Source organism: Saccostrea echinata, unplaced genomic scaffold (assembly GCF_033153115.1).
Source record: "Saccostrea echinata isolate AGI-Se365-2 ecotype Australia unplaced genomic scaffold, CSIRO_AGI_Sech_v1 ptg000029l, whole genome shotgun sequence".
NCBI lineage: Eukaryota > Metazoa > Mollusca > Bivalvia > Ostreida > Ostreidae > Saccostrea > Saccostrea echinata.
The window spans coordinates 25,536,290-25,608,378 of NW_026889778.1; the positions used below are offsets into that span (position 1 = coordinate 25,536,290).

Below are 72,089 nucleotides of genomic sequence, written 5' to 3' on the forward strand. Positions count from 1 at the left end.
TGACAAGGAGCACACGGCGGGTGTGACCGGTCGGCAGGGGATGCTCACTCCTCAATGGCACCTGATCCCACCTCTGATGTTTTGGAGGTCCGTATTTGCTCTGCTCCTATTTTGTATTGTTTAATGGACTTTTGAGCTTGAATACTGTTCGTTATCTCCATATATTTCATCTTAACCACCGAACATGTATCTCTGTTGGTGGACAGTCTGTCCCCGAGAATACTTGTCGTTCGGTACCTATTCATGCATGAATACACAGAATAACGAAATGATACTGGCAGACGCGTCGCCCAGTATAAAAAGGCGTCACTCTTTTGAGTCTTTAAGGGACACAGACTCAGGGAGTTCATTCGGTGCCCCTCGGATAATCAAACATATGTCATATGTACAGCCTTCAGATTCCCAGTTTTGGTATAAAACCAATAGTTCATACAAAAAAATGAAAAAATGTAAAGTTTCAATTAGAGATATATTGAAGAATCCTTTTCCGATCTCATGTCTTCTATTTCAAATGTTCTGCGAAAAACTGTAAAACCTGTGACATTTTGATAACTAACACTTCTTTCACCAGTAATCTTACTGGACAGAGCTTCTATACCAAAACTTGGGAAAATCTGAACTGCAAATTTTCAAATGTTGTCTACGGAATAGAATGTAATCTTTGTAGACTTGTTTATGTTGGTGAAACCAAGGGATCACTTTATAACAGAGTATCAGGTCATAGATTTCATATAAATAAAGGGGGTCAGCAGCTTTTATACAAGCATTTTGATTTACCTGATCATTCTATTTTATCAATGAAAGTTAGAATTCTAGAAAAGATTTACCACCACACAAACAGTCTATCACTGAGTACACCTTTCTATAGACAACGAGAAGAATTTTGGATTAGAAAACTAGGGACAGCCTTTCCCTATGAATGTAATGACAAAGTCGATAGTGTTGGGAATATTTCCAATTCACAGTGTAACAATATAAATGTGATGGGACCTTTTAACCATACACAGAGACGTAAGCGTAGTCATGGGCATCGGTCTTACAGTAAACCTTTAATACATGATGTCTCTTTTGATTCATTACTATCTTGCGTAAATCAACAGTTAGGTCTACATCATATTCGCACCAAAATTTACTCTTTCCCTTTGAAACTTTTATATAGTCTTCTTGAAAAGGTCAAGGAAAGTCCATTGTTTGATTCCTCGACACCAGAATATAGGCTCGGATCTGTGATTATGGATATTGCAAATCATAGGCTTTTTAAACTCCCACTTTTTACTGAAGAAAATGCAGCTAAAACAATCCGTTTTTTCCCTTAAACTTCAATATGCCAACAAAGGAATTGACGCGTTTAATATAAAAAATATTCTTAATCACAAAAGGGTCCAGTCTTGAATCCCACCATATTTCAAGTTAAAGAGTACACCTTGTATTTCTTACAAGTATACATCGACTATTACTTCCAAACTTTTTAATTACTTAAAAGAAAAACTTTACAGGGCCTGAATAGCGAATGTGAAACATAATCCTACATCGTGTTCATGTTCTTCTTCACCCTATAACTATAGTCCTGCTGGACACGTTATTACTGGTGACGTAAATATAGTTAATAATGAGGACCTTAGATCATTAATTTTTAAAGGTCCTAAATACAGGGTACCACGATCCTTCAACTGGCGTCGGAATTTCATAAATATTATGGATTCTGTTGAGGATTACGCCAGGCGATGGACCAGACATGAAAAAGAAAACCTTGACACTTTGTCAGAATGGATTAAATGTATCAGATGTATGTTAAAATCGCGCATTAAAAGACTGAGGGGCAATTCTGAGAACCATCTATCCCTCTGCATTCAATAATCCAGAAGTGAAAAAAAAAATTAGATAGATTACATGATCAGTACGTACTTGTCACTGCTGACAAAGCAGGTAACAACATTGTCTTTGTTTTAAGGCTCATTATATTAAATGTTTTTTAGAGGAACTTGGATTTAATTCTACAAGTGTTAATCCAACTTATACTCATAGTTCCCTTTCTAAGGAAGAAATTCTTCAAAAATCATGTCAGTTTTGAATATTTTGATATTACTAACAACCAAAATGAATTTTGAATTACAATATCTATACTGGATTCCCCAAACTTCATAAAAATCCTTAAAAACAAAGATACATAGCGGGTTCCAGTAAATGTTCAACCAAGCCTCTTTCTTTACTCCTCACTAAGATATTAACAGTAGTGAAGGAGAAACTTCAAGAGTACTGTGCAACAGTATAATCGAGAAGTGGTGTAAATCAGATGTAGATACTTAAAAATTCCAAGGAACTTCTGGAAAATTTGGAATCACAAGAATTTACCAAAATCAACAGCTTAAAAACTTACTACTTTTCAACTTTATACACAACCATTCCCCACGATAAATTAAAGTCCAGGCTTTTTGATATCATTGACAGCTGCTTTTTCGATAAAAATGGATCTCGTAAATGTACTTACCTTGTAATTGGTCATTCGCAAAATTATTTTGTTAAAAAACATTCTGATTGTACACACAAGTACTCATAGTTGACATTAAAAGGATGCTTGACTTTCTGATCGACAACTCTATGTGATTTTTGGAGACCAGGTCTACCAACAATCTATTGGAATTTCCATGGGTACCAATTGCGCCCCGTTATTAGCAGATCTTTTTTTATATTCATATGAAGCAGAATTTGTCCACAATCTTATACGTGAAAAGAAGAAAACACTTGCTGTGGCCTTCAACTCGACATTTAGATATATCGACGACGCATTGTCAATTAACAATGGTTATTTCCATTCTTATGTCGATACCATATATCCCGGTGAGTTTGAGATAAAAGATACCACAGAGTCTGACACATCTGTTTCATATTTGGATATTGTACTTGAAAAAGACGTTAATGGTTATCTAACAACCAAGCTTTATGATAAACGTGATGACTTTAACTTTTCAATCGTCAACTTCCCTTACTTATGCAGCAATATACTTTCATCACCTGCATACGGGGTATATATCTCTCAGTTGATTCGATACGCAAAAGCATGCTCTACGTTTGTACAATTTCTAAAACAGGTAAATTATTGACAAACAAGTTGATGAAACAAGAATATCAGCTGTTTTGTTTAAAGTCATCATTTCGTAAGTTCTATGGTCGATACAGTGACCATGTCAGCAAATACAATTTACCATTGAGTCAAATGCTGACTGACGTTTTTTATACTAATTGTTAGGCCTTTATTTACACACTGAATTGTCGACGGATTTTTCCGTTATTTCCCAGTCATGACAAAGAGCACACGGCTTGTGTGACCGGTCGGCAGGGGATGCTCACTCCTCCATGGCACCTGATCCCACCTCTGATGTTTTGGAGGTCCGTGTTTGCCCTGCTCCTATTTTGTATTGTTTAATTGACTTTTGAGCTTGAATACTCAATACTCAATATCTCCATATATTTCATGAATAAAATAATTTACCGAGACTTCCTAATTAATTTAAAAGATTATCTGCAGGCACTTGTGTCACTTAATATATCCGTATATACAGATGAATTTTAGATGTTTTATATTACATTATTATTTGGAGATGGAAATACAAACATTGCAAGTTGTTGCACAAGAATGTCACAAAGAATAAAATAGCATGAAAGTTTTTAATCAGCGTCAAATAAAAGGATCAGATGTTCATAGCTTTTTTGTATTTAATTATTATCCAAGCTTACGGATTTCCATAGAAGTATGAGAAATTATTTGTTTTAGGTAGAAATAGTTGAGAACCTTTGAACAATCCTAAATGGGTTATTCGTGACCGATATCTTGTATTTCCCATTTGGGATGAATATACTCTAACATCATTTACAGAAAGAAAAAAATATGAGTTTATTTTTCTAAATAATATAAATGAAGAATTTAAGTGCAGTCCAAATTTATACGAATGGTCAGTGAATTAGATTTAAAATGCGCAGGTATGCAAAATTGACATAATACATCCATGCTTGTAAAAATTATTCTGAAATCTATTAAACTCAATACTCAAACGTAAAAAATAACGTATTCGTCAGAGGTTCCATGGTAAAATCTTTCAGAGAATTACTAATTACTCTTTTGTTATTATACTTAATCGTAAAAAGAATGAAAGAAGAAATCATTTGATTCATCAAATACTACGGTTACATTTTTAATCATTAAAGGGTTATATATATATATATATATATATATATATATATATATATATATATATATATATATATATATATATATATATATATATATATATATATATATATATATTGCAGAAGCTGTCTATTGTTACTATTAAAATTGAATTTAAACCATGCCAGTCACATCGTATATCAAAAGTGAAATATATGATTTGAATTTACATATTCAACTATCAAAGTCTACAAATATTGATATCCGAGGGATGCAAAGTTCATATTTTACATGTGGACACAAGGGGAACATTGTCACCACTTTAAACTGATACATGCGATAGACGAGTAAATAACCAATATGTATAAGAGACAATGGCAGTTTTTTTTAATGAATTATATTGAAAATATTTTGAAAATGATTATTCTAATTAAGAATTAGATCACGGTATTTCAAATTAATATGTTAGTAATTGTCATGTTATTTAAAGTCATATTTGAACAAAGCCACCGAAAATGGGGCATAGTCACATCATGGGGTTAAAATATATTAAGAATTTATCTTCATAAAGAATAACAGGACCAAGCATGTCAATTAAATTGTAAAAGAACAATTCTGTTTCCAATCATAGTCCAAAGGGCTAGACTGACACAACAACAAGGGTTAATATCTATTAAGAATAAGTACAAATAGAAAGAAATGAGGATACTTTTTTTTCTTCTAGAACAGCAGATATATCGTTTGTCAATGTCAAATTTCTTTATCTTTCTATTTAACTGTGTATGTGTAACCAAAAAATCAAATATAATTGCCTTCGAGAGACCAGAATCGGTCATTTTAAAAACTTAACTCTATATAGGTTTTCCATAAAAAAAAAAATCTGAAAATTCTTCTCCTTAGTGCACAAAGCCGTCTGCCTGTAATATATACTTTGTGGCCTTTTGCCAGTTTTGGTGTGTTTTGTTAATAAAACTCGAATAAAATTTAACTGACAAAAATCTCCATGAAATAGTTGTTGATATTTTATAACCGCAATCAAATTTTGTTATTCAATTTTAAAACAAAATATATACAATATTATTATCACATTGTGTTTCTATATTTCCACATTTTACTTTTATATTGTTATATTCCCAAGATGTTCCAGCACTCAAAGCATTTTCTTATTAAATAATGTACAAAACATGCGTGTATTAATTAAAGCTAATCATGGAATGATATGCTCATTATTTTTTATCAATGTTTTGACTCATCGATATTATCTGTATTTCATTTCCGCTATGAAGGCCAAGAATCCAATTTCAAAAGTTCAAAAGCAATTTCGTTAAAATAAACAGATATGAATAGTATATTTTTAAATATACGTATAACATGAGCAACAAAGAAAGATATCTGCACAATAAATATGATATATTCTGTCTTAATGTGTTGTATTGCAGCATCTTTCACTTATGGTAAGATTTTGTTTTAACTTTTTTAACATTTTTAAACTTTATTTTAATAAAACTGATGTTTTCTTTCTGCAACTAGCATATTAATGATTTATCTCTATAAGGCGACCTTGAAGTGTTTGTAAAATCTCCTCTGGTAAATGAAACGGACAGCGCCAAAATCCTTTGTCGGGTGGATGGTATCTATGACTTAGTGGAAATGAAAGTGGACTCCTCAATTGTCTTTACAGCCAATAGTTTTCAACAGGAATGTCTGACTTACTGAAACAACATTAATATTTCCTGCTGTGACTTTTATCTTAGCTCGTTTTGCTTGGATATAATGCATCCCCAACATGGCAGCGTAATTCGTTGCGAAGCTGTAAAAGGAACCAGGTCAAGCTCAAGTTCAACGACCATCAATGTTAAAGGTAGTATTTTTCTTCTATTTTAAACACATTTTAGAGTATCTCTACACATGCACATTTATAATGCATTGTATTAGTTGCAGTTAAATTTCTAACACTGTTTCCTTCGGGGGAGATTGTTGATACCAAAGAGGGAAATTTTGTGAAGTTCAATTGTTGTACATCACCTTCAAGACCATTGCCCTTTATTTCTTGGTTCATTGGTGAACAGCGCATTAATCCGAATATCACAGGATCGATTACGGAATTCAAAAACAGTACATTTACTTTGTGTAATTTGTTTGTTTTGAGAAGTCAACGAATATTGCAAGGAACGTTCATTAAGTGCACATCATCACAAAATTTGACGGGTCACAAACCGCTGACAAAACGAAGATCAATGAACATTCTGTGTAAGTATCCTTTGCAACATTAATATTTTATTCTGGGGAATGTTTATTCTACAATCCATATTTAACCATGATCAGCATTGATAATGTCGTCATTTTTTTTTCTCCGATGTAAAATGGCAGAGACACAGGAATCACTTTATTGACCCTTTTTTTTATATTTTGGTAAATCTGTTTCTCCAGCAATCATACTTACGCCCTACAGACGACATCTGATTATCCTAAACACTTGTGTTTTTTTTTTATATAGATTCACCATATGTAGAGACCAATTTCAAATACAGAGAAGTTTCGCTTGGGCAGTCAAAAGTCTTTCTCAAATGCCGGGTAACTGATGCTAATCCATCTTTGGGTGTCGTATTTCAATGGATGCTTGATAATAAAGTCCTCGCATATACATCAATTTTAACTATAGAGAAGGTTGAGAAAAAGCATAATGCTGAATACACTTGTCGGGCAAAAAACAGGGTAGGATGGTCGGAACCAGCAAGTACGACACTAAAAGTAATTTGTAAGTATTTATTGATCATTCATGATGAAACTAATGCAAGATAAACAAGAAGTTCAATTATATATATACCAGATTACATCTTAATTTATTTTAATATTTTTATCAGATTTACCTTTAGTAAGAGTTTTAAAAGAAGAATATAGTGTGCGACAAGGTGACACAAATGTTACAATAAAATGCTTACCCGACCACGGGGAACAGTTATGGTATACCTACAAGTACACTTGGACAAAAGACTCCCTCGAACTTAGTAATTCTTCAATCTACGTTATCCCAGTAGTTGAAAAATCTAGCGCCGGGATCTATGAATATGTCGCGGAGAACCATATCGGAAGATCTGCTCCTGCACTAACTAAACTTAACATCAAAGGTAAAATATGCTTTTTCTAAATATCTCCTTTGCGTAATTTATCTAACTTTCTATCAAAATTGGCCAACAGAATGTCTACCACTTCTGTTTAAAATTTACTGAATATAAATGGTAACAGTAAACTTACAGATAAACTATATGAAACACGGAATGTGTCACAATTTTCATAGAAATCATGATAAAAAATTAATAAAACGGTAGATTATATACGTATTTAAACACAGAAAATAAAGTCGCCGGAGAACACTTAGTATTAAATTTACTTTTGTACATAGAAGCAAATTTGCTCATGTGTAGATATACCCATGAGTAAATTTTTCTCCTTTAATAAACAGTATTTAAAAATTGTCTGTAGGTTTTTAGGTCATCATTACTTATTTTCATTGCTATGTGCTGAAAATAAAATGATGAAATGTGTTGTTATCTTAAATTTGAGTACAAGTAGCAATGTGACATTCGAGAAAAATAATTGTGAAAGTTAAGCCACTGTATTCAATTTTTCATGATATAAATTATTATCAGGTTCTTTTTAATCTTACAGATTCATATGTAGACATTAAGGGGTATTACGAATGGAGAGATCGTGGAGGGAAGAGGATCTATGTCAAATGCAATGTTGTTAATGCTGGTAAATTTAGAGCAATTACTTCTTTGAAAATAGTTCAGCGATTTCCTCGTGCAGACAAAACAATTGTCACCATTAACAACAGGGGGGAGTTGTGGACGACCAGAAACTATAGTCATGTTGCTGGAAGTACTTCTAACCCAGCGGTTGCATTTTTGGAATTATCAATTTCAGAGCACAATATTATATGCCCCGACGATCTTGCAGATTATTTCTGTACATGTGTTGGCGTTGACAAGTCATCTGCCCCAATCAGCTATGAAAGTAAACTGCTTCAAATTCAGTATAATGGTATTTATATTTTTATATACATGTAGTTTTATTTTTCATTTTGAGTATGTGTGTTTTTAAATTTAAAAAAATCATTTCTCTGATGCGGTCACGATGTCATTCATTAATAATTTTTAAAATAATAAAAATGTAAATCATTTTATGACCAGGAAAAAAGTCGTATACTTGTGATCGTGTATTTTCACGAATGGGGACATATTATTTTATGCCTATTTCGTTTTCTGGGCATGGGACCAAAATAATACCTTGAACATCAAAAAGATACTCTAACACACTGTACTAGTATTTTATTTCCTTGTATAGAAACGTACGTTATAAGAAATACTAATACAGGTAAACTTCGTTATCTCGACATCGACGGGACCATCGGAAAATGTCGAGATATCCGAGGTGTCGAGATACCAGAGTTGAGACTTGACGTCCAAGATTTCATTGCATACAAAACAGACAAGCTTATTACAATGTATACAGGTATATGTACATGACTTCAATATACACTGTAGCTCAACATATTTCAGAATTCCCTCTATTTTTATTAAAAATCTAAGAAGTTATCTTAAAAATCTTGTTTATAAAACGTGTTTTTTTATCGAAATCTTTCTAAATTCACAAAGTCACAGCATTCGCATGTAACTTGCCTTTTAGTCAGAACAGGATACGAAATGCGCTCTATAAACTTCGAACCGCATAAAGTCGACATCCGATATACGGGAAAAATTAAATGCAAATTTTTTCTATTTAATTCCGGAAGAATGTACATTAAAATTAATTTTTTAAAGAGATTTGTGTATTTAAACTAACGTAGTGATGTTACAGATGCATGAATTACGCCTGATTCTGTCAATTGTGTCCTTAATTGGATTGTTTCCTGTTGCATACATTTTAACTTCAAGAGATCATTAAAACATCTTTTAATTCCTTACTTTGAATTATTCAGTGTGTTTGTTATTCATTGTAATTTAGTTACATTTTTCAAATTTAAAAGTTATGTTAGGTTTCGATATAAATAACCGTCTGTACATTTACGCAGAATCGTGTAGATTTAGCGATGATATTACCCAAGCTGAACATTAAGCAATTAACTTCTCGAAGACGCCGAGGGGGCTTGGGATTCACATTCAAACACAGTCTATAGAATTAATTAAGCAGCGTGCAGTCAAAACAAGGGTGTGAAAGGTGTGAAATTTTAAATTGACAACGTCGAGATACCCGGAGTCGTCCGTGCGTGACGAGCGACCCTATCTAACAGTAGAGCAGAAAATTCATTATTGCCGATGTCGACATATACCAGGTAAATTTTGCTCTTGGGACTGAGAATATACGTCGAGATAACCCGGGTTGTCGACATTACCGAGGTCGACATATCAGAGTTTTTGCAAATCATTTATATAGTAATTTCTGCCGGGACCGCGGAAGGACGTCGACATATCCCAGGTTGTCGACATATCCGATGTCGAGATACCGAAGTTTACCGGCATCTGGTTTACAGTTTTCTGACTTAGATAATGTTCTGAAAATTAATAATCAATTCACTGGATACTCCTTCCCTCATTTTTCAATTCTGAAATATCAATACTTCTTGAACATATTTTCCCCAGCTTCGTTTTCATTTTCATATTTGTGGTCTACTCATTTGATGGAAGGTTTTATATTATAATAGCTAGGAGAAAGTAACACTTTGAGTGACCTTGAAAAATGAGGGAAGGAGTATCCAGTGAATTGATTATTAATTTTCAGAACATTATCTAAGTCAGAAAACTGTAAACCAGATTCCTTATCATATCCCCACAACTGTGGACTTCCCTTACCCTAGATAATGGCATTATCGGGATAAACTTTATTTTTAATCTGCATTTGAGGGCAAACAACCGAAACAGTTGAGGAATCCCCCTAGGGGTAGGGTGGGGCAACAATAGATGACCAAACAATAGGTGGTCAAAATTTGACATAGGAATATATAGGGAAAACTCTTTTAAAAATATTCCCAACAAATGCATGACTAGTCATATTAAAATGGAAACATCCTTAGGTAGTGTAGATTTATGACTGTCCAAATTATAACCCCGGAGGTAGGGTGGGGCAACAATTGAGGCAAAATTTTATAGGAATATATTTAGGAAAATTTCTGCCATTACCGATTTGAGGTGAGCGTTATGGCCCATGGGTAATGTGCATAGTGTTTAAAAACAGAATGAAAGAAAAATGCTTACAAACAGAAATCAACATTTCCTATAATCTCTGTGACTCAAAAATTGAGTGATGCTAGAAATGAGAAAAAGGAAGCAATCTTAACATTCTATCTAAATAGTAATAAAGTTCATTTCTTTATGGATATATTATGAAATTACAGAATTGCCTGCTTATATGAGTGACATCCATTTGAGCATCGACGGTCAGAGAAGATCCAGCAATATTTCATTAATCGTTGGCACAAGTGTTGAACTGACCTGTGAAGGTGATGTAACGTATGAGAACTTGAGAATGCAGGTATTCTTTTTTCATTTTTCACATTTTGAACTTCAAAAAAAAAACAAAACAAAACAAAAATGCGTTAAGGAGTGTGAAATTTGCATGAGACAAAAAATGGACCTGCTCAAATTAATACAAATTAGACGAAATCAAATGACAAAATGAGAATTCTTCGTCTTGGGACTTTGAGACAAAAATCGAAATTCCCAAATCTTAACAACAATGCAATAGTCAATCATTTTAGGTGTTTCAAAATATGTCGTCGAAGTGTTATTGCACATCAATATAACATTGTTAGTCATATACACAGAGGAATCTAGGAACGTCTTCGAGTTTCAATGACAACAATTATGAAAAATAAGATAATATATCCGAGTGTCGTTCTAAGAGTAACCATGCCACGGCCGTTTCCATGGCTTTAAACAGTTAAAAGTATTTGAAAGATCTAAAAAGAATAAATCAGCTTTATTAAACTTCCTATGTATAAATTATTCTTTTATAATGTTTTTGAAATACTTTTGGTTAATTTTTAAGCTGCAATATCATATTCAATTAGATGCTAATGTACAAGTCTGAAGAAGTCTTCAACTTTACAGGATCTTAGAGTTGTGATTCGATCCATAAAAGACCCTTTATTTGGAATAACGAAATACAATTTACTTCTTTTCAGATGTATATACATGTACATTCTGTATGCCTGTTCTTCTAAAAAGAAAATAATTTCAAGCCAACAGGGTGTCAATATAATGCTCATTACTCTAATTTTACAGAATATACGCTGGTGTTTGAAAGTTGGAAGACATGGTAATTTCACTCCTTGGGTCTCACACGTCAGTACAATGAACATAACATCAAAGACCTGTTATAAAATGCAGAGAAGCATGATCTTTTACACTATTGAAATAATTGACGGAAATACAGAATTTATTTGCGAGTCTGGGTACAGGACCATGTGTGGCACCGGAAGTGCAATGTCACGTATATCTATTAATTCAGGTGAGTTCATTTCCGTGTTATATAACATAATAATATATAATCTAATATATTATCTTTTTGGTCTAATAGTTGTTTGTTTTCTTCCAAGAATCATTAAATAAATAAGGCCTATGCATATATATATATATATATATATATATATATATATATATATATATATATATATATATATATATATATATATATATATATATCGACATATCTTAGACTATAATGGGTGAATTAAAAAAATTGACCAAACGCATATATATCAACCCACACTAAAAATACAAGCAATGAAAATAGATTTCTATGTCTCTGCATATGTCTTTAGATAGTGTCTAAATACCTGCCAAATATCTCGTTGATATCTCAATTAACAAAAAAGTTATGCCCAAAAATGATGCTAAAATTGTCAGGAGTGCAACACCTTTTTGTGACATTTTGAAATTTCAATATTTTTTTTGGAGATCTGTGAAATAAATAATAATGGTTTATGTTGAAAATAAAGACTTACCTGATTTAGACTTTCAAAGTATTGAGCTTTAAATGTGGACTGTAGTAACTTTTGTTTAATCAAGTTGTGGTCATGGCTGATGTTTAAAAAAATGCCATACCATGTCAGGAGTGCAACAGAAAAAATGTAGTGTTGCCAAAAAAAACATCAGTTGTAAAATTCTGAAAGAAAATTAAGACAAAAAAGAAATTTCTAAGTGTAAAACAATAACTGATATACATTTTAAAACTTAAAAATGTTATATAAATCACAAGCAGCATTAATGAGAATCAAGTATATGTGCATGCCCAATAATGTCAGTAGTGCAATATTTGATGTTTTGCTCCCAGGCATGAAAAAACTATTATCATTATATGATTTTCTGAATTTTATTTTGGAAAATTAAGACACAAAGAACATTTTTACCAAATAGATTTATCAATTACAGGATCTGTCTGTGCTTCAGATCTATATTTCTATGGTCAGGAGTGCAACACATTTTTTTAAAGACTCAAGATGTGTGACGAAAACACTTCTATTCATGCTTAGAAGTATTCATTAATTAATAATGATCTTTTTGTATAATTTAATACTAAATTATTGACAGTTTTATTATTAAAATCCTTCCTTTTTCAATTTTATCAATTCAGATGTGTTTTTACCTTTTTGTGATATTTTTCATGAACGTTAAAAATAAACACAGTAAAAAATTGTCATAAAATTCAAGTAATTCCTCCTCAACTTCACTGAAACAACAGAACAAGTTCTTATGTAATTTTCACTTCACAATTCTACTTTAAAGGCCCCAGTGCTTTTGGTCAGGAGTGCAGTTTTTGGCATAAATATGGAATAATTCCAGATAAAAGTGAATTTTAAATACTTTCATCTGTTGTATTTATGAAGTATTGGACTATAAATATTGCACAATTTCATTACCACTTGATGTTGCTAACACTTTATGAATTTTTGTGTTCTGTGGTTTTAATTTCAAATTTTACTGCAGTAAGGAGTGCAACATAACTGCTTTATAATTACCAATGCTTTTTAACTATCTTTACTAAAAAAAATGAGTTGAAAAAAATGTTTGATACTATTTGATGTTCAAAACACTATGTCTATAACAAATTACAGAAATTTTACAGTCAATTCAGGGAATAGTTTTCATCATTTCACATATATTTTTGAATACAATTTATATATATTACACTTTGCAAATAATCATGTTTTAAGGTCTTCAAAATATAAAAAACTTGCCGTAAATGATGAAAAATATCAAAACGACAAATTGATTGACAAAGTAAGAATGGGTTATTGCGTGTTATAATTTTTAAAACAATGTTAAATAAAATACAAATCAGATGTCAGGAGTGCAACACAATAATGTAAATTATGGTCAATTCAAAATCTAGTATTTTTTATAAGAGAACTCGTATATATTTTTTTTAGGGGGGGGGGGCTTAGATTTAAAGAAATGACTTGAACAGACAAAAAAGTGAATTTGGGGTAATTTTATCGCTTCATATTTTTTCCATATTAAAAGGTTTCAAACCAGAATTGAAAAATAATGTAAAATAACAATCAAAAAGCCAAATTGTTTTGTCACATATACAAGAGAAGATACTCAATCAAGGTCTAGATTTAATCATTTATACCCCTTTTACCATTTTGAAGCATAAAAAACTATAATTTCTTGTGATTATGTATTTTAGAAAGTCTTATATTAATATAAGGTTTAATGATAATTTCTATTTTCAAAAGAAATTTTACTAATAAAAATTCTGAAACTTTCTAATCCAATTGTCTATTCTATTGCCACTTCAGGATTTTAAACTAGAATACATGTGCAATATGATGATATAACTGAAAAATATGTTATAAGTAGTTGAATTCTTCCAAATAATTAGTTTGGTGGTCTCTTTTTTTTAATTCACCCTTATTATGTTTTTCTATTTGCCGATAAATTATAGATCACAACTTATTTTAGCAATCAAAGCTTCTTACTTGTCTCTCCAAATATATATGTATATAATTTAACTGAAGATGAAGCTTCTTTTTAAAATATCAATATTGAATTGGGTCTTAAAATAAATTATGAGATAAATTCAATTTTACCGGAAAATGGAAATATTCCCAAAAATCTTCACACATTTTGACCTTCTCATTCCTTATATGTTATAAACTATCTTTAAAAGAAGACTTATGATATATGAAGATTTAACATATGTATTGAAGTGTTATGATACAAAACATTAGAATTTTTGGCAAGAAAGCTTATCCAGACCAAAACCAGTGCTGGGCATATTTTGGCTTGTGGTTGTATCGTGATCTCAAAGTCCAAAACATTTTTTTTGAGGATGAAATCTCTTTATAAGAGCATTTTATTCCCCTGTAATAGAAGGTTCGCGGAAAATAGTCTTTGTTTTGTCCATCTGTGTGTTTAGCTGTATGTTTGTCCTCAAAACTTGAACCTTGCCCAATAGATTTTGAACAGTTTTTACTAGGGTTTTATATTTCATATCTGTATTTCTTGTGACAAGACATTTCTTTGGATACCAACATTTTTTTTTAACCTATCACCTTGACCTTCCGTTTAGACCTATTATTAATAACTTTTACCTTGCCCTTAACTTTAGAACATTTAGGTGCAAGGGCTTTCGATCGTATCCTTGATTAAAAAACTTTTCTTTAGATACGAACATTTTTTACCTCATCATTTTGACCTTCAAGTTCCACATAATTTTTAAAAGCTTTTAACAATTTTAACCTTGACAGCAACTTTTGAAAGGTTGATGCTAGAGCTTTTATGTTTCGCATACTTTGCGACAAGAACTTTCTTTGGGTACCAAGATTTTTTTGCCTCCTGGTCTTGACCTTGAAGTTTGACCTACTTTTGACAAACTTTTAACTTGCTCATAATTTTGGAACAGTTAACGAATTTTTCTTAAATACGTGTGCATTTATCTTTATTGATATATATACTTTCACAGGGTCACTGCAACGTGAAAAAGATAGATTACCTCCATTCTTTTATGTATCATTGTCGCTGTTCATCAGCTCAGTGGTGGGAATCATTCTCATCCTAACTATCTTTGGAATAAATAGGAAAATGGCCAAAGGTATTTTTCAGCTATATACTTTTAAAATCAAATGAATTATGGTATTAAATGCAGTTTTATAACATCACAATTTATATTACTACGAGTCTTTTTGTTTTATTTATAGCTTTAGTGAAAGAGGATGTAAGGTGAGGAAATATTATAAAAAACGATTCGTATTTCATTTTGAAGAATGTTATTCCATGGCTTTGCTCTCTGAAATGTGCAACCTTAGGCATGTAAAATTTATAATATCAAGTTCTTCTCATAAATGATGTTGAGTAATTTATTTACAGACATCATGCATACCTTCAGAAAGTGGTCAAAACAAGTTCCACCGAGATTGGTATGATTTTATCAATTTTACATACACTTTTGAAGAAAGTTGCGATATGGTGATATTGGTTCGTCCGTCAAAATTTCTTCCATTTAACCTCAGAAACAATTTTATTTTGAAGTGCAATAAGGTTCTGTCTAATAAAACATTTCTTTTTGGACCTACGTTCAATGAAGTTCCTTCATTTTTTTTTCATGCAAGAACCTTGTTTCATACATTTATATGCTCATACATATATATTTAAGGTCTTCCGTCTTCACGGAAGACCTTATAGTGATTCTACTGTTTCTTATTATTATTATTATTATTATTCTTTTTTTTGACCAAATTTTGTGCACGCGATTTCTCGAAAAGTATTCAGTCGTTTTCAATGAAACTTTCAGGAAAAGTCAGTCATTGTATGAACTTTGTTCATCACAAGGAAAATTTGGAAAATTCCATTTTGGTTCCAAGTTATGGGCAATTTCCTGATTTTAAAATGAAATTTTGTCGCCCCTTTTTCTCAAGAATGGCTAAAGATATGAACTGGAGATTTATTAGAGAGCATAGAACGTGACTTCTAAATTTGCAGAATTGCCTTTCCGTTCGTCGTCGGCACTTCCGGTCGTCACAGGAAGTGATCAAAGAAATCGTAAAATTTCAACTTTCTTTTTTTAAATCAATATTTACATCACATTATTGCATCTCTTATGTAGTTTCGAAATATGTTGGTCCCACTGGAAACAAAAACGTTAACTTCCCGTTATAAGAGAAAAACTACATAATTTTAGTATTTTTCTTTCCCATTAATATCCTTTGTAGATAAAGTATTTGAAATGAATTTTAAATATGTTATTTAGACTGCAAATATCTAGAGTCACGTCAAATATCTTTGTAAAATTCACTTCCGGTCGCGTGTTTTCCTGTCCTCAAAATGAGAAGTTCTCTGAGCAAGATCTCGGAAACGGTGAGAGATTAAGACACCAAACTTATATGAGCAACAGACTTAAGATGTAGGCAAAAGCATTTGGGTTCAGAGCGTCAGCCGTCACTTCCGGTCGTCACAGGAAGTGATCAAAGAAATCGAAAATTTCAACTTTTCTTTTTTTAATTAAAAATTGCATCACTTTATTGCATCTTTTTCGCAGATTCGAAAGATGTTGGTCTCACCGGAAACAAAAGTGACAACTTCCGGTTATAAGAGAAAAGCTACATAATTTGAGTATTTTACTTTTCCAACAATATTTTTTCTAGAAAAAGTATTTGAAATGAATTTTAAATATGTTATTCAGACTGCAAATGTCTAAAGTAATCGTAAATATCTTTCAAAAATTCACTTCCGGTCGCATGTTTTCCTGTCCTCAAAATGTGAAGTTGTCTGAGCGAGATCTCAAAACCAAGTAAAAGATTAAAACACCAAACTTTTAAGATTTATAGACCTTGAGGAGTAGGCAAAACCATTTGGGTGAAACGCGTCAGTTGTCACTTCCGCTTGTCACAGTAAGTGATCAAAGAAATCTAAAAAAAAATTAACTTTTCTTTTTTTAAATTAATGCTTGCATCACTTTATTGCATCTCTTTCGCTGTTTGGAAATATGTTAGATTCCACCGGAAACAAAAACGTCAACTTCCGGTTTTAGGAGATAAACTACTTTACTTTGATATTTAACTTTCTCATAAATATTGCTCATCGATAAAGTACTTGAAATGACTTTATGTATGTTGTATATACTGCAAATGTCTAGAGAAAAGTCAGAGATTTTTATAAAATTCACTTCCGGTCTCGTGTTTACCTGTCCTCAAAATTAGAATTTGATCTCACAATATTGCTCGGCAACAGTAAACGACTGAAGTCTAAAACTTTCAGGACTGATGGTCAGTCATCAGTTATATGAATCGTGAGAAAATCTTGTATCGCCGTTACTTCCGGTACTTCCGGTCGTGACCGGAAGTGATGTAAAAAATGAATGGTTAACGTTAGCAAGTTGAATTTTCACGCTGACGACCAGGGTTAAATTTCCAGAGTGTCTGAATTTCTTTTATCTCTTTTTCAGCTTGAATTTTCGTTTTTATTTTCAGAATCGGACGGAAGACCTCTCATTGCTCGCAATGAGTTTCTAGTTCTTAAACTATTTGCATTTTCAGGATCTGATGGAGACTAGTAAGTATAATCTCGTTTATTTACACTGTTTCATTACTGTGCTCTACCAACTGAGCTATCTGGTCACCAGCGATTGAATCTGCCTAACCACCATATTCCTCTCTTCTTAAAGAACTTCGCCCTAAGGACACCAACCCAGCACTTCCCTGGCAGGTCTTTAACCTGTCACTTACATGGCATGGCATGGCACCAAATGTAACAGGAGAGGAGAAAAATGTGATGGATCAGACTGGGATTCAAACCCAGGCCCCCTAATTCACTAGTCAGATGCTTTACCAACAGAGCTATCTGGCCATTGACGATCGAACCTGCCTGATTTAGTTCAAATATTCAGTCTTGTTCATAATTTTGCACATTTTGGACTATGTACTTTAATGTCAATAACAATATGGTTCATGTAATATATGAAATAAATCAAGACCAGAACCCCATGAGCCATTTGATAGAGATTTCTTTAATATTTATCATCAAACACTCTGACAACCAAAAATAACATGCTTCTGACAAAATTCAGGAATTGACCAAGATCTTATAAAATCTGATCTAAATCTGATGTAAACAATGTCCTCTCACACATAGTTCTGATCTAATAAATGACTAGAGTTCGAAGTCACCAACGGCATTTTAATCTTACTTTCCTTTCAGTTGAAAGTAAATGCCAAGGCCAAGCAGAATTCCAACTTAAAAATTTTTCATAAAAATGTGTATAAAATATTAAATAAATATCTTTAACATGATAAAATCTTGGTAATTTATTTCTTTTTAATTTTTTATTCCAGTATTCAACCAATATCATCAAGTGAAGAGATTTCCAATGAATATGAAATGGTTGAGGGATACACTGCTACAACAGACAACAAAAAAAGAACCTCAAGATGTCAAATTCTATAAATTAAGATCCTCTTCATTAAATTTCCTTTTCACAAACTATTTGTAAAGCAATATTGATCATGCATATTTGTTTTTGATGTATATTGTCTCTGGTTGCACTGGCCCATCAATCAAGTCTTCCTCCACTCCCTGAAGACACCACTGGTGGTTACACACCTCTAGTGCCTCCCACTCAGCTTTGAAGGCTTTCATTGGATCAGGAGGAGTCATCATTCCTGCCCCCGACATCTGCTCCTGCATGGCTTTTGTCTGATCAGCCGCTGTAAAAATAATCATCAATAAAGAAAGAAATACTACGCTGAAAATGAATTGATCAATATTAGAATCTTCTTAAATAAATTATATTGCAAATTTTCTTGAAGTTAACTTAAAAATATTCTAATTTTATATCAAAGGATAACATATAAATATACAAAAAAATCCTGTTTTTGCCATATATTTCTCTTTTTTTTTTTTTTTGTTTTTTGTTTTTGCAATAAAATAATAAAACTTTATTCCATTGATTTTTTTTGTGTGACAACACAGCAATGTAACTTACAATTATCCTGTCCTAATATAAGAGTATATAAACTTCTCAAACCAAAGACATTGAGGAAATACCAGGATGCTGAACTAACCCTTAAAAAAATTTTAAAGCACATTTCAATAAGTGTGCATTTGGGATCAAAAACTTCAGTTTAGATTTATAGTTACACATACAAAAATTGTGATTTCTAAATTCACTTTACTTCAATAGAATGAAATGCTGCAAATGTTTTAAGTATAAATTTAAGTTTGACTGAAGTCATCTCACCATGAAGCGTCCAGTGATGCCAGCTCCACCCCTCTCTGTAACATGGGTTTAAAGCGTAGAGTAAGGGGAAATGGAACTTTGGCTAGTAAAACACAAACAAAGCTTATGTCAACCACATCATTGCCTGGTTATACCAGTAAATTTTCATTAATTTTAAAGAAAACAATATGGCACATTTTACTTTTTTTTCTTGATTCATTTGCCTATAACTTAAAACATCCATTTCACAGGTATGCATAGTTACAGTTGATAGAAATTACATGTATGTATTGTTCAAAATATACTCTATTAAGTATTTACTTGTTAGGAACCCTGAGAATGCCCAGTTAATCCAGCCTCCAATAATGATCATAGGTAACACATTTGTAACATTTCCCTTCAGCATATCTGTCATCATTGAAGGATCTACAAACAATGAGAAATGTAAGCATGATGTAAGCACTTCATGTACTGTAGACCACTATATTTTCAAGTCAGCTTATTTTTGTGAGATACATGTAGCTATTCAGTATTCGTAACTCGGACAAAATTTTCATTGGTGTGGTTATTGTTGCATATAATCCTTAACAATACATATACATGAGAATGAAATTTCCTCGAGCAGACAGACATGTGTAATTGCTAGGGATGGGGTAACTGAAATGAGTAAATGTAATTTACTGTATTTAAATACATTTTTGCAAAGTAATTGAAAGTACAGTACAAACTGGACACAACCTAACACCAGAGCGAACCCAAAGCGCACCCCAGGTTCGCTTTCTGGGTTCGCTCGGGATCCGCTACGGGTTCGCTTTCAGAAATTTTGGGTGCGCTCTGGGTTCACCTTGGGTGCGCTTCGGGTTCACTGGGGGTCAGCTCTGGGTCCACTAGAGCGAACCCGGCGTTCGCTTTCTGAGTTCGCTTTACGCACTTGTGCATGAAGCGGACCCCGCTTTCATCTTGCCGACAGTAAGCTCTGCCCCTTGTTTATTCCAAATAGAGTAGTGAAATCGATCATTGTTGTTTTTGTGGTGATCGATACATGTGCATGTACAGTGGCTGCAAGGTTACTGTTGACAACATACATGAACGATCACGTTACACGAACAATTCTGCACGATTAACGCACGATTAAACCTGTTACACGAACGATCCTTCACACACATGATCATTCACGATTGTAAACGCAAATGCACGATTTTTTTTTTTTACACAAAATAGTTAAAAATATTTAGGAGTGGATATTTTTAAAAAGAAATAAAGCTTAATTAATAAACATTTTAAATTAAAAATACTTATTGCTGCAATTCATCGACATGGAAAACTGGAAAAAAAATATTTAGAAGATATTTTTGATAATACATGTAAATAAGACTTAATAGTTATTTAATTTAAATTACAAATAATTAGGGCTTTTCGCTTTCAGGCGAAAAGCCCTATTGTTTTCATCTTGTTTATTATTATTATTATTATACTGAACACTTTTTTCGTTCAGCATTTGAGGAGTACCTTTAAAAATAGGGTTTTTTTCTTATAACCTCTAAATAGGAAATGTAAATATCTCACGTATGTAAGGTTTTGAACTTCCGTTTAGTCACTTCCGGTTTCTACTAAAGAAAAACTGAAATACCTAAAGAAGCTAAAATCTCTCTCATTTTGAATGTCTAGACTCTCAAATTCAAGATATAAATTCTAGACACCAATACCTACAAAAAAGTTAGCGACGGTGATTTTCGACCATTCATACTTTCTGAGATATAAGACTTCAAACATTGAAAAAGGGGGGATGAAATTTTTAAAAGTCACAATTAAGGTTTGAAAATTATTTTGAGCATTGAAATAGGTTAGGACTAATAAGTTGAACATATACTGTAAGTTTCATATCGATCCAAGCCGAACTTCCAGTTTTAGGGGTCTTTGAAAATTGTCTATGGGAGTTTCTATGTTAAATTGAAATCAGTTGTGGCGCATTTTCTCTTAAAATAATCAAGATATTCTTGTGAGATTCTAAGTGTAGAATGATCTTGATACGGTTCCGACCTCATTAGGTCATAAAAAGGAAATTTGGGAAAATAAGGGATTTCTAGGGGCCAACATTGAAAATATACTTTTTCCTGTAACTTTTTTATTTCTCAATGAATTTTTAAACAGTTTTCTATTCTGGGTTCCAATCCAAGAGAACAATCTAAAAATTATGGTCCGTGGGGTCACTTTTTGACCCCTTATAGGAGTTACAGAAGACTGAAATAACGTAATTTTTATTTATTTCAAAAATAATGGAGTAAGAGTTATCTCCCTTTGAACATCAGTTAACAGGCTTACATACTCTTTAGGTTTCAAGTTTGGTATGCATATAACAAGTACTTCCGGTTTTATAAATCTCTGAAATTGTCTATGGGAGTTCCCATGTTGAATGGAAAATTGGACATGTCATGATATCTCTTAAAGCAAACAAGATATTCTTGTGAAAATTAAGTGATATAATGACTGTGATATTGTTTCAAATCCATTAGGGTTTAAAAATGATATTCTGGAAAATAAGGGATTTCTAGGGGCCAAAGTTGAAAACTGACCTTTGCCCATAACTTTTTTTATTTCTCAATGAATTTTTGAACAGTTTTCTATTCTGGGTTTAGCTTAAAGAGTACAATCTAAAAATTATGGTCCGTGGGGTCAATTTTTAACCCCTTAAAGGAGTTACAGAGGACTGAAATAACGTTATTTTTATTTATTCAAAAAATAACGGAGTAAGAGTTATCACCCTTTGCACATCTGTTGACAGGCTGATATACTCTTTACATTTCAAGTTTGGTATGCATATGATAAGTACTTCCGGTTTTATGAATCTCTGAAATTGTGTATGGGAGTTCCCATGTTAAATGGAAATATGCACATGTCGCGATATCTCCTAAACTAAATAAGATATTCTTGTGAAAATTTAGTGATATAATGACTTTGTTATTGTTTCAAGCCCGTTAGGGTCTGAAAATGAAATTCGGAAAAATAAGGGATTTCAAGGGGCTAATATTGAAAACTGATTTTTCCATGTAACTTTTTTATTTCTCAATGAATTTTTGAACAATTTCCTATTCTAAGTTCAGCATAAAGGGTAGAATTTAAAGAATATGGTCCGTGGGGTCACTTTTTGACCCCTTATAGGTGTTTTAGAGACCTGAAATATAGAAACTTTTAGTAATTTTCAAAATAACATTGTAAGAGTTATCCCCCTTTACAGAGCTCTAGAGAGAACTACATACTCTTTAGGTTTCCATTTTTATAGGCTTCTGAAGACTTGATCCGGTTTGATTATTTTTTAAAGTTTTTCATTTTGTTAGAGTTAACGCCCTTTAAGGTCCTCGAGATTTAAAGCGTCGAAAAGCCCTCCGTTTTTGTTGAACGACAAAAAAGGTCTAGTTATTTATGTAATTCTCTAACTTAGAAAATTTTTTTTTTATCTTTTTGATACGTAAAGATGTAATTTATGATCGAATGCAGCATGTTCTATCACATGATACAGTTTGGCTGTGAGTTTTGATTCAATTGGATGTTATGATATGCAGTAAGGGGGTAAAAGATTTTTAAAAGTGGCCTAAAAATGAATGAAAACTATATCCATCTATCCATTAATGAATTTCAAAAATCAGCAATTTTTTTTAAATTCACTCATCTAAAGAAATTAAAATAATAATAATAATAAGTATCAGGGATAAAAAGTAACCCCGACAATTATGTCATGTACATTTGCCGACTAAATATTCATGTAAGTATTGGGAATTATTAATTTTTTGGTAAAAATATACATTTTTGATGTATTGATATAAAAATACCATGACCACAATTAGCATTTAACGGGGCCTATCATCAGAGAAAAAAAATCGTCTAACATCTTAAATACGCCTTATCATTAAAAGTTACGCTATTTTAAAAGAATACAATACTGTATGACTTATTATATTGCTTATTTACTACCGATAATTAGTTCGTTCAATAATATAAATCACACTTCGTTTTTTTTTTCTTTTTATTTCAGTTAAAAAAAACAAACAAGGTAAATCAAGTTTTACATTATTTTTTGGTAAAAGATAATTTAAAATCAAAATAATACCATAGTAGTTTACGATTGGACATACATGTGCATTTATGGTGTTCATTTAATTTTTTTTTAATTTTCAGTTATAATAAGAAGATCAATAATTTTGATGTTGATCTGGATTTAAACAAAATTGTAAATTAGAATTATAAAAATAATGTACATGTAATTGAATGAAACCACGTACATGTACATATACATAATCTTGTACAGTATCTTGAGATGATGAAATGCTATAATTTGTCAAAACCCTTTTTTTTCAGTAACGAATGTGATAACCATTATTTTCTTTTTTTCCTATACATTAAAGTATGTTTTTTTCTGATAAATTAATGGATTTTAAAAATAAAAAAAAAAATAAAATAATTGTGTAAATATAACATGCTAACTGGATAATTAAAATATAAATATAATTTTTTAATCATGTTAATAATTTCATATTGTACTTTACAACATGCATTGCTTGTACAACGTACATTTTATTTACATTGAAAGACAAACTGGCATGCTGATCGGTTGACGCGCTGATTGGTTAACACGTCTTATCGCTAATCCTAATTGACAGCTCTGTTACGCAACACCGAACGCGCGTTCGCTTTCTAGGTTCCCTACTGAATTTGGGAATCCCTTTCGGCGTTCGCTCTGGGTCCGCTGCGGGTTCGCTCGGGGTGCGCTCCGGGTTCGCTCGGGGTCAGCTATAGTGAACCCGAAGCGATCCCAGAAAGCGAACCCGGGGCGCTTTGGGTTCGCTTTCTGTTAGGTTGGGTCTGGTTGGTACTGTATTTTGAATGTCTTGAAAAACATTCGACTAATGGCCAAAATACCACTTAATTTTATCTTCACTCATTACTAGATTTTAACACTAGAGGGACATTACATAAAAGTATTTGAAAATTTTATTACTATAATATGTACTACTGTCAAATATACAGGTTCTTGTTTGTTTACCAAGATGATTTTATATACTAAGTTTTTTTTTTTTTTTTTTTTGGTTGGCATACTGCTTCTTGATTTCAAGACTGATTATGATCCATGACCTTAACGAAACTACCTGTCATTGGGTTTTTGGCAGTAGATTCTCTCTTTTCTGTTTTAAAATATCCTGAATTTTCTGCATTGAAAAAGCTCTTCCTCATTAAAAATCCCTGCAAAACAGTAATTAATTTGATTTAATAGTTCTTAAACATTACACAGTTTTTTCCCAACTGTTGGCTATAGTTTTTCAATATTTTTTATAAATTTTGGATCAAAATTTTAAGCTTATATAATAATACATGTATGTACTATGTACCTGTTTTGTGATGAATTTTCCATTTTCTCTTAAGATTCTGCTCCTTATTAATACATGACTGAAAATCGAAAAAAGAAAAATGTCATTTTTCATTAAAAATTTTATAAGGCTAGGATATTTTCATCAATGCAATATGGGTTTTTTTCTTTAGCTTTGCTAAGCACCAATAGCTCTGTCCAAACTTGTATGATTTTACTCTGCACTTTGTCAACAGTTAAAATCATCAGACATTGAAAGACTCATCTGAGAGATATCTGACTTTTTTTTCTAAAATTGCTCATTTGGTAAAAGAACAGGGACCTGGCTGAATGAGATTTATAGTAGAAAATTGATCAGCCTTTCATCTTTATCACATTATTATGTACATCCTATATCAGACTGCTTAATATGTCAGCTAATTATTAAGCCCTTCTTTGTCAATCTATAGTCCAGCAAGTTTAAAAGTAAAACAGTTGGTCGAAAAAGATTGAAAATCTATTCATACTCATGTAATAAAAGACAATTTAAAAACTGAGGAAATTCGAAAGTACATAATTGCACGCTCCTACTCACCTATCAGTAACTTGCTGTAGCTCAGTCTTCTTTTCTGATGATAAAAGTATTGTTACATAGTGTTTTATGATTCCAGTGAAGAATGTGATCAATACAATGGGTAAAAACACCCAAATTCGGATGTCCGAGTCTAAGAGCAACTCGGCCATTTCTAAAACCGGAAATACCTTGCTGACGGTAACATGGTCGGTAAAGATTGAAAAATCTAACACACATTAAGAATTATAGCATTAAAATATCTCTTTTTGAATATTAATTTTAAAAGGCTGTAAAATATAGCTTGTTGTACTTCAAACGTTGAGTTGAGTTTAATGTCGTAAAACAGGGGAAGTTACTCTGATATTACTTTGATACCCAGCATGTGTGATGAAAGCATACCATCAAAAGTTGAGCAGTATGAGCAGTTTCTAAATGAAAGATTGAAGACAGATCTTAGGTACTGTACATGCTATGTTTTTATGCATATAAGATTGATTAGTATTTAAATTTAAGTGACATAGTGTATTTTACACTTATATAAACAGAAAGTGCATATCAGATGGTCATGAGTCTTCAATTTTTTTTTTTCATTTTCAGTCAAGTATTAGATCAGAGAGACAAGTTATATGGGGAGGTAGCAGAATATTTACAGCTTAAAACTGTCATAGAAAGAGTCAAGGTTTGTGGTGCACTGACGTATGATCATAATAGCTGCAGAACTGCATGTAGCATTATGGTTTAATAAAATTTATATTTTAGTTTTTGACCGTAATGCTACGGATCCCGTAATGCAATATTGTGCAATTTATGACGCAAGATTTTCTGCAGACTTTGGGGATGTATTTTGGCACTTTCCAGCATTGGTCAATCAATGACCTTTCATTCCCTAATTCTAGACATATTCTATTATAATTATAACCAATGAATATGTATATTTTATAGGGATGGGTATCGGCAAAGATTTCGTATCGTGATATATCACGATTTTTTCCCAAAAATATCACGATAAATCGTGATATTTTTACACGCAATTTTTACTACAATTTCAATTGAATTTCCATAATAGTTCTTAAAAATATGCCATAAAAACATAACTTTACTTTTTAAATTTTCATTTATATAATATAAAGCATATTTTGATGCCATTGTTTAACTGTTTTCAACATTTTTTACACTTCCTGTAATTGTCATTCAATAGTTTGAACAAATAAATGAATAATTTCCGGAATTTATAGTTATGTACCAAATACCAGTATTTTAGTCTCTGTATCACGATACGTATCACGCAATAAAAAATCGCAATATACCGGTTTACTGATAAAATCGGGCATCCCTAATATTTTATCCATCTCCTAACCATTTCAAGTTGTTTCCGCACACCAATAAACTCACTTGTTATGAATTCTATGAAAAATTGGGTATTTTTTCTACAAGGAATATTGACAAGGGTGTCAAATTTCTACATAGAATCTTGACCAGGGTGTCAAAAATGATTCCCAGTCAGTATTATACGGGGGTCACTTTTTGTCGTTACACCCTAACTGTGGGTTGTTTGGTTAACAGTGATACAGTTTAAATCTTTGATCAATATCAGATAAAGCAAAAAAGATCTGCAAACTCCAAAATCTCCTTCAAAGCAGTCAGTGGAGAAAATCTTATGTATCCAATTAATAAATTGTCTGATTACGGCATAATTAACACACTAATGATGGGATTTAAGTTAAAGAGACTAGTAGAAGAACATCTCCCTGACAGAGTGCTTGCAAAATTATGATTTTGTGTGCATTAGGCAAATACATAGGGTTTAAATCACACAGCCTTATGATATGAAGAGTTCATTTTTAAAAGCTTTAATTTAAAAGTTTAAGTATAAACAAAATGCCTGAGGATGCTTCCATACATGTATCAGTATAACTAGTGGCTTTGCTGTTCTTGAACAGAAGATTTTTAAAGATTTTTTCCTAGTATATATTCCTTTGTAAAAATTTGATACCCTAATGTTTAATGTATACCTTAATGTACCCTAAAGTTGCCTTTTCCTAAATTGTGAAATGTTTGGTCCCAGATCAGGGGTTCTGAAGTAAGAGTGGGACTCTAATGATCTTGTATTGAAATATCTGCAATAATGTATCCTCTCCGATATTTTTAATCTGATATTTTCAGGAGAGGGCTACAATTACATGGGATATCCATAAAGATACTTAACCGGTGCAAATATAATTTTTAGATAGGGGCAACTGCAAAATAAATTGTATTTACATTCAACTTACTTCATTAAGACAGAAATTTTATTCACCGTCAACAACATACCATATATACTCGCCTATAAGTCAGTTTTTTGGGAGATAAATTTTGGTCCGATTTATAGGCAAGTCATAAAAACATAAGTATTTTTCTGAACAATGAAATGTAGAATTTTAAAAACATTTCCCATGATTATCGTTGAACAAAGTCTAGATATATTATATCATTTATGTATTCTAAAATTATTAATACATAAAGTACAAGTATTTACATATTTTGATAACTTTATTTTTATTTTAAGTGTGCATTATGTATTTTTCTTAATGATTTAAAATTAAATGTAGGCGTCATTTCCAAGAATATTAATTGAAACCAGATTGAAACATCAGGGCATTGATTTGAAATTGTCAGCTGATTCTGGCAAAAAGTTTTACCGACTTATATGTGGGTAAATAGCAAATCCCTCCAATATAACCTCAAAAAGCACAACCATCTTATAGTCTCTTTCTCTTTCTCTCCTCTCTGTTTATTTATTTATTGTCCATTTAAGTCTTTGGTATAGTGAAATAAACTATATATATGCATAATACATAGATGTTTCAAAGTTTATAATAAAAAATAATGGGAAAAATTACTTATTCTTCAACAAACAGAAAATTCTTATCACTATTTTTAAAAAAAATTATGAACTCTTTATTCTTGTTTTGTTTACTTTAAATTAGATTTAGCAGAATGGTTTATTTTTGCAAAAAAATCAAAGTAATTTATAATTATAAGGGAAATAACTTTACACAACAGAAAATGCTGCTCCCAGTTCAAAATTTGATTATTGCATTATTTGTTTGTGCATTAAATCTTATATGTTTGAAGAACAATATTTATATGCTTGGTAACATGCCTTGGAATATGATATGTCAGCTTGAAATCCCAGTTGAATATTATTTGTTGTACCATTAGGAAAAGTAGAAGTGCATCTGATGCCCTAAATTATCCACATGCTGAGAGGAGGTCTATAAAACATTCTTTATTTGACCAAGTACATGTATGTAATTAGGGTTTGACATTCACTATCCCTTTCCCTTGTATGCATTTAGTGGACTTAAATTCTATATTTTTCATAAGTTTTGTCCTATTCAGACATTGTGTCGTTGTGTTGAATGTTAGCCAAAATGCACTTGCATCATGACTCCCTCATTGTTCTACACATTACCCAGTATGTCATATTTTTTCATTGCATATAAATGTTTGTTTGGTGTTTTATTCAAATGCATACTGTTAATAAACCTATGTTTAACCTGTTTACTTGTTGCATGGTTCTACTCTACTAACCATAGATTTCCACTTAATAATGTTTTTGAATGGATAGTGTGAAATGATTAACCTTTGGGCCATCAGTAATTTGAGTAAATGTTCACCTTATTACTGTCCCTAGCCATACTTCTGGGAAAAATAAAATCATTCAATTAAGCAATTGAGCCATTCAATCAAAAATGAGAGCCATGCAAATTGTGGGCTTAAAAAATTGTTACAAGGTTGCCTCTGTCGCGCATAGGCGACCTTCTCAAGCTATGTTACATTAAAGAGATAAAGTTTGTATAATCTTAAAACACTTGATATAAGCATTCAATTCTAATTCTAAAAATTAAAGTTATGAAAAGGACCCGGGGGAGGGGGGGGGGGAGCGAACATATAAGAAATTCGAAATTCATTGAAAAGCCAACAAAAAAATTACTTTCCTCAGGCTTTATTTATATGTCAGGAGCAAAAATAGGGAGAACCATACTGCAGTGCATGATTTGGAGACAAGCCAATCTTATTTACAATAAATTATCAATCCTGTGCTCATTGTGTAAAATAATAGAGCAAGAAGTGTGTATACATGTAAAAGTTTGTTGAATTTGTGGAGATCTGTTTACCCCATCAATGTTTTCTTTCGTTTAAAATACATGTACATAAACATTGAGCCCAGCAAAAACAGTTTTTGGTTCTTAATTTATGTATCAAACAAACACAAAAGACATGAACAATTAATACACCAATAATTACAAATGCTTTACAGTTCTTGTTTAGGAAGACAATTTGATCAACGGAAGAGAAGGACGCAACTTTGTAATGATTAGACTAGTGAAAGAGGATATCTTTGGGAATGGACGTTAAAGTGTCGTGATTGCAAGTCGATTATCACAGGCACTTGACGTTACCGTACATATTAATTTTTTCTTATTAAAAAAAATAAATATAACCCCATATCTGTTTTTGTAAATAAACAAGACGAAAAATCATATTTTAAATTGTCATTTTCAACGAAAAATTAAGAAAACCAGTCACAAATATGGGAGTTTTTTCCATATCAGACAAATGGAAGGTATCCAGACTGCTTACAGTCTCTCAGAAAATGGTAATTTGTGTGTTCTTAGCCTCTTCTTTAAAATAAAATCAAATTGAATATAGGTATCGGGATTAATTTTCACATGATTTCAAATTGAATTCCATGAAAGGAATTTATTTTCTACATAATTCTATTAGTGCCGTAAAGAACAGGAAAAATAAAGTTAAAATTGATTATGACGTCATAATGGATCTAGCACCAAAAAGACAGTCTGAAGTCATTTACTAGATCTTGACCTTAAGATCAGATAATTTATCTCCGAATCTGTCAGCCCACACCACCCCACCTTATGAATCAAATGGTTGTCCCCAAAACATGCTAAAGTAAAAAAAAAAATGCATTGAATCATGTTCCATCTGTAGATGGAAGTTATAATGTAATAAAGTTGTTAAAAGATAAATTTTTACAAATATTTTTAAAAAATTACCATTGAAACCTAGTGAACGATTCCAACTTTGTATAATGAAATTTGGTAAAACTGTTATGTATGTCCTGGACATTATAAGAAGCCCTGTTCAAGCAAGAGAAAAAAACTACATTAAAACTTGTTTAGTATGAACACAGATATTTACGAATTTACGGATATAGTGAAGTTTTTTTAATCCCCCAGCAAATATTTTGAAAATTCCTTGTAAAATTCTAGGGATATAACGAACACAGATATAGCAAATTTATAGATATTACAAACTGATTTTGTGTTCCTTAGAGGTTAAAAAAAATGAAATTTACATCTTTTAATGAGTTTTCAAAGATCTCAATTTTTAGAATATTAACTGATAACATTTTTGTAAGTATTTCTATTTGAAATCATTTCATACAAAAACTTTTGAACTCAAAGGTAACCTCCGTTTTTCATACCTCCATTAATACAATTTTTTTCGTTATACTTCAAGAACAAAAATCTATATTGTAAATTTGCTATGTATATATTAATATAACGTTTTATATGTAACATTACTTAAAAATTAACAAGTATCACATCAATTACTTGTTTCTTTTTAGGTCACCTGAGTCACTCAGGTGACCTATTGCTATCTGTTTTTGTCTGTCGTCGTTCGTCGTACATCGTTCGTCGTTCGTCGTCAATCGGTCGTAAACTTTTGAACATTTTTAGCTTCTTCTCTGGAACCACTGAACCAATTTCAACCAATTTTGGCATATAGCATCTATGGGTGAAGGGGAGTAAAAATTGTGAAATTCATGGCCCCTGCCCCCCTGGGGCCTGAGGGGTGGGGCTAAAACCATCAAAATTAATGCAATCTTTAAAAATCTTCTTCTTTACTCCTGGACATCAAGCAGTCAAACTGTTGGCATGATTGTAATAAGCATTGAGCCCTCTACCAAAATTGTGAAATTCATGGCCCCAGGGTCAGGGGTTCTGGTGCTAGGGCGGGGCTCTAATGATTATATAGTGAAAATGCATTAATTCTTTAAAAATCTTCTCCTTTGCTCCTGGGTATTAAGCCGATGATTTAAGTACATAGTTATGATGAGCAAGAGTGCCTCTTCCAAAATTGTGAATTTCATGGCCCCTGGGTCAGGGGTTCTGGTGTTAGGGCGGGGCTCTAATGAATATATAGTGAAAATGCATTAATTCTTTGAAAATCTTCTCCTCTGCTCCTGGGTATTAAGCTGATGAATTAAGTACATAGTTATGAAGAGCAAGAGTGCCTCTTCCAAAATTGTGAATTTCATGGCCCCAGGGTCAGGGGTTCTGGTGTTAGGGCGGGGCTCTAATGATTATATAGTGAAAATGCATTAATTCTTTGAAAATCTTCTCCTCTGCTCCTGGGTATTAAGCCGATGAATTAAGTACATAGTTATGAAGAGCAAGAGTACCTCTTCCTAAATTGTGAATTTCATGGCCCCTGGGTCAGGGGTTCTGGTGTTAGGGCGGGGCACTAATGAATATATAGTGAAAATGCATTAATTCTTTAAAAATCTTCTCCTCTGCTCCTGGGTATTAAGCTGATGAATTAAGTACATAGTTATGAGTTATGAGTTATGAGCAAGAGTGCCTCTTCCGAAATTGTGAATTTCATGGCCCCTCTTGGTGAGGGGTTCCAAGTGGGGGGGGGGGGGGGGGGAGGGCTTTTTTTCTATATACTTAAAATAAATTAATGCTTTGAAAATCTTCTCTGCTCCTGGGTATTGAGCTGATGAACTAAGTACATAGTTATGATGAGCAAGAGTGCCTCTTCCAAAATTGTGAATTTCATGGCCCCTTGGTCAGGGGTTCCATGTTGGGGGGGGGGGGGGGGGGAAGGACTTATTTTTTATATACTGAAAATAAATTAATGCTTTGAAAATCTTCTCCTCTGCCCCTTGGTATTAATTAAACAAACTAAATACATAGTTATGATGAGAAAGGATGCTTCTTCCAAAATTTTGAATTTCATGGCTCCTGGGTCAGGGGTTCTTGAGCTTGGGTGGGGTTCTATTGATTAATTAATAGCAAAATGCATTAATGCTTTGAAAAACTTCTCCTCTGCCCGTGAGTACTAAGCAAACAAGCTAAATGCAATAATATCAATGTAAATACTAGGGCTGGGACGATATATCGAGATATCGATAATATCGATTCAATGTGAGGATGATACGCATATCGATACGTATGAAGAAATATCGAAATATCGCCCACAAAATCTGACTTATGTTTTTTTCTTTGTTTACTCAACATTTTGGGTTAAATATATAAAATATTTATGCAAAATATAAATATGAATATGCAATACCTAATAATAAACAACACTTGTGTAAAATAAATTTGTTTCACAACAGATATACAACTTCTTTGAATAAATTATTCTTATTTGTGAAGAAATGTTTTGTTCATTTCAATACAAAATTTTTTTTATAAGAAATTCAACATATCGTGATACATAACGTATCGTGGCTCAAATATCGTGATACGTATCGATATAGAAAATGTTGTATCGTCCCAGCCCTAGTAAATACATGTATTAAATTTAATTATAAGTAAATGTGCCTTTTCTTTGCTTGTGGGTATCTAGGAGGCAGAGTACACAATTGTGATGTGAAGCAAATGAGAGTTACTCCCCTTTGCTAAATATTGTTAATCAAGAAATCCTTGTATATAATTTAATTAACAGGTTATTTGATTGAATGAGAATACAAGAAAGAATGTTATATATATATAGAAACAAAATAAAAATGAATGTTTGGTTTAAATGAGCAAAGTATGTTCAAAGTCAGATTCTTGCCTGGAAAGCAGTATAAAAGATTGACATAAAGATTATTTATATATTTAGCAAAAGGTGTAATTGTACACAGTATGTATACTCTGTGGTGATCTAAGTTAGTGTCACTTGTAGAGGAGTTGTGGTTGACAGGAGACTGGATGTTGTTTTATACTTTATCAAAGTGAACAAAGAATCACAGAGAGCCAGAGTGACTTATTGTAAATAGTGACAAGTGGCAAATAACCTCATTGTATATACCCAAGTCTGTGTGTACTGAATTGTAGCACTAGGCAAGTGACAAAAAATGTCTGTATATATTTAATACCTTACACAATAGGCAAGTGTTCTTTGTATTTGTATATTTTGCATTCATTATCATCCCTGTAAGACTTAAAAAATATGATGTGAGATTTGCCTTACTTATAGATAACATTTGTCGAGGTGAGCTTCGTAATCTTTGATTACCTATGTTTGAAATTCTTGGGCAATATTGCTTCGTCTATCAGTTAATTTTTTATACTTCCATGGATCCTTTAGTGTTGTATTATACTCAGGTGACCGTTAAGGCCCTTGGGCCTCTTGTTTTATTTCTTCATCTATAACGAGAGTTCAAGTATTATAAATTATAATTTAAAGGAAATTTCTTAAAATCAAAAGAAATTATGGAAAAAAATAACCAACTAATATATTATGGGCGAACAGACTTTGGGTGAACAAGTTAGAGTGAACGGACTCTGCATGGGCGAATGAGAATTAGGGAAACACGTTTTAGAGTGAACAAACATACAATGTAGAATCAAAATTAATCTAATTTAATAAGAAGGGAGAATGTGAAGGGCAACATCAGGATTTAAACTCGAGACCTTTGACTCACAGTTCATAAATGTTTTGCCATCCTAGCTTTCTAAGTAATGGTCTTTGAACCTGCCAGATTTTCAGAATGACAGTGTAACGTTAACCATCTCCTAAATGTAGCAGGACTTTAATGTAACCCTTGTCATGCCTATGGGTTAAACAAAGCCTTCTAATTCCTGGATAGAAGTTAAACCAGTGGTCCCTTGGTTGTCAGGCCAGAGTTGTCCATAAGAATTGAAATTGAAGGGGATGTTATAAAAGTAGAAGAGTGTCCCCCTAGTGGGGGTTGAGGGGGCAATGCCAGAATAACTGGGGGGAGGAGGATTATGTTATTATGGGCAGGGAAATTCCCAGGGCCCTGGGTCTTATGGACAACCCTGGACTCAGATACTTTAACACTGAGCTATCAAAGCCTGTATCCACGCACAGTCTGTATATCCCAAAACACTACAAGGATGAAGAAAAAAATTAAAAGACATTGTCTATCGACATGTATCAAGTGTATATAGTGGTTTCCAGTTGAATACATATATTTTTCAACAAGTTAAATGGTATGTGCATGGATATCTATCAATATATCGGGTCTCAATAACTCAGTGGTCAGAGCACTGGGGAATTACACCAGAGGCCCTAGATTCAAGTCCTGATTGAGACTTGATTTTTCACCACAAATGACACTGAGGCCAGCGTAAAAAAAAATATTCTAAATACATGTTTTCATTGTTCTCTGAAATTTCATGATAAATATTTTTATCTTTAGATTATTATTTTACTTTAATTTTATCTCCTTTTCAATAAAAAAATGCACTAATTATCTACAGGTTTAGGATGTACCATGCGTTTTGTTTGTGTTTAATATTTTTTCATCAAACTTATCCTGTAAAATTATCTTTGCTTTAGGAATCAGATTACAAAACAGAAGGTCTGAAAACCCAAGTGGATTTGGGTTGTAACTTCTATGTACAAGCACATGTGTAAGTGTGACAATTTATTAATAATTATATTTATTTTTTACTAAGTGTACATGTAATTAAAAGGCATAAACTCTGGGTTCAATTTTGATATTAATCACATCTTGAAAATATAATAATGTTGACCATTTTGAATTTTGTTTTTCATTTTAGTCCAGATGCATCCATGATTTTTGTGAGTGTGGGTTATGGATTTTTCCTGGAAATGACCCATGATGAGGCTCTGGCCTTTATTGACAAAAAAGTCTCCATAATAAATGACAAGATTGAAGTCCTTACCAAAGATGCTGCTAAAATAAAGGCCCATATCAAGCTTGTACTACAGGTAAACTTCCCATCATAACATGTGTGTTTAAGGACATACGCAACGTAGTTTGAACTTTATTGTCTTTTTCAATGGAGTTGAAGAGTTCCAATACTTAAAGGATCTGTGTGCTACATTTTAATGTCTATATATGCTGTTGTACACTTCTTCTAAAACAAGTTTGGATACATAAAACATCTAGAATATATGTTTAGTAATTTTCGTATATTTTTCTTTGAATTATACAAGAATTTTCATCAATTGATATCTTTTCAAAACCCCTGGTAATGCATGCTGATTTTTTGTCTACGAACTTCTGAAGGCACTATAATCTTAAATTAAGAATATCTTGAAAAATTATCAGTAGGTAAGGTACGTTGCGTATGTCCTTAATCTTGTAGTGATAGAAACAATGGAAAGAACAAAAGAAAGGGTTAAATTTTATCAAATTCTGGGATCTGCCTTACCACTGGCTATCTATTTCTCACAACTAGGCTATCAGTTGAAAGAGTGATATTGTAATGTATTCTTGATGGAAAGAAAAATTGAATAGGTGTGTTATTTCTATGAAATCTGCTTTACCACTCTCTCTTGTTTAAAGCTTTCTGATAAATTGGCTCTGACTTTTTTGTCAGATCTTTGTGAAAAATTTGTGGTAAATTATTTGTTTTTAGTGTATTGTAAAATATGCAAAATAAGGTAGTTAATCATATGCATATTTACACACAGGTCATACAAGACATAGCAAGAAGGCAACAATGGAGTAGCACAAGTTTTCTTTACTACTGTTTATAGGCCTACATTTAATCCCTATACTCCTCTAAATGATATGTTTTTATTGTTTAATTAAACATTACCCTCTCCAGAATAAATTTGGAATAGGAATGCTTTTGTCATCATGGACTTTTTATAAAATACTGTAGAAGCACAAATTTTCGTGAGGATAAAATTTATTGATTTGCCATCTAAAAGGGTTTCCTGGGCATTAAATTTTGTCGTTACGATTGTAACCCTATTCATTATACAGTCATATAAAATTTCGTGTTGGATTTAATTTCATTGATAATTGGTAACAAGCAAATAAATGAAATAAAATCCCCAAGGAATACTTCTGCTTTTACGGTTTACAAATATCTGTAAAGTAGTAGTCCAGGAACTTGTTGGTTGAATATTTTCTGTCATTATGTATTTTCAGGGTTTGCAAGAGATACAGAATCTAGATTTTGAAACAGAAAAACCTTACAGAGATGTGTTAAGCTGAAAGAACACTTGATTAAAGATTTCAAAAAGACCTACCCCATGTTTAAGATGACCAAGCTGTACATCTGGAAGCAAGCCATGGAGACTGATTGGACTATACTACAGACTATGAACAAGTCTAAGAGCAATGAATTAACAAAAGAATCTGTGAAAAATGACTGTTTTCTATGTTTGTTGTCAATCATATCTATATTCCATTTTCCCTGGGGGAAATGAAAAGTTATTAAAAGTTTATTTCTGTTACTATGTTTTCCATGGTTTCTCAAGTTGCATTTAAAAGAAAAAACATGCCAATATATTAATTTAAAGTCAATTTCAAGAATGAAAGGGTTCATTCTTTGCTTTGAACCTTTAGTGCAATGTACATGTATACAGTTTGAGATACTAAGTGTATTGGAAGTATAAGATTGGTCTGCCAGATGGCTAACATTAGATTTGAAAGGCATCTCTTAACAAACATTTCATAACTGGAACTGCAAACCCAAGTCACTCATACATTAATCCATTGCAATTTGTTAACATTCATCATTGATTGTAATCAATAAAATGTGTAGAAATTAGTTGGTCATATATGTAAAATGCATTTATCTCTAAAAATCTTCACTATGCCTGAGATACTAGGAAAGAAACTTCATAAATATGATAGCAGAGGTACTGTGAGCAAGCTCACAAAATTATACCCCCTGCTGCAAAGTGCCATATCGATATGTGATTGTGACCTTGAACTTGCCAAATGACCTTGGTTAAAAAAATTGACATCATCTGGTCATAAAAACCCTTGAGTGAATATGGACTTGAAATGTTTCTTCATTAGAAAATTATGGACCTGACATGAATTTAACAATTTTTTTTGCCAGTGACCTTGAACTTCCCACAACGAACTTGGTCAAAGTTAAGACATACAGTTGAACTTCGGTATCTCGAACACTGATATCTCTAATGCCATGGATATGTTGAAGTGATTTGGAAGTCCCAGTCACTTATTCTGTATGTATTTTACCCTCGATATCTCGAATCTTCGGATATCTCGAAGTTTTTTCTCAGTCCCATCAAGTTCGAGATAACGAGGTTTGACTGTACCTTCAGCTCACAAATAATCTTTGTTTGAAGTTTAAACTTTCAATAATTATCCGTAAGAGAGTAATGAACTGGATACAAAATTTTTTTCTTTTTCAAAACACAAATTTAACTTTCCTGCTGGTGACCTTGAACTTGCCTAAATGACATTGGGTCAGATCACTTCATACCCATGAGTCAAAAGCAATTTTTGTGTCAAGTATTAACTTTCAATCAGTCTCCATTTGAGAGTTATAGACCAGACAGAAATAATACATATTTTGGTTCTCTCAAATATACATTGTAGATGCATGTATGTGTATGTAAATACACTAAAATTAGGGAATAAAGTCAAGGAGAATCATGACAAAAGTATAGTTGAAAGTTAGAAATTTTGTGAATTACAGGCAACAATTATGTCTAGTTTCTCAACAGTTTTTGAGAGTTGTTGGTTCATGTAGCTGGGAATATCCAAATCTATTCTCACCTCAGCTCTCATTAACTTCCTCAATCAGGACAAAGAGACACATTGCAAAGAATTAAACATTGCACTAAAATCCGGAGATCATATATCGTTCAAAGGACAAGCAGCATGTTGATTGTTTAACTTTTATTTCTTTGTTCTTTGACAAAATCATTTTCAAAAACAAACAGTACATCTGTTGGTCAACAACTGTTCTGAGACAAGGAGATACAGCACTAGGTCGCTCAAAACCATTTAACATGGAAATGCTTATCTAGCAAAAAACGTTTGAATTGGCAAAAAATCAAGGAGATACACATATAAATAAAAGAATAACTAGTACAAGTCATAATATATGTGATAAAATTTGATAAAGGTCTAGCATTTCTATTTGGAGAGTTTGTGTACTAAAGCACCATTTTACTGGGACAGAATTTGGTTGACGGCCTTAACAATGCAGTTTGCACTGATTCCGTATTTCTCCAGGAGTTCCGCACTTTTGCCAGATCTTGGGACTTCGGGAACAGCAAGCTTCTTGACGGTGATGTCGCGACAACATGCCACAGCTGAGCAAACAGCCTCCCCTAGACCTCCTAGAAATGGAGAATACAGGTTATGTGTTTGTAATAAAGCAAGCAAATCTTCTTGGATGTATCTACTAGTTACATGTACAAATATTCATTACGTAGGTACAGTCTAACCTTGTTATCCCAATGAGGGCTGAGAAAAAACTGATGTATCTACTGATTTAAGATATTGAGGCTAAAATACATTTATTTAGAAAAAGTGGTTGGTACTTCCAACTCACTTTGATATATCCATAGTATTTGAGATATTGAAGTTCAACTGTATCTGTAAGAATAATACTGTTTGTCTTTGCATTTTCAATACAAGTAATACAAGATTCCATTAACAATATTTGTGACCATTTCATCAGCTTCTGCCATGAGGCGTATGAGTTTTGAGTAAACATTTTCTACATATTGTAAATTCAGACAGCTTACCTTCAGGGTAATGATCCTCCACAGTTATGATCTTTCCTCCTGTTTCTTTGGCATTCTTTCGGATCAATTCTTCATCAATTGGTTTAATGGTGAAGGGGTCAATCACTCGGATGTTCACTCCGTCAACAGCGAGTTTGTCTGCGGCCTTCAGGGCCTCGAACAAGGTCACGCAGCAGCCAATCACTGTCACTTTGTCACTGTCACTCTTACGTACCACCTACAAACAAAATTTAATTAGACAATGAATGATTTTTATTTTGTATTTCATGGTGCCATAAATTACCCCAGTATACATCCTTTATTAGACCTTTTTTTCCCCAAAAAGTTTTTACTATTTTGTCATGTTACATAAATTTACATATTGATTGTATAATTTATTAATGTAACTTATTTACATTTGCATTTCAATGAAAAGTAGTAAATAGGGAAAACACACATTAATTGTAAACTTACAGAAATGGCAATAAAATGTAGATCAAGCTTGATTCAATGAATACTACTTAAAATATTTAAATGTAGTAAATTCTAAAAATAATCTCTTTCAGCATTGAAAAGTTAAAGTAATTAATCACACAATTATTCAAAATTTTAAAGTCAGGAGATTTAGAATGTACTTTTGGAAAATATTCAAAATAAAGCAAGTTTTCAGGGATACAATTGCTAATTTAAAGCCTGATAGATAAAAGTAACTACATTAAAATATCTGTCTCACGTATCTATGACTCCATAACAATGCACACTTACCCTAGCTTTTCCAATCTGAAGATCATCATCAGCACTGTAGATTATGGGAGTATTGGGACGACTTGTTCTGATGAAACAGACCCCAGGGGTGTTAGCTGCCAACTCCATGGCCCTCTCTGTAGATACAGCATCACTGGGGTAGAAGACCGTGGACCCTGGGATAGTACGGAACATGGCTAGGTCTTCCAGTGCCATCTGGGAGGGACCATCTTCACCTGTGTGAAGACAAAATGAAAGTGGACCTATTATGTATAAGGACAAAATGAAAGTAGACCTTATTCTGTGTTAGGACAAAATGAGACTTTGTACTGTGCAAGAAAAAAAAAAGAAAGTAGACCATGTCCCATTTTCAGCATCAATCAAGACCATCAAAAGAGTTGGTATCCAGTCAACTTGTACCCATTCCGACTCGTACCCAAACCGAATCGTACCCAAAGAGTCAACTCGTACCCAAAACTGAAGTCATAAAATAAATAATGAAAATATTTCACTTTTTGATATATTTTCATAAAGATATCTGATTTATTATTCCAATTTAGTTACACTACTTATATTTCATAAATTAATGACAATTAAATTAAATTTGTTTGAAAAATTCAACTTGGCATAATATAGATATAGATAGGGCCTAATAGATTTATCAGGGCCCTTTCAGGCATCACAAACAACAAGCATGATTTATGCAATTACAAACAGCACAGACAAATTATGTGTATACTAATAATCTGTATTACATGTCTTTGTATATAGTATAACACTGTATATGTAAATACAGGTGACTCTCGATGGCTCGAACTCCGATCTCTCGAAGTTCTCGATCTCTCGAAGTGAACCTCCGGTCCCATTTTTTTCCTCTATATAACTTAGCAAATTTACTCCTGATCTCTCGAACTCCTGATCTCTCGAAGTTCTCTATCTCTCGAACCAAGACCTGGGTCCCGTTACACATATTTCATTGTTTTTTACTCTCTATTTCTCGAAGTTTTGATTGCGCATGTATACATGTCAATCAAGCGTAAAATTAATTCAGCTTGGACTTATCTGGGTAACAGTGAACGCCTTGGGCTGGGATGGACGTGTTGATTGGGTGTTTACATAGATGATACTACACCTGTGAGTCGTCCGAGTGTTGATATAATTATTTGGTTAGTTGGTAAATTATAAACAAATCACTTCACAACTTATTTTGACTGGACGAGACGATAATTTTGAGAAAATAATTTAGGGACGTGTCAGTAATTTTCCATAGATTATGAACTTTAATATTATTAGAGTCTACACAATCCCAGTTTGACAAACATTGCACAAGAAATCCTATCTCAAGAATTGTATACCGATTACGAACAATCTTGTGAAGGACCGATCAAGCCCGCGCCCAGGGGTTAGAAAAATCGACAATTGCTATTCAGGTTTCATGTTATCATGAAATAAGAACAAATAAATATTGAAACTTAAATTAATCATTTTATTTATTCAGAACACGATCATTGTTGTTGAAATCAAGTAAATAACCTGTAAAATACGAATGAAAACGTGTAATGATGATAATGACATTATCAACATATACTTCCGGTATCTATTATAGTAGAACAATGATGATCGGAACTGAAAATTCCGGATTTTATTCACTTTCTATCTCTCGAACCCCCCGATCTCTCAAACTTTTCTTACAGTCCCTTGAACTTCGAGAGATCGAGAGTCACCTGTAACAGTTTTGTGTACGAGTTGACTCCTTGGGTACAACTCGGTTTGGGTACGAGTCGGTTTGGGTACGAGTTGACTGTAAATCAAAGAGTTTACTCATGAGATTTCTATCCAGATCATAAAATAAAATAAATAAATCATGATTCATGTTTTGGATTTTTTTAAGCGGTGGTGGTCTTAAGTGGTACCATGCCCATTTTTACATCCATTCTCTGATTATCACATATGAATTTGTAATTTTGATTAACGACAAATAGCAATCACATGAGTGAGTCATCAAAACTTAATTATCATTCAGTCTATTTGATTTTAAAAAACAACAAATTCCACTAACCAATAGAGACTCCAGAATGAGAGCCCACAAAGTTAGCATTAGTCTGAGAGATAGCACCCATTCTGATCTGGTCAAAGGCTCTGGTCAGAAAGCAGGCAAATGTAGAGATAAATGGTACGGTTCTCCCTCTGGTTCCACAACCGATTCCCACTCCAACCAGGTTCTGTTCAGCGATGAAGCACTCGATAAACCGGTCCGGAAAAGCCTCCTAGAAAAGAGAGCCAAAAATAGGGGGCAATTATTCTGTTCAGGAACTAATGAATAATGGGCTGGTCGAATATACTGTAAATGTGGACATTTTTACGGGGTAAAATTTTGCAATATTCATGTAACAAAGTATTCACATGAAGGTTATTTTTGCAGAAGTCAAAGAATTGACAAAATCTGTTGGTTTGCTGTTTAATATTGTACCTTTTTGAAACTGTTTGCATGGTGATTTAATTTGCTAAACTTTACTAATCTCAAAATTCGCAAAAATTTCCACCACACAAACATTTCCATGTTTACAGTATAATAAACTTTAAAACACTTAATTTTTCAACAACTCAAAAACTATTAATACAGGTTTGCCATTGGTTTCAATGGTATTCATGGACAGACTAAGCTTCAATTTGATGGCAGATGTTCAGATATTTACATAGTTTGACTAACCTTCAGTTTGATGGCAAATGTAGAATTTTTAGTGTCTCCGTCCATGGCGATCACTCTGTCATTGTTTTTGCCCAGCTTTACAAGACCAGTTCCATAAGCAGCTCTTGTTGCAACCTAGTAATTACATGTAAATGGAAGTAAACTGTCTAAACATGTAATCATGTGGCTTAAAAAGAAATATGGGAAGTTTTTCATTGTCCACTGATCAAATAAGTTAGAAAAATACTTGTCACATTTTTTCCAATTCAGAGAATAGATACATGTTTGCTTACCATATCACTATTAGCTTGTGAAATACTGCTGGATATGATAAGCACACTTACTGTAGCTCCTTTGTCATATGTGGGAGGTTCGGACAGCTTGATGTTGGAGATGTTGACAGGTTTGGCGAGGTTACTGGGGGGTTTGGGGGTCAGTCCGTGGGGTCCTTTGTTTGCAATGTTCTCCATAATGGCCTGTATGGCAGCCTCTGATTTGGCAGACAAGGGTTTACCATGCCAGTTCTCCTGATCCTCAATGCCTGTAAAATTTTATACAGTCAAACCTCATTATCTCAAACTTGATACGACAGAGAAAAAATTTCTGAGAAATCCAAGGATTCAAGAATTTCAGGGTAAAATATTTTAAACAATAAAATGCTTTCTTTGGTTGTTTGTACAGGAATTAATGTCGCAGTTGTTGCAGAAAAAATACATAACCCGCGTAAGCGGGTTATGTAATTTTTTTTTCTGCAATAGCTGTGACATTAATTCCCGTACAAACAAACAAAGAAAGGCATTTTATTGTTTATATTTATATCTGTATAAAAACTAGAACTGTCCAAAAGGGACAAATACCCCCCGCTGGGTTTTTCAGAGAAGGTACCAAATCACTAATGTTTTCTAGATGTGAGACGTGTTCACAATTTGCTTAAACATTTAGAGTGAAAATTTAATTACTCATTATATTTTTTTTTTAATGAATGCAACTAAGGTGCAGCCTAATAAAACATCAATACTAGTAATTACAGTGTTTTTTATTACATTGAAAATATAGTTTGCAACTATCTGTCATCTTTGTGAGACATGACACTCTGCAAATTGATTGTTGAAAAAAAAAATATCAAAATTAATTATACAAAATCAAATTGATCTTAATACCTTTATATCAAACTCATTTTAAAAATAAAAGGCTGGTTTCAGTAACTATGTATTTTGACAGACATAAATTCATTTTAAAAATAAAAGGCTGGTTTCAGTAACTATGTATTTTGACAGACATAAATTACAATTAAGAGACTTAGACAACAGAGATCTTTATTTCTTTCTGCCCAATTCCCAGGAGATATTGATAAGACCTGCTTGATCAGAGATGCCCTAACAGCTTCCCACACTGAACTCATTAATTAATCTTTAACTGGATGCATGTCCACTCATTACTCCCAAGGGATTTACACTATCTGATGTGTAATGTAAAAACTGTTTTTAATACTTTGTGATTTTTTTTTAGTTCTAATGAGTAGTTTTAAGCTGTAGTTCACATTTTTGTACAGATGTTCTAGATTCTATGTCTCAAACCTTAGACATGAACCCGAAATGACTAGGTCAATAAAAATGAAAAAAACCACCTGTAAAATGCAGAAAAATTATCAAATAATGTTGAAAATACCAGGTGCACATCTTCATATGGTAAATAATAAGTGTACAAATTTTCATACAAATCTATGCAATAGTCTCTGGGAACAGATCCAGACAAAACCACATAATAAAAATGAAAAAAAACACCTGTAAAATGCAAAAAAATTATCCAATCATGATGAAAATACCAGGTGCATACCTTCATATGGCAAAGAATAAGTGTACAAATTTTCAGACAAATCCTTGCAACAGTTTCCAAGAAATGGTCCGGACAAAATCTCGTCTACAGACAGACGGACAGACAGACAGACGGACAGACAGACGGACAAGCTGATTCCAATATACCCCCCCTAAACTTCGTTTGCGGGGGGTATAAAAAAATTCAAAGTAAAATTAGATACGTCAAATATTGTAATATTGATGTGTATGTCATTGTATACGTAATTGATGGAACAGCCAAGGGTCAAGGAATCTATGCAGGTGGCTTGCTAAGTGTCGTATACTGACTAATAAATGGCAATGGTTTTCATAGGAAACAAAGGAAATAATATTCAGTGGATGTAAATATTAAAGAATAAGGGTTGGGACTTCTGAATCACTTCAACATATTCATGGTATGCAAGATATTTGTTCTACATACCAAATTCAGTTGTACTTGAAATTGTATAATGAAACTTGAAGAGATCTATGACTTGATTTACTGTGTACAAGCTATTAAGTTGCAAGTTCCATTACCATGAATTTTCATGCATATGAATTTATATGCATCAGTTTTATTTTCCTCTTTGGAACTGAGCATTTTGATATATTTGTGTGGATCTAGTTCATAAAACTTGATCATTCAGCCAAAAGTACAAGGAAAAAATTATGTTGTTCAGAGAAGGAGAATTAAAATAATTGAGACAGGTGGCTTTTCCTGACTGGCCTCAAAGGGGATAATCCAAATATTAATTCTGTACTTATCACTTTTAAATATGTTGTATTTCCTAATTTTCAATCTTAAAATGATCTTGCACACCTGGAATTCCTTTGCCTTTGAAGGTCTTGGCCAGGATACAGGTAGGTCTGCCCTTCACGGTACTGGCGTCATGGAAAGCTTTACACAGAGCTTCTACATCATGGCCATCAACGACACTTGTATTCCAGCTAAAAAAGTCAAGAAATGGGTGAATGGATTCGTATAACCCATGGCAAATTCAAAATCTTCTTCAATCTATTACATTTCACTTTCTGAACTCTGTCCACAATCATGCTGTAGATGGTAAATCAAATGTCTATCGAGTCTTATTGAAATTTTAAGCAAAGGCTAGCTGTCCTTGTTTCATTTAAGCACATTCAGATTTAGCAGAAATGTAAGTCAGGGAGTATTTGGCACAATCATAATTGAGCACTTTTACATTGGATGAATTACATAATGTAAAATTATCACTCTTCATGGGGGACCAATGATGTGGGTTTTGTGACAAACCCTAATTCAGGAGTATTACCAGTATACACAAATGAATTACTTTGTCAACATATTGATTCACCGAATCAGATTATCTCCAGAAACCAGCAAAAGATTGGTGCAGAGAAATTGACCATCCCACTAATTGAAATGATTCCACTGTATATAAATGATATTTTGGCAGTATTATTGAAGTAGCACACAAAAGACTCTGTCAAAGACAACAAAATAAGTACACAAGGACTGTAGGACATTTTACCCAAAAGCCTCGGCTCTCTTCCTGTAAACATCCATCTCATGCTGTAGACTTGTAGGTTCACTCTGACCCAGCCGGTTCACATCAAAGATGGCCACCAGGTTGTCAAGTTTATAGTAACTGCTGAAGGCCATGGCCTCCCAGATTGACCCTTCTGCACTCTCTCCATCACCAATAATGCAGAACACTCGGTAGCTGTAAACATAGAACATTCCATTTATAGACCCTCTACACCTCCAAAACTTTCTCTTCCCTTTAAATCTATCATTATGAAGGATCAAATATTATTAATTTATTTGACAAAAAATGTTATTTGTATCAAATCAAGAAGTTTCAGTGGATTTGGTTAGATCTAAGAGCCAGCTACTGTGTCCTAATGGATCAAACCTGACAAACATGGCTTTTTTTAAAAATCAAATTAAATCTACGAACATTTTTCCCTGTAATGCAACTCTTTGAATAGTACATGTATGTATGGGAGTAATTTCAGAAGGACCAAAAAACATTTAAGTTACTTTTTACATTTTTTACAATTACATTTTTTGAGAGAATTAAATATCATAATTGAATTTAAAAAATGTGTTTGCTTTGGTTTGTTTTCAAACTGATCTAGCAATGCAATACTCACTCAGCTTTGTCAAAGTATTTCCCGGTGTATGCCATCCCAGCTGCACAGCTCAAGCCTTGTCCCAGAGAACCAGTGGCCACGTCAACAAAATTCAGCCTCTGTGATCAAATAAAAAAAGTTTAACCATTTTGAATATGAACTGCAAATTGCTGTCACCATTGCATGCAAAAAGTAACTCTATTTCAGACATGAGAAAAAAATACATTTATATTATCTTATATGCCAGTGTAAGGCGCTGAAAACATGTTACAATGAAGTCCTCTCTATTTCCTTAACCACCCTCTCTGAGTATGACTACTAAAAGGAGTAGGTTGTGTATGTACAGATACCTAAAGCAGAAGGCTGTACTTAAGGTTTGCCTTAGGCAGTACTTAAGAAGTGCCTTAGGCTGTATATACATGTAAGGAGTAGGTTGTGCATAGGAGTAGGTTGTACTTAAGGAGTAGGTTGACTTAAGGAGTAGATTGAAATTAAAGAGTAGGCTGTTCTTAGGGAGAAGGTTGTACTTAAGCAGGTTGTTCTAATATGATTAGGTTGTACTTACAGGAGTAGGATGTCCTTCAAGGTCAGATTCAATTTTACGGAGCTTCAAAAGCTCTGATGTTGGAAAGAGACCTGCCTCTGCCCAGGCAGCATACAGGATCGGGGCAGCATGTCCCTGACAAACAAATGAAAAGAAACACCATTAAAAACTTCAATCTAGTAAGCAGCATTCTTCTCTACATGCTTCCTAAAATCTAACAAGCACCATTCTGTCAATTCCTGTCGCTTCTCTCTCAACTCTCCCTACATGTTCATGAGGTTAAGCTTAGATTTTTGTTCCTTATGATTTTTTGAAATAACAAAATAAGCAAATCATTGTTCTTGGTAAAGTTTATTAGCTAATTGATTTCAAAATTCATAGTTTATACAAATTCCTTGCACTGATATGGTCCCGCTAATCAGTAACTAGGTTTTAATTGCCAATAATTACTAGTAATTGGACATATGACTGTTTAAAGTAGCAGTAAAAGACAATTTCTTTAGTATTCTATTTATGATTTACACACTATAGTAAAACACTCTTACAGCAAAGTGCCAGGGACCAACGATTTTGATTCATCATAGACATAATTTGTAATATCCATTCAGTTCAAAACACATTTCGAATTCTACGGAGAGTGAAAATCACTCTGTTGCATTGTAAATGTAAATTCATTATAGCTATAACTGTATTACTTATGAAATGAAATGTTAAGAATAAGTTATCAGTACCTTTGAGAGGACAAATCTGTCATTGTTAGCTCCCCTTGGTTCTGATATGGAGTACTTCATGGTGTTGAAGAACAGGACAGACATTATTTCCGCAATAGAACAGCATGATGTTGGATGTCTGAAAGTATTTTCAAAAAGTCTTGGTCTGAAAACTTTTCACTTGAAAGTGGGATATCTTTAAAGCAGATCAATTTGTCTTGTTATCATTAAACAGCAAACCTTTAATGTACCCAACAGAAAATCAAGGCAATGAAACCACATTTGAGTATGATTCAAGTTTTTCAGCAGGACCAAATTTATATGCTGGGTAGGCAAAAAGCCTCTAAGTATCAACATTTCTTATCGAATGTGTAATTGATATATGAATGTGTAACAGCTTCTTTAAGTTTTATTTTCTCACATGAGTTAACATCTTTTCTACGGTACTTGGGATGCACAGGCAAAACAATCAACACTGATCAAAAACGACAGTCAATTTAACTTCTGAAGCTTCCTTGTGATATCATCAACAGATCAAGGAAGAAAATTATAAGGTAAACATCAGCACAAGAATAGGAAGATCTCTCAAGTAGGTGTCAAGCTTCCTTCTCTGTATCACAGCTTAAAAGGCTATGTAATCTTATTTTACAAATCTGACAAACAAAAAATTATGAAGATTTTTTTTTCTCTCTACAAGTCTATGGTTTGAATGTCATATTGACAAAGAGTACCAGACAGACTATACCAATAGCCTTGGGTATGAATGTCTCAATGACAAGAAAATAAAAGCTAACAGATCATGGCTGCACCAATTGCTTATGTTTCAACAAATAGCATATTATCAAGGAGTCTGAACAGTCTGTTCCATGAGCTAATTGCAAATATCTCTGTATAGCACACGTCCAGATATGTTACATCTTTTAAGACAAATTTATAACATGGACATAGTCCACTTTTCCTGCGTTTAAATCACCCTTCCAAGCTGTCCATGTTTCTCTTCAATGCAGTTACAGTTGTAAATATAATTTGACAGGGCCTATAAAATGTTTTGGTAATGTGATTTATTATAGGGATAAATCTTAATGAAACAGTCTCTCTCAGAAATCAATGCTATGTTATGAATGTCATTTAATACATTAATCCTAAATCATTCAGGTCTCACCTTCGTTAATGGACAGCATCTTAATAAATCAGGGCCAATTGAATACAATCCTTAAAATTTTGACAAAGAACCACAAAAAAAATCTTCTAGTAAACAAAACTAACATTAATACCACATCTGATTTTGAGGTGTGACCACACTTTTCCTCAACATGAAATAAAATGTCTGACCATTTTTTATTCCAATATACTTTCAGCCACGAATTTCTACCGATACATACAGACAAACAGTCAATGTTCACTCACCCAGTACCAGCAGCAGTGGTAGATTCAATACTGTGAATTCTCAGCTTATTAGCAATGTCTATCAGAACCTGTTTGGTCTGAGAATCAATAGTTCCAGCCATATTTCTCCACACAGAAAAGACAGCCAATAAAATATAAAACACAGTGAGCCTGGACCAGCGTAACCGTGCAAACAAGTCGGGAAGATGAACAACTCAGGATAAGGACTCAATCAGAGGAAATGTCAACACGATATGAACGAGTCAGCTTGTATGTAAATTGCTCAGGAAAAAAAACACCAGTCATGTCCCCATGAAAACCACATGGAAAGCAAATAGTATGAAGAAAAAATTCAATCTACTGGGATACAATGACGAGTTTTTTCACTGCTTTATTAAATATCAAATTCTAAGTTTCGGGTACACATTGGGTGTAAATAAAATTAAAACTGACAATATCAGTGGGGATGTTAATTTCAGGAAATGATTCAGAATAAATTCAAGTAGGTAATGTCCATCTGTGAGATGAAGCAACAGTGAACTGATACTTGACAAAAATTGTGTAATATATCCTGTAAAGTAAGGCTTTGAATCATCCTGTCCTTTTTATTTTACAAAAAAGATTACAACCATTATACATACTGATATTTTATTTTACAATGTCTTTTAGTAGAACACATTCCCCAGCAGTTGTACAACTTTTAAGGGAAAAAAAGAGAGGCTTTGAATCAGTACTCAACATGGGACCAATTTACATCAACAACGTTCGACATAAGCTATAAATTAGGGGGAAAAAATTTTTTTTCTTCAGTTTATTACCAAGGTATGCTTGGTGTATATATTCAGCTAGCATATAGTTTCAACAAAACATACAACACAACAGAAGCTCAAATTACAGTCAATAACACAATTTAACAGCAGTTTCATTAATTTTTTTGTCTGTTTCATGGATTTTTTCCCACTATACATTTACAATGGATATACATAATCTAGTTAAAATAAATTAAGCTTTCCTTGTCATAGCCTTCTGTTGAACCTCATGATAAGCGTTCATTTGCTTTTCGAATGAGACCATAAAACAGAGGTCCTGCATTTCAGTAGATGCTGGTATGGAAAAAATCCCTCACTGCTCAATGGCCATATTCATAAGTGCAAAGACAGGTGAAAATTTGCAGCCTTACACGTAACTGGTGGCATCCCAACATGAGTGAAAAATTCTCAAAGGGACATGGAGCAAAAAGAAACAACCCATCATTTTGCTTTATATGCCTTACAGAAGAATATAAAAGTTACTATAAGAAAATAAACACAAGAATTGGAAGGCCCATGTGATACAATGCTCACCTGAGTAAAATAGCTCCTCTATTTTGGCAAAACCCTTGCCCCAGAGGCCATGATTTGTATAAAATTAAATTTACACTCATTAAAGAAGCTTTCACATAATTTTTTTTTTCTGGCCAAGTGGTTTTTAAGAATCAGATTCTTAAATACTCTCCTCCCATATTCAATGTTTCTGATTAATCTCCTCTTAAAAGGGACAAGACGCTTTGAATGAAGAAACTTGAATCCCTTCCAAGAAATGCTTTGTGGCAAGTTTGGATGAAATTCGCCCAGTGGTTCTTGAGAAGGAATTGAAAATGTAAAACATTTACAACATATGACGAACAAATGATAAATTTTTAACAGAAAAGCACACTTTAACTTTCAGCTTAGGTAATTTAAAAATTGCTTCAGTGATCCAGGATAAAATAGGTCTGAGGTGCTATGGGCAAAGGAGAAATACACATATGAGCAAGAAGAGTGGAAGGTAGAGACAGGAGACAAGAAATAGGGAAATGGAAGGGGTTTGAAATGAGGTAGAAATGGGAACACCCTTTATACACCCACAAATATTTCTTCTTATAGAACATACAAGTTAAGATTGCATGTCAGATGAGGCATTGAATGTAGATCTCCAACAAGAAATTGGATATCCAATACCTTTGTTGTTACATTTTAATACACCCTATACATGCACAGCAACACTTTGTGTACTCAGATCAAGTGAAAATTATACTTCTGAGATTCAGAGAATAAGCATTTAAATTAAAAATATTTGACGTGTCAACATTTTATCTGGTGATATTTTTTTACACAATTAGTTTAAATGAGATCTATTGAACTAGTAGTTTATAAAGGGATTATATTTTCTCTCCTAACACAGCAATAAACTGATACATTAAGTCATTTTCCAGTAAATGTATTATTGAAACATCTCAAATGGGTTTCATCCAATTTCAAACAGTTTTACATTTAATTTTAGACTAAAAGGGACTACGGTAAATGAGTCTTAATTAACATCTATTTTAAACTTGAGAATATTAATGTAAAAAAATATATATATCTGAATATGAAATTATAATGAAGACATTTAGTGTAATTGGGACCATAGACTCATTTTGATATATCTGTCATACTGACACTATAATTCAACATATCAGCACTTGAGATACTGAAGATCAGTAAGTTCACGACTTGGAAAATACACTCAGGCCTATCTCTCCTACTTAATCTATGAAAATCAAGTTCCAGCAGTGAGTATTTTCAAAAAGTTGTTTTAAAGACAAATATGGCCTATCTTAGTTAAAACCAAATAATACAAATTTGAGTGCAGATATCAGTTATTTAAAATTAAATTGTTCACCCACTCTGAACTCGGATAACCTAACACAGGGCTTTCAAAAATTATAGATAAGAAAAAAAATAAGAACAAATTGTGAAAGTGATTTTCATTAAATGTTATCGAATTTTTCTCCATCAAAGATTTTGGCCAGTACAATCATGATTTCAGCCAGGTAAAAGTACCAGGTATTGGCAGGTTTTGAAAGGCCTGCAGTAATATTTCTTCAAACTTTTCTGTAATTGTGTTGATAATATAAAATAATAAGATCTGCCAAATGTCTAGTCAATTTACTAACTGAAAATTCAGTAGTTTATAAACTACATTTTAATTTCTTCTTTTTTTTTCTTTTCACCTCACTACTATCATTTTTCCTTTTCTATAAAATCTAAATATAATAAACCGATTTTTTTTTTTAATACAACATAAATTTATATCTTCATCAAGTTCATGGAGAATGCAAGCAAGTCATGTAACACACATAAATATTTTCGCATAAAACACAAAGTAAACAAAATCTTATACAATGAATTTTTAACTTTTAATTTTTTCAATGATAACCGATTGACTTTTCTTAAAGCATGCGTTTTTCTTACCCCGAGTTGCTTGCGTCTGTCATCTGAATGCTGTGAATTCGCAGCTTGTTGGAAATGTCTTTCAGATTCTGCAAGGTTTTTGCATCTGGTCTGTGGTACTCACTCATGTTGATTTATTTATAGCAATATGCTTTAATGACAAGTAAGAATAAACACAAAATTTCGACAACGCCAGCGATTCGACCGGTAAATCTCACGCTCGTCCTAGCTACCGGAAGAGCAAATAGACCGAATCTAAGAAAAAATACCGATCCCGATGCCTTTACAAGCACCTGACAGTGAATGAATGGTACCTAGAGAGTGGCATTCTTTTTTTTTTTAATATATATTAAGTCGTTGTTCTCATTTGTATATTATATAGCTAACTGCAATAATGTAGCCCTCTCCGATTTTTTTTTCTCCTGAAAATATCAGATTAAAAAAAATCGGAGAGGGCTACATTATTGCAGCTAATTATATAGCATGCCTGTGTGCCAAAGATTTTTGGCGAATGAATAAATGAATTATTTGAAAATTATTTTTTATTGTAATTCAGAAGCTAGGCTTTGTTGTTTAAAAAAACAAAACAAAACAAAACTTTTATTTTATTGTATAGAAGATGCAAACGGAAAAGCACTCGAGGAGAGGGGGGGAGGGAGGAGATCCGGACCTCTCTCCTGGAATTTTCATAGTTATTAAAAGTCTACATAAAAGTAACAAAAAAATACCCCCCTATAGAAAGCACGATCCTACCCCCCCCCCCCCCCCGTAGAAATCCTTGATCCTAGCTCTCCTGGAACGACAACTCTGGACAGGAGATTGGGAGTAAAGAAGTCATCATCCAACCTCGCAATCTCAGTCGACTCTGTTAGCAGATCGAAGATATCTAAATAGAGACCGTGGAGTCATTTCAATAAATATGTTATTCTTGCAAAATATTTATTGAAAATGAAAAAAAATTGTACTTTATATTGTCCTAGCTACGATCAATATAGATTACAATATTGCGATATATTTAATGCTTAATGTAACATGAAGGAAACCTTATTATTGATATTATCAACCCTCAAAGTGTTAAAATTGCTAGAAAAGTACTGTATGCGGCCAACTTTAAAATAATGTTTGTTTGCCTTCTCCCGACTCAGGATCAAAACTTTGGGAAAGTAGATATAGGTGAGAAAATTATTTTTCTCAGAAAATTTCAATTTCAATGCTAAATTTTTGAAATATATTTTCCGGAATACCTAAAAAAATTAATTGCTTCCTGGAGGTTAAAAAAGTTTTGAGTCGGGCAATTTTTAGCCATTCGGTAGGGAGAGGGCAACCAAACAATATTAAAGATGGCCTGAAGAGCTTTGATATTAGAAAGGAAAGACTGCAACATAACTGAAATGCACACTTAATTATGATTGCAATAAGTGCATGTTAGTTAATTGAATATTTTGATGTATATTAATTCATTATTGTTTGTTGTATTCATGACTATATGGCAATGTATGATGGTGTTGTCATTGAATGAAATGAATAAATGAAATTGATATATACCTTGCTGACAACGGATGTAATTTGTCTTATTCTGGAGTAAATGTATAAATTGCAATTGAAAATGTTGGATCCCCCACCCAACCATTTTTTCCTCTTCTAAAACTGTATACAACTCACAGGATTAGGTTGGATTGAATTTTTCGAAAGTTTGCATCAAAACAATATAAAAAATTCGATCAGTTGTATCTATGATGAATCTCGTTATTTTAAAAATGCTGAAACACGTACAAATGAATTCAACGGATAAAGAAAGATAATTCGAGAATATTTCCAAGCCCCCTCCCCCCCTTTTCCTGTTAGTCTCTTGCGGCATAAAAGACGATGTTAATTTGTTGTCAAGTAAGACTTTTCCAGCTACAAATTAAACTTTTAAAAAATAAACTTTCAACTTATTTGTCCGCCTCTCCCCATATGAACCCAAACCTTGATAAAGAGCAAATTAAGTTGACCCCAAACTTGAATAGGGACAAATGTGGACACAAACATGCAAAAATATTCCGCTGATGGGACAATTTACAATGTGTTACCTCGTATTTCTTATGAAAGATGTTCTTAAAATAACCATTCACGTACATGTATTGTTCTTTATTCTGGGAAATGTACTATATAGGGCTGAAAGAGGGTACAAAATTTTATTAATTCAAAATTCAAAATTTACACTGCATTTTGAAGGGGGGGGGGGGGTTATGTTTTGACGAGGGATAATTCTGATTGATTCGATCCAAAATTATAATCTATGTTCTTCATATTCTGAATTCTCTAGAAACAAATTTGAATCCCCTGCATGGACACACGAATATAAAGAATGGATCAGAATTAGGGGTAACCGTTATATTAGGAAATATGAAATAGTATACAAAAAGACTGAGCAATATTATAATGCTGGTCTAGAGACAGACATAAAGAGGAAGAAGGAAGTAAGGATGAAAGTTTTACTTTAAAGAGACCTCGATCATTAAAATTTCCATTTTGATTAAGAATATCTCTTCATCTGCTTTTAAAAGTATGCCTCGTTACACAATAATTTTGATTCGCTTACACATTTGGCAAACAATAATGAATGAGAAAAAAAAAGATCTAATATCATATATAATTATACATATATACTGTAGACCCCCTCCCTTTCCCGTCCCAACAAAGACGGTAATTTAAGTACAAAATTAAATGAATATTCAACGTCGACATTCAATTTCATTGCCAAAAATCTGCATGCTTATACTTCACCTGTGCATTTATCTTTATACATGTGTATTTATCTATTGTGATTTATAGAGATAATTGAAAAGAATATGTATATACATGTATATCATGTATATACATTTTGGAAAGGGGGCTGCCTGGCAGCCTGGGTTGTGAAAAGAGAATGCAGTAAAATTATAACACTACAGTAATTGAAAATTGTTCTTTCTAACTGAAATTTGCAACAAGCTTGATAAATAGCCGTTTCCAAAAAGAATCGCGGAATTCATGTGCGGCTTGTCGATGAACATCAGTGTTTCTTTTTTCAACTGGCTCAAAAAAATATTTAGTGTTTACATAAACATGGTAATGAAAATGGCATCCTTTTCAACATTTGCCAATATATTTGTTAAATTAAAATTCCCAGAGAAGTATATGCTTTCTCCCAGAATACATCTTGATTCATATTAACTGTTCATTCACATTCCCAGAATTTTTCCCACAGGTCACATGATCAAGCCACAGAGATCATGTGATCAAAATGGAATTTAAGTCATGCTGTCTCTATCACACGAGGAATAACGGTATGTCGATTTACGGATAATTCTCATCAATATATCCACCTTAAATCACCATTACCCCCGGAAAGAACCCATACGTAAGTAAATATTACGTATTTAGTCAATTTCTACTCTGTTTGCAACGTCCACATTGTTGTGATTTGAAGCATGTGGTCGCGGTTGACTGGTCACGTGTTCTCAATTGATTGGTTCGGCGTGTGATCAATATTTTCAGAGTCCAGCATCCATGACCCGATAAAGATGGAGAACCCTCTCGATGTCTTGTCACGGGCGGCGTCTATGCTAGAGACAAATCAAATCACACCAGGTAGGATCAAGTTTTCATTAAATCTTCCCCCTTTTTATATCGATTCACACTCTGAAAATGTCGTTTCAATGGGAAATTGGTACTTATATTTTTTAGTACTGTTTATGAATGTGCTTTAGAAATTTTGCCATGATTTGATTACCAAGGTACGTTTATAATATGCAGGAAATTGGTTTCAAGTAGATCACAATATTTGAGCGTTTGGTCGATATGTACAGTGTATATTCACGTAGCGGTCTTTGTTACAAAGGCGAATTCCTCGCATACCAAAGACCTGTTTAATAAAACAAACAGATTACTCGTTGAATTTTGTTGAGGAAAAGTTCTCAGATGACGACTTTGAGTTGTTGACATCGTTTGAGATGTGAAATGACCATGAACGAAGCTGTTTTAGTTTATTATTTGTTTGGTAACACGATGGAATGTTTGGTATTTTAGGCAGGTGGTAACTGGGTTTTGGGCAGGCATTCACAGGCAGAAAAAAATCTATTAAACGGCAGAAAATATGCCGGGTATCTCAATTTTTTTTTCTTTCTAAAAAAAAAAAAATTCTTCACAGATGCAGTAACAATGTACTGAAGAATGCTAATTAATTTATTAATGCATAAGAATTTTAAAGCCCTCTTAATATTATCCAAGATTAAAATTAAAAGATCCCTCGAAGTATTTAAATTAATTTCATTATGTAAATATGGACATTTTGCACAGATACTCTTATTACAGATAAAATGTTGACAGTTGAAAAACAGAAATAGTAGGGGTTTTTTTCCAAAATGCTTATAAATGAATTTATTTCAATCTGAACTCCTAAGTGTGAGTTTCACGACCCGGTGATTAATTATGCATAATGAAGCCAGTACAGGAGGGTAATTATGCAAGGGAGGATTTGGAGGGCAGGTTAGAATTACCATTAATATTGAAACACTATCATGTTGACTGGTTGACATTAATGCAGTTAAACTGTTGATCTCTTTCATAATTCTCTTCTTGCTTCTTTGAAAATTCAGTTTTGGGATTTGCAAAAAAAGATTGTTATGAAACAATTATAATTCCTCTATTTTATAATTCTCTCTTTTTTTTCTTCTTCTTCTTCTTCAAAAAATTCAGTTTTGGATTTTGAAAAAAAAAGATTGTAATGAAACAACAATGGCTGTCATACATGTACTATATAAATCTAAGATTTTTTTTAATTTATGTATAAAATTAAACTTTTAGAACATGGAGACTTATTTTAATCTCTTGTATATTGCAAAAAGGATGTTAAATAAATAGGAAATAAGAAAAACAAAATTCAGGGTTAATTAAGTTAGTATGCAGTTACCTCACAATTCACTATGTATAAGGAAATGTTTGTATGGATGCAAATTTCCCCCTTTTTAGATTTTTTTTTCTAAAGCAAATGAATATTACATGAAATTTTGAATGCACTTCAAAGGTATTGCAATATTAATCCCCCTCACCGACTGCTGAATATATTGGTCTTTGATTTACATGAGTGTTTCAAAAAATTTGTTTGATTTGAAAATGTCCTTTGATTATAGACAACTTCCTGTAATTAGCCTGAACAATCGGTGATTGTCATTCTGTTGAAGGATGCATTCAGTTTTATCTTCTGATTTTAATTTATCAAAAGAGAGAACCTTCAGGCAACATTATTTACAGGGAAATTATATTATTCTAATTTGATATTGCATGGACCATTAAAAAAAACAACTCAAAAGTAGCATTGCTAGGAGTAGGTAATAATCAAGGTACTGAATTCTATAATTTCATGTCATACTCTCTTTATATACTGTATATACTTGCATATAAGTTGGTCCGCCTATAAGTCGGTTGTATTTTTAAGCTTATATTAGAGGGCTTGAGTCGCTTGACCCTCTAAAATACCAATCTTTTTATAACTTGCCTATAAGTTGGACAACGAGTTTTGGACCAAAGTTCAACTCCCAAAAACCAACTTATAGGTGAGTATATATGGTAGATACATTGATTGAGAAGATAAATCATTCATCCAAGCCATGTTGCTTCTACCATTTTGCAAAGTAGATGAATTGCCCTTTCATTCCACCCACCCTTTCATTATTGCATGTCAAATTTTTCTAGCAGCAAAGCAGAAAAAAAAGTCCTCTTCTAGCTTCCCACTGTCTTTAGAGAAGTAGATAAGTCAGCATAGCTGATGAAGCTAAAGTTGATTCATCCATGTCTGATAAAGAGAGTATCTTTTGATCCCCTTTATTCATTTCCTGACATCTCTGCACAGACTATGACCTAGCTATCCAGAACCCCCACCCCCTTTACAATTAATTCTTTGCATAAATGTTGCAGAATGAGAGGATTCAAGAACAAACAAAAGTCTAGTAGTAGTGTGTATTTAAGTTTAAGTGTATGGGTCTTAATTAAAAACTACTAATGTATTTAGAAAATAATTGAGCTAAAAATAGACCCTGATGCAAGACATGCCCAGAAGGGGGAACTTGGTTGAGACAAATTGTTGAAATGACATTTCGCCTCGCCATGATCTTGGCAGAAAGAAAAATAAAATGGTCTAAAAACTTTGATGCATAATTAAGCCCAATAAAGTCAATATTTGTAATACCTGAGGGTATATATATACCGGTATATTTTTTTCTTCAAAGTTTAATTTCAAAATGGGTTTCCTCTTTATCAGCATGCTGTATTTTTGTATCATTTAGAACTAATCTTTTAATGTATAATTAAAACTGTCTGGATAATGAGTAGATAGTTCCTATAGTGTTTTATATGAATCTTTGTCCAGCAATGACTAGGCATTCAATGTCCTATAAAATGGAGTGGGTTCACTGAGTATTAAAGAGAATATGGCAAATATTTCTTCCATGAGTGTAAATTGTAAAACGTCTGTAAGGAATTGATTTTTTTTTTATCTAATTTTAAGCAGAAGAATGTTTGCATGTGACATAGAAAGCTCATTAATTTAATTAGATTTGCTTGCCCCACTTTGTGTTGTTTCATGTCACTTTGAGATTATTCAGGCAGATTTTTTCCAGTAAAAAGAATCTTGCTCATGTAAGTGGTGAAAATTTAGACTGACAATTGAAAGGTTTATGGTTTGAATCCCAGTGTTAACGTAAGACATGCAGGATGCTCAGAGGAGCACTTTTTCTGAAAGTCCAGTGTGGAATTGCATGGATACTTAAGTTTCAGGAACAGTGTACTCTGGTCATGGTATGGGAGTTCATCTTGAATATGCTAATGACTACAGAGGAAGACATCATAGTTTTTTTCCCTCATTTACCATAAAAGATAATAAAACACTGAACTTGATCATGTGATCATGGTCGAGTATTATGTCATCAGTAAAGTTTTTGAAGTTCCAATCCATCTGGCTTTTAGCTCTTACTTTCATACTTGGGAAGAGACATACAGCCTTTGATCTGTCACACTGTGTAAGAGTGTTATATAATACTGTACAAGCTTCAGTGCGTATAAAGAAAAAGGTCCTCTCAGTGCATTAACATGATCATAGTACATCCCCCACCCCAAATGAATTTTTTGAGTAAATACTTGTGCATATGTATATATGTAAGAACCTTTGTACTAAAAGATCCCTCACTGCTCATTGGCCCTGAGTGCCGAGCATAGGTCAAAATTTGCAGCTCTCCACCAGCAAGTGGTGGCGTCTCCATATATGAGTGAAAAATTCTTGATAGGGACGTTAAACAACAAACAAACAATGTGTCCTGGGTTGGATGCTACAGAATGTATGTAGCTTCTTTCAAGTTGCACTCTTATATTTTAAATTTCAAGAATTATGATGAAATCTTAATAGTGACATTTATTCCTTTGATGTATTTCATGGTATCTGTATGTCTTGTTATCCTGATTTATTGAAGGGCATTTATGAATAAATACACATGATAAACATACATCATAAAGATGGTATTCAAGGCAGATAACTCCGAGAAACAAAACACAGAAAAACACACAAAAGGCCGTAAATTTGTTGTGATGGTGGTAAGCAAGTATTTGTCATGGCCACACACACAGATAAACCTTATCTTGATAAAGATTGGCAAATGTCAATCAGGCAAGGGGCCATAACTCTGGAGCATTAAACGAGGATGAAATTGATATTGGGGGACTTGTTTGTCACTGATTAGGTCATTAGCGTACATAAAAATATGTGAGATGCTCTGTGGGAGGGATTTTTAACATTTTTGTCTTTACCTGTTGAAAAGATAATAGACGTATTAAAGTGCATTGTATAGATAAATAGACAAAGGCATTGTAAAGGGCCACGGACGTTTAGAAGGTGTAATGGGCACTTGTTATCGGTGTTGACTTATTGGGATATCGGAGAAAGAGATTGAGTTTACATATGGTTAAATTCCATTGTCTTAAAATTTATGTATTTCTTGAAATGTATGACATTTTATTTGTTTAGTGTTTTTCTTTCTTTTTTTTTTAATTTCTTTTTTAATTAATTTTTCTTTTACTTGTTTGGAAAAAGAGAGGGAGTTTGATTTTCCAACTTTAAAAAGATTTCAAATTGTGTTTTAAATGAAATTGCAATACTATACTCATGAGGTTTTCATTTCTTGTGCTTTTTAATGGAGGAAAGGGGTGATATAGTTTTAATGAACTTGGCTGAGTCAGAGGTCATTGACTGGTAAACAAGTTGTAAGTGAAATATTTGCTGTTGTCAAGAAATAGGTTTAAATAGGAAATTTGGTATATCTGAAAACAGTTGGCATCTCAGTTATTTTGGGGAAATTTGAGATGGAATACTGGCTTTGTGCATTTAAAGTCACATAAGTTTTGGATTAAGTGAGAAGGATTCATTTCTGAATCAACTAGTTTTTGAGAAAAAAGTGAAGTCTCAGAAGAAACAAAAAGATTTCACTTAAGAAAATGACATATAATTTGAATTAGTGTATGGATTTTTTTTTTAATATTTCTTTTAATTTCTTTTTTTTCTCTTTTTAATTTTTTAAAAATTTTTTATTATTATTAAAATTTAAAAAAAAAAAAAAAAAAGAATTGTAGATTTGCTTTAATGAATTTTCCCCATCATCTGACATGGTCAGTATTGTCTTGTATTGTCAGATCTAGCTGTCGGTCATCATTTTCTCGTCATTTGCACAAATTCTTCTTTAGAATCACTGAAGCAAATTTGTGCAAACTCGGAAAACATAATACCGAGTTTGGAAGGAGGCAAATTTATAATCAAATGAAGAAGACAAAAGAAATTTTTTTGCAAGGCATCATTATCAGAAAATATCAGGATGCGATTATATTGAAGTCTTCCTTAATATATTCTAGGCTGTTGAACTTGAAGGAACCAGAAAAGGGACAAAAATAGTGAAAGTGTATTTGATAGACATTGATTTCAATTGCATAGGTATATAATTTGATAGGTATCTCAAAGATTTCACTTAGACAACAAGATTGCAATTCAAGAAAGGAATTCATAAGAGTCCTCAGACTAAAAAAATTCAATGTGTTCAAGTGTGTGTAAACTAAATCCATGAGGACCAAGCAATTAATAAGGGGTGACTCTAAAGTGTTTGGAGAAAAAAAAAATTTAAAATTCTTTAAACTTGTCAAACATGACAGTGCAATTTTTGACCAAAATACTTTCAATGAGAAATTCTGTATTTGCACTTATGAAACGGACAGCAGACTTTTAAAATTAATTTGTATGTTTCCTTTTTGCATACTTTAATTAATCTTTTATCACGTCAGTCCAGTACAAGAACGACCTTGATCTTTTGTCTCTAATTATTAATTAACACTGAGTAAATTAATCAAGATAATGGTGTTCTACATTCCATGGTGACACTTTAATGTAAGAGAATTCTACATTACCCCCACCAAAGGTGTGGAATTTGTACATAATAAATTATTAATTTTATGAGAAATTACGTGGTCTGAATTTTAATTTTTATTTCCTGTAGAGTTACATGTATATTGTCTATACATCATATAGAAAATAATTTATTAATTAATATTAATTAATTATTAATTAAATATATAAACTACAGTTGAACTTCAGTATCTCGAACACTGATATCTCGAATACCATGGATATGTTGAAGTGATTTGGAAAACCGGCAACCTCTTATTCTTAAGGTATATTTCCCTGGATATATCTTGAACCCTCGGATATCTCGAAGTTTTTTCTCAGTTCCATTGAGTTCAAGCTAACAAGGTTTGACTGTAGTATAAGACTGCAGATGAAGTATTTGGCTTTAGATTCATGAGAGAATACCTTGTAACTAGAATGTTGATTTCTTTATTGTTTATGGACCAGGGATGGGGTCAATTACATAGGAAAGTAATTAATTAAATTACAATTACTTGCCCAAAACCTTCAATTAAATTACCACTACCATTACAAGGATTTTGAAATGTAATTAATTAAATTACAATTACTTTGCAAATGTAATTAATTAAATTACAAATTACATTAAGAAAAAAACGTATAAAAATAAACAATGATAAATAGTCATGAACGTTCATTTATATTCATATAGATTCAGTTATTATTTTTTACATTAAGTAAACATTGTTTAGATGTTAATGAAATTGTTAAATATTGTGTCCCCTAACCTACATCTATCAAGTTTAAAGATTTTTCTGCCAAACTGATATTTAACACTGGGGCATTTGTGACAGGAATACACAAATACTGACTAATAGCGAGTTCCAGGGCTTAATTGACCCTTTTTGGTACAGGGTCCTATACCCTTTTAATTGTGAATTTAGAATCCAAAAAGTAGCAAAATTAGGAAATGTTGTTGACTTATTTTTATTTGTTGATTAAAGAGTTGGACTTGTTCCCCATATACACATGATATATATCTTTAAAAATGATTAAATTTCAAAACATGTTATTTCTATATATAAACAGCATAAAAAAAAATGAATTTGGTCATCAGTTGGGAATTGTTACCTGGATTTTGGGGGGGGGGGGGGGGGGGGAAGCCAATTTTCAACTGGGACACGGTCCTCTTACTGGACCTGGATGCTGTTTTACCTTATAATTCAGGTGTCCGTTTTTAAGCTTTCCGATATATTTATGCAAAACAATGGATGCGTTTTGTCTTGTTTCCTGCTTTTTTCATCATCCTAAGCTATACATCTCAAAATGTTATAGTATTTGACATATTGTGTGTCAAATTACTGCCTTCCCACAAATTTTTATTAAAATAGACAAATTGGTGTTATATATTTTAAAAAAAGATTTGTGGGAAGACATAGTCAATGTGTGTGGACAAAACTACCATTAGGTAAATTCAAAATGAGTGTAAAATCTCTATTTAAGTTCAGTGTCCATACATGACCCTAGGGCACTAATTAGCACCTGTTAATCACTTCTAACACAAGCTGTGGGTATGGCAAACAAAGGATTAGAAGCCATTGGACTATTGATATCTCAAGTGTCAATTCATAAACAAGTTAATCAAAATTATTAATTTTATTTGTACATTATAAACAAGGAGATAAATAAAATTAAAAAGTTTTGAAGAAAATGCATTTTAAAGAGAAAACAGCAATTCACTAAATAAAGTAAATATATAATTTTTTTAAATATTTATTATAGTCTAGAACATTTTGTCCTAAAAATCAGTTAACTTTTCTTGAATAAAGTGTATGTGATTTGAAAAAGGGGGGCGGGGGCTATTTCTCTTTTATTAAACACCAGTGTAATTGAATGTAATTGAAAAGTAATTGTGAATTACATGCTTTTCTCAAAAGTAATTAATTAAATTACAATTACATGTAATTGAAAATTGGGCCAATTACACATTACTTTCAATTACATCGAAATTTGTAATTAATTACTGTCAATTACCATTACACATTACCATTACCCCATCCCTGTTATGGACAGATAGATTTATAGCCTGGATGCTAATATCACAACTGGAGATTCGGTAGCTGGGTATTCATTTTAATTAAGTGAACTGGTGTACCAAATTCATTTGAGTTCAGTCCACTTATATTATGTGGTCATCATTGCTTGATGAAAGTGCTAAATGAATTTCATGTACTATGTACGCCAGCTATGAAATGATTTAAACCTTAGAGGGAGACAATCCAAGGTTTATGGATAAATTATCATTCATTCAAGGAAAAAAAATGACAAAGTTTTAGATTTAGGAAAGTATGTTTCATCAAAAATCTTACAAAAAAATACATATTATGGAAAGTTTTTTTTTTTTTTTTTTTTTTTTTTTATAAGTGCATATATAATTTTCAGCCTATGAAATCAACGATTAGACAGTAATTTAGTTTATTTTTTCTAATTAATTAAGTCACCACCACCTGTGCAGTGTCAAAGCAGATGTTTAGTTCTAATTATAAAAATAGTTTGCTTTGTTTATGAAATAATGCAATTTGATGCTCATTGGATCAATATATAGCCTATATGTTATACTTTGTGAATGTTACACTATTATATGTGGATTCAAGAAAACTAATTATTTAATAAGATTAAATTAATAGTAGTAACCAGTGTTACACTATTATATGTGGAAGAAAACTAATTAAGATTAAATTGATAGTAGTAACCAGTGGCAGATTTATTTATTTATTTATTTTTGGTAAGGGGGGAGGGGGGGGGGGTCCTTAGTGATATGAAGCATTATAAAGAAAATTAAAAGAATTATGTTTTGCTTGTAATAAACTTTTTGACACTCCCCAACCCCACCCCCACCCCGAAATAAAAGAAACAAAGAAAGGAAATCCTTGATGATATTGTTGATTGATCTGCTCATATAGCAAATGAAACTAGATCTTCAAGTTTTTCTGTTTCCTGAATGATGAAAGTCTGTATTTATATGGGGAATATGCATGTCCATCTGAGATTAAATGGGTATATACATGTGTTTTTTGAGAGGTTGCACAAAAAAGGTGGTCAGATGAAAGAAAATGAACAAATATGAACAAAACAGAGAACATTTTTTATTTAGAAAAGTATGTGTACTTTGTGAAAATTCTTGATCCATGCCTCTATAATCTTCGATGATTCAGGCAGGCCAAAATTTCTCCACCCTTTGGAAAACATAATTTTCAATTGTCACTTCAAAGCCTGTCATCTGTGTTCAAAAAAATTATTTCTCTTTAGAATTTGTCATGCTTTCCAGTACATTTATTATTCAATGACTCATACAAAACTTGAAATTTTTTTACCATTATTTTTCTTTTTATGCAGACTTGATTGATCACAAAGAACTTAATAATAATTTCAGTGTATGTATAATTTTTTTTTTTAAAAATGCAAGTGCTTATACTTAATAGAAATGTTCATATATAAATTTATTTAGTTTTAATGTTCATTTTGATTTACTCAATCATAAATTTGTTGATAGTAGCATAAATATAGGCTTTGTCAGTAGAATGATAAACAAAATTTCAGTGTGCTAAGTTAAATATCAGTTTAAATGTCAACAAAAAATATCTTGTTTCTTGTTGCATGATAAAAAAAAAAAAAAGAATTGAGGGTCAATTTGGTTGTGAAGAGTTTTTGTTCGGTTGTTTGTTTGTTTGTTGTTTTTTTTTGTTTTTGTTTGTTTTTGTTTTGTTTTGTTTTTTTGAAGGGGGGGGGGTGTTTTTGTTTTTTCTTTAACTTAAATAATTTTATTAAGTTCAGTTTTATAGACCATTGACAATTTAAACAATTTCTGAATCATTGCATTCAAACTATATGTTTTATAAAGCACTGTTCTATTAACTAACTCTAACATCATTTATTTCTCCCATTTTTGGGGGGAAAATGAATTAAATAAGATTTTTTCTGTGTGAATGGCTAATTTTGTTTCCCTAAAATCACTTGAGGGTTATTTAATACATCATCTGGGTTATTAGAAACAATAAAAAAAGATTAAGCCCTTTTATCAATGAAACAAGTACAAAATGTATGAAAGTAATTTTTATAACTCTTTGAACCCTGCATGGAGCTTTATTTTTAGGAGAAAAAAATTGATTGAAGAATTTGCAGTGTTATCTTAGAATAGAATCATAATGGTGTAGTGTAACATGATTTGGAAAATGGCCTACTCTGTAATTAATTCTGAAATGTAAGGAATGACATTCCTACAATAACTTTACACTGCATGTGGCTGCAGAAATTCAGCTTACCAAAACTTCGTTCAAGAGAGGTAACTCTATTAAGCTTCTTGTTTACAACCCCCAGGGAGCTATTTCATTCAAGAAAGATAACTCTGGCTTTCTTGTAGGAGCTAAATTCTCTCTATGATAGCAGGGCTATGATGAAATATTTGTGGTGTAAACATTGGCATGGGTGGAATGTCTGTGCTCATCACTGTCTGGGGGAAAAACCAGAAGAGGAATTTGAGCTATTCATTTGAAGCTTTTTTTTATGCTGGAAATGGGATAATTGGAGCAATGAAGATCCATAATATGTGGAAAGGGAGACTAGGAATAACTAGGTGGGGAGGGAAAATACGTCATCATTGTTGTCAAAGAACACAGTCTCTTCCATCGTTATCAATTAATTTGGGGCTGGGTGGCAGACGCATCAAGTCTTGCTGAAAGGTGATAGACGGGGAAAAAAAATCCCGAGATGTCTGCAATGCGTAACTTGTAGGGCTGACGCTGAATGAGATGCTGAGCATGCAGGGATTAGCTGATCCAAGATTAATGTCTTGCCTACGTCTTGTGGCTGGATTTAGCTCAGCAGGGGTTTATCTGTGGGTGGTTTACGTGATGCTGGTAAATTGGAACAGAGGTACTAGCCGTACCCTAAATTTTTAATTTTTTCCCCCCAAAAAATTGCATGCACTTGTGGATGAAAAAATTGGTTAATCCTTGTGATGAAAATTGAAATGGAATATTGCTACTTAATTTTAAAGAATTCTAAAATCCAGAAGCCAGGCCAGATTAACTCAAACAAAGACACACATCATTAAAACTACACACTAAGTGGGTTAACATATTTTATTTGAAATGATTCAGTTTTTATTCACCATTTCCTGTAGAGGTTATGGAGGATTATTTAACCTCGGCTTATGGTGTTTCAGGTCATAATCTGCAGAAATCATAATGCAGTTAATCTGATATCTAGGACAAAAAAAACATCAATGTACAGTACAAACACAGTTGCAGTCATCACACTTATAATAAATTCCTGCTTACAGTGAAGTGATCTTAATGCCCTGATACTTAGTTTTAAAACATTTTTTGAACTTGATGGATATATAACGAATTATGTTAACTTTATAACAGATTAAAATTGTTTGTCCTTGGCAAACTGCTATATATGTGTTGTAATAACTGTAGATGTATTTTTTCAAAATTCAAAATCCTAGGGGCATCTCATTTAAATTAAAAGAATTATAATCTAGGAAATGTTAACATAATTAAACCATATACCCTTGAAGTATACATTTAAAATTATACAGTTAGAATCCTTTTTAATGAAGATCTTCAGTGTATGAGACATTTAATTAGAGAGCGAATAGAATACTTTTGAGATTAAATTGAGACTAATTTTTTTTTTTAAAGTTGGGTTTTTTTGCTTTATAAAAATCGTTAACCTTGAGAATGCATGATACTTTTGATTTTTTTTTTCCTTTCTTGAAATGAACAATGGAAAAAATGTGCCTTATCAACTTTCTCACACTTGAGCAGAACAGCTAGGGATAAAAAGTGATCCAGTATTAGGTTATGGAAGTGTTGATCATATTTATGACACACTTGATTAATCAGTAGATACAATCGGCCAGGATACAAGGTTCTGTAGTGTGTGGGTGGAAGGCTTCTCTCGGTTAAGATCGAGAAGTGAAAGAGGGGTACCAGGATAAGTATTGTGGTTTTTCCGCTATGTCTGTTACTTCTGGTCCTGTCAGAGATTTCCGCATAAGCTCGGAATTTTGAATGTACTTTTGGAGTGTATATGCACCTAAGGAATGAATCTTATTATGATGAACTTCAGATTTTTCTAAATTACGATAAAAAAAAAAAAACATGGAGTGTTCGCATACATATATTATATGCAAAAAAATTATTCCCAGAAAGTTTGTAACTGGTGTGCAGAATGGTAAATAAATTCTTTTAAAAAAAGTATCTATATGATGAAATATATAGGAACAGATGATTTAAATAACATTTGTTCTTTACCTTAAGTAATCTTAGTTTTTGTCATCATGCACTGCACAAAAAGTGTGTAATGTAGCAAAAGATGGGGTAGTCGTAGAGGATCTATACAGCAAACAATTGCAAGATAAGAGTATATAAAGGGGGATTGGTGCATAAATGATAAGTGTGAAGGGTGGGGGTGGAGGGGGGGGGACAATGTGTTTCCACCATTTGTTACATGAGATAATTCAAAATGAAAGAGATGGTAAAGGTGAGGGGAGGGGATTATTTGTTGATTTTGGAGGAGGAAAAATCATGATCAGTAAGTCAGAATCTTCATCAGAAATGAGGCTCTTCCTCCTACAGTCATCAGCAGACATTTTTAGAACAACCTTGAAGATCGCAACACGTTGCAGCTCTGGTGTATCATATTGTACATCCTTGTCATTCATTATCTTATGTATGCCACCTAGGGATTTTCGGTGAGGAGTTGAATAATAGGTATTAGTCATAGCAGAAGGTGTTTTATCATATGGTAAATACGGCAAGGTTTATTTATATCGTTCTGATGCATGTAAACAACAGATTTTTAAATTTATCATAAATGTACAGAACATGCACTTTTTAGTGTCGGCATTCATTGCATGTTTCTGATAAGTGCTCAATAACTTGATCCATTTGACCATTGCATTCCTCTAAATGTCAAGTTTTTTTTTGTTTGTTTTGTTTTGTTTTTTTTTAAAGAGGGTAGTTTAAGAAATATCTGTGAGGGTTTTTTTTTTTTTGGTTCTTTTTTTTTTAAATAAATATCTTGCTCTTTTAAAGGAAGATAAAACATTAAAAAAAAAAGATTTCTTAAAGTACATTGCATTTGAATCTAAATTCACATTTCTGACCTTCATTTTAAAATTTCAAATCTGAAGAAGGAAAAAGTATTTTTGGCATTCTGTTTCTAATTAATCCAGTCATGTAGACAGCTAATGAATGATTGGGGAATTTAAAAGAAGGTCAGTATTTTGAGGGTCCTAATTTGGTTTTGAAATGACTATTTATGGTTTGTAACACAGGTGTGCTTTAGGTCTGATTTGAGAAATTCTGAAGTTGAAAGATAAATCAATGGTCAAACTTGATGTAAAAATCCAGGTGGGAATATTATTTTGGAATTTATAATAATTGAAATGTAGTAGTTCAGAACATTAACATTTTAATACCAATTTGAATTTGAAATGGTGAGGCTGAAGAATTTCCCTTAAAATACCACTTACTATTATAATTAGGAACTCTATACTTAGATCTTCCGTGTTTACAAATGAAAATGCCTGCATTTGCTTACATGACATAATGCAGCTTCTGAAAAGTTTAAATATGAAAAAATATCCAAAAGTGATATCAAGAAAAAGTATGTAATAAGAAGTTCTATGAAAACTTTTAATAATATTATTGATTCAGGGACATTAGACATACTAATAGAGTTTTATTATCACATATCAGGTTTTACTTCTGTAAAGAAAAAAATGAAGGTTAATTTGTAAGCTTCTTAACGGGATTAGTGTCTTCCGAATGACGATCGATGAGAATAGCGATTAGATTTCAAGTGGTCAGGGATGGGGCATTTTACTGTACATTTCTCATTCATATGACACTATAGCCATTGACAAGCTGACTGAAATTTCAACGACCATATACAGTTGTCGTGGACAACATAGGCAAGAGAGGTCGCCTAGATCTGATAAAGGGTTCCGTGTTGGTCAATGTAGTATCTCAAGTTTCCATGGCCATGGAGGTACCTGGGGTGTTTCCGGGGGTTTATTGCTGGCGACAATGCAATTTTAATATTTTTAATCCCAGCAATTTGATGTTCATTAAGATTTGAAGTTTATGGGGGGGATTAGGTTTTTAAATCGGCTTGCCGCAGGGTGGATGGTACACAGTGATAATGTTGTTGGAAGACTACGGAAGAGCTAATGATAAGTCGGGACAAGAAGAGGATGTGGTCGTTTAACTCATCAGTTTTTATCTGAATCACACAATTAATCATTTGTTTTTCATCATTTCTCTTGTATCAGGATTTCATTTTATGGCATTATACTTTTATATTGACATTAAAAATCAGATCATCAGATTTAAGCACAATATTTTAATATTTATTTTTCAAAAAATCTTGAGCTTTTATAAACATATGTGGGCTGTTGTGCATAGATTTGAGTGATGATATTTATATATTTTTTAATGCTAACATCTAAATTTATACAAACCAGCAAGTTTATGGAGTAAACTAGATCAATATCTCTTTCGTGTATTTCTGACAAACATCAGTCAATACTTCACTTTTATTTTCTTTGTTCTATTGTTTGTGGAGGTGAGGGCTTTCCGGGTATATGTAGTACATTAAATATCAATTTTTGAAGAAATTGAAAAAAGTTGAATTTTAAAATTGAGGAAAGTTTAAGTGAAATTTTTTAATTATGTATGTGTTCTATATTATAATTGTTAAATCTCTTTATTTCATCAATTTATGCTAATTAAGCATAAAAAGATTTTACTTTTGTAACTAAATAAATGGTTGATGATCACTGAACAGGAAAATTGGAGAAGAGTCAATAACGGTCGCAGAATTTTAAAATGAGTTTAAACTTGGTAAATAAATCTCTGTCTGTAAGTCTCGATCACCTTGTACTTGATTAGCCAATACCTGAAATGATTTGCATGAATATAGTGCATCTGTATTTTATCCTTTTTTGGCAATTATAATTTATCTTTATATATTATCTTTCAGCTGTCTCTATAAGAACTATATTTATTTTTATACTGATCAGTTGATACCTGACATAATTTAAGTAAAAGCACTGCAAATGAAAATGGAAAATTTATACTTTCAAATTATGCTAACACTCAAAGTGCAAATTTAATTACCATTGTTGGTTTATACTTTGAATTCTTTACACAATTCTAGAGTTACCAACCCATGATTTTGGCATAGGGCTTACAGATTGAGCATCTGAAATACGCCTTGCATTTCTCCTTTTAGCTTTTTTTTTTTCATTCCAATAGTTTGAAACATTGGAATTTTAATAGCTGTCCACCTTTAATTTGCACTATTGTAATAAAAAAGTCGTAGTCCATACAACACTTGCTTGTATTGTCATTGTCCATTTCTATGCAAATTTAAGATCTAAATCATTTCAAAATAAATAAACATGAAAAATCCCTTTTAATAAACATCCATTCACTAAAAATCACTAGTGGCTGGGGTCCTAAGCAGCCACTGCACACCTATCTTACTATTTTTTTCATTTTATTATGTTTGTGGGTAAGGTTTTGCAAGGAGGGGGCTGCAGATCTATTGTGCAAATCATGATGTTGTATAATAATGACATTCATGTATATATCTTGCAGATAAAAGAGCAGACAGAGTTAATATATACACGTAATGTCTGTGCAGTAGGCAAATGATATCATTATATATATAATATGTGGTTATAAATCTACAGTGATTAAGATATCTTCAAGTAATTAAGAGAGAATTGATCAGTATTGCATTTTCATAATTTTCATGCTTAATTTTTTTGTATTTATAATGAGAACATATCTTAGCAATTAGTTCCTATCTTCATGTCCAAACATTTTGCATGGAGGTGCATGCTAAAGAGAAAATATCTGAATATCATTAGGCTATTAACCAATATTGATCCACCTGGCTGAAATCTTCCAATTTTGTGGTTTTTTCAAAGTGGAGTTTTACAAAAATGTTTGAGAGCATCCTTATCTGCTAAAATGTATTTCAATCAGCAGCAATTTTGGAGATACTTGTACTTACATGTACATGTATATATAAATATGATATCAGTACACTACTAAAATATCTTATCTGCTCAATACACACATGCACTTCTACCGGACAACTTAATGCACAATTATATATGATGTATAAATTATTTAACTTATTTACATGTATACCTGTCCCATTAAGAATTTATATATAATGTATATAATTTGTCAGCAGGTAAATACATTGTATGCATGCATGATATGCACAAGATAAGTATGTCGTGGGAGGAAAGATGGCAATGTCCTATGCTCAATGTGTGAGGTGTCGGAGACATTTATGAAGGGGGA

At 32.5% G+C, this 72,089-nt stretch overlaps 3 protein-coding genes across 4 annotated transcripts; 1 reads left to right on the plus strand and 2 right to left on the minus strand.

The window, feature by feature from the left end:
• Positions 1-18,645: 18,645 nt before the first annotated feature.
• On the minus strand, positions 18,646-25,502 carry LOC133194666 (ER membrane protein complex subunit 3-like). Its single transcript, XM_061330572.1, has 7 exons — positions 25,318-25,502; positions 24,766-24,823; positions 24,526-24,619; positions 19,706-19,810; positions 19,406-19,487; positions 19,151-19,230; positions 18,646-18,872 (listed from the first exon to the last, which is right to left on the minus strand). The coding sequence occupies exons 1-7, from the start codon at positions 25,464-25,466 to the stop codon at positions 18,670-18,672; spliced, it is 771 nt and encodes a 256-aa protein (XP_061186556.1). The 5' UTR covers positions 25,467-25,502; the 3' UTR covers positions 18,646-18,669.
• A 146-nt stretch (positions 25,503-25,648) lies between these two features.
• On the plus strand, positions 25,649-36,765 carry LOC133194667 (protein UXT homolog). The gene is made up of 5 exons (XM_061330573.1): positions 25,649-25,753; positions 25,894-25,975; positions 34,888-34,961; positions 35,112-35,283; positions 36,458-36,765. Exons 1-5 carry the CDS (start codon positions 25,677-25,679, stop codon positions 36,521-36,523), a joined length of 471 nt encoding a protein of 156 aa, XP_061186557.1. The 5' UTR covers positions 25,649-25,676; the 3' UTR covers positions 36,524-36,765.
• Positions 36,766-38,173: 1,408 nt separating this feature from the next.
• On the minus strand, positions 38,174-52,527 carry LOC133195735 (transketolase-like protein 2). Of its 2 annotated transcripts, none has more exons than XM_061331659.1 (12): positions 52,299-52,527; positions 47,680-47,797; positions 46,970-47,083; positions 46,426-46,523; positions 45,801-45,992; positions 45,113-45,240; positions 42,802-42,998; positions 42,479-42,592; positions 41,828-42,035; positions 39,790-40,004; positions 39,046-39,262; positions 38,174-38,634 (listed from the first exon to the last, which is right to left on the minus strand). In XM_061331659.1, the coding sequence occupies exons 1-12, from the start codon at positions 52,403-52,405 to the stop codon at positions 38,462-38,464; spliced, it is 1,881 nt and encodes a 626-aa protein (XP_061187643.1). In that variant the 5' UTR covers positions 52,406-52,527; the 3' UTR covers positions 38,174-38,461. The 2 variants fall into 2 exon arrangements, with proteins under 2 accessions (XP_061187643.1, XP_061187644.1); XM_061331660.1 differs by lacking the exon at positions 52,299-52,527 and adding an exon at positions 49,066-49,304.
• Positions 52,528-72,089: the final 19,562 nt, after the last annotated feature.

Excerpts from the sequence above, each read along its gene's own strand:
- LOC133194667 (XM_061330573.1), top strand. The coding sequence starts at position 25,677 with ATGTGTGATGAAAGCATACCATCAAAAGTTGAGCAGTATGAGCAGTTT. Across the intron at positions 25,754-25,893 it reads AGATTGAAGACAGATCTTAG|TCAAGTATTAGATCAGAGAG; the intron begins GTACTGTACATG and ends TTTCATTTTCAG. Across the intron at positions 34,962-35,111 it reads TTCTATGTACAAGCACATGT|TCCAGATGCATCCATGATTT; the intron begins GTAAGTGTGACA and ends TTTTCATTTTAG.
- LOC133194666 (XM_061330572.1), bottom strand. The coding sequence starts at position 25,466 with ATGGCCGAGTTGCTCTTAGACTCGGACATCCGAATTTGGGTGTTTTTA. Across the intron at positions 24,824-25,317 it reads CTACAGCAAGTTACTGATAG|TCATGTATTAATAAGGAGCA; the intron begins GTGAGTAGGAGC and ends TTCGATTTTCAG. Across the intron at positions 18,873-19,150 it reads TATATTAGGACAGGATAATT|CGGCTGATCAGACAAAAGCC; the intron begins GTAAGTTACATT and ends TTATTTTTACAG.
- LOC133195735 (XM_061331659.1), bottom strand. The coding sequence starts at position 52,405 with ATGAGTGAGTACCACAGACCAGATGCAAAAACCTTGCAGAATCTGAAA. Across the intron at positions 42,593-42,801 it reads CATATGACAAAGGAGCTACA|GTTGCAACAAGAGCTGCTTA; the intron begins GTAAGTGTGCTT and ends TGTAATTACTAG. Across the intron at positions 40,005-41,827 it reads TCATTCTGGAGTCTCTATTG|GTGAAGATGGTCCCTCCCAG; the intron begins GTTAGTGGAATT and ends GTCTTCACACAG.